General features: G+C 47.9%; 2 protein-coding genes across 2 annotated transcripts; one reads left to right on the top strand and one right to left on the bottom strand.

Moving 5' to 3' along the window:
* Positions 1 to 8,464: 8,464 nt before the first annotated feature.
* Positions 8,465 to 17,006, top strand: LOC309563260 (uncharacterized protein; the record flags this gene model as incomplete). The annotated part of the gene is made up of 2 exons (XM_082267666.1): positions 8,465 to 9,032; positions 16,801 to 17,006. The coding sequence occupies 2 exons, from the start codon at positions 8,465 to 8,467 to the stop codon at positions 17,004 to 17,006; spliced, it is 774 nt and encodes a 257-aa protein (XP_082123792.1).
* A 2,837-nt stretch (positions 17,007 to 19,843) lies between these two features.
* ING4 (inhibitor of growth family member 4) lies at positions 19,844 to 45,966 on the bottom strand. The gene is made up of 8 exons (XM_082267385.1): positions 45,839 to 45,966; positions 42,919 to 42,990; positions 39,960 to 40,126; positions 30,311 to 30,425; positions 26,572 to 26,680; positions 26,350 to 26,494; positions 21,032 to 21,093; positions 19,844 to 20,313 (listed from the first exon to the last, which is right to left on the bottom strand). The coding sequence occupies exons 1-8, from the start codon at positions 45,873 to 45,875 to the stop codon at positions 20,274 to 20,276; spliced, it is 747 nt and encodes a 248-aa protein (XP_082123511.1). The 5' UTR covers positions 45,876 to 45,966; the 3' UTR covers positions 19,844 to 20,273.
* Positions 45,967 to 60,948: the final 14,982 nt, after the last annotated feature.

Here is a 60,948-nt window from a genome sequence, read left to right as displayed (position 1 = left end):
ACCTTCTGTTTGAGGATCCCCACAGATGCTCAATAGGGTTTAGGTCTGGAGACGCTTGGCCAATCCATCACCTTTACCCTCAGCTTCTTTAGCAAGGCAGTGGTCATCTTGGAGGTGTTTGGGGTCGTTATGTTGGAATACTGCCCTGCCCCCCAGTCTCTGAAGGGAGGGGATCATGCTCTGCTTCAGTATGTCACAGTACATGTTAGCATTCATGGTTCCCTCAATGAACTGTAGCTCCCCAGTGTACTCACTTTTGTGAGATACTGTCTTTCTTTCGTTAGTCTTTCCATTTCTATTGAGCTTTCCTTTTTTTTTTCTTGCTGCTATTGAGATCAACGCTCCTCTAATGTAAGCCTTATGTGCTTCCCGTATTGTTGCTTTTGATATCTTAGGGGACTCATTCTGCTGGAAGTTTTGTTCTATTTCATTTTTTATTTTGTTTTCTGTTACTATATCCTGAATCAGTTTGTCCTTCAGCCTCCAAGTACAGTAAAACCTTGGTTTGAGAGTAACTTGGTTTAAGAGCGCTTTGCAAGACAAGCAAAATTTTCAAATAAATTTTGACTTGATATACAAGCGATGTCTTGATATACAAGTAGCCTCAAGTCACAGCTGATGATTGGAACAGGCACATCTAAGGATGCAGGCATCAGGGGTAAAGCTGTCCACATAGGACTATCCTCCGCACCATCATCTACGTCATCCTTTCCATGCTGCCCCTCGCTTTCAGATCGCTTTACTGCAGGGTGGTCTTCCCGGGCAGGATTACAGACTGGCAGCCGGCAGTGCAGAAGACAGTCTATGTGAACAGCTTTACCCCGGATGCCTGCATACTTAGATGTGCCTGTTTTATTCATCAACCATGTGAGTTGCTAAATGTTGTACCTTCATTAAATGGAACCATATTGCTACCCTGTAGCTCCTGCTGGATTTTGCTTCCAATCCCCTTGTGGAAGCGGCTATTTGTGGATGGACATTGTATGGTTACACAACCTATCGCTGTGTCCATAATCTTTTTATATGGACTATAAATTGAAGGATTTGTGAATAAATGGTTGTGGAACGAATCATCTGAGTTTCCATTATTTCTTATGGGGAAATTTGCTTTGATATAAGAGTGCTTTGGATTACAAGCATGCTTCCGGAACGAATTATGCTCGCAATCCAAGGTTTTACTGTACTTCTACTTTGTGTTCCGTAAGTCTCAGTCTTACATTTCCCAGGGCATGGTCTGACATTGAAGTTATTTCAATTGATAATTTCACTATTGCTTCCAGTAGTCTATGCTCCACTAGGATATACGAGTCTTGAGTACGAGTCATGGACTGGGGAGTGGAACGTATAGTCCCTTGTCGGGGGATGTTGGACTCTCCAGGCATCAACCAATTGGCATTGATGTAATTAATTTTTTTACCATTCTCAATCGTCGATCACCAGTCCATACGACATACTATCTATTCATGGGTCCATGCAAAAGTTAAAATCCCCTGCTAAGATCAGTATGCCTTTCTTGAAGTCCATCAATTTACCCAGGAGGACCTCTCTCAAATATCCTTTTGTATTTTTGTTGGGGCAATATACATTAGCCAGTGTGCAATACATACCCTATAGGGCAGTGGTCCTCAACCCTGGCCTACAGGGCCCACTAACAGGCCAGATTTTAGGTATTACCTTGGGGAGATGCAGACTAGAGTACTGCAATCACTGAGCAGCAAATGATATCACCTGGGATGTATTTCAGTTATCTTGGAAATCTGGCCTGTTAGTGGACCCTGTAGGCCAGGGTTGAGGACCACTGCTATAGGGTACCCTTCAGGAATATAGAATGGCCTTCCAAATCTACCTTTCTATCTTCTAATTCAAATCCAACTCCTTTTGCCACCCCTTTCGCTCCTTTAGATGGGGAATCCCCGTAGTACCATGTTGGATAACATTTTGAGAGCAATTTTACATTTGAGTCCTGTCCTATAAGTGTTTCTTGTAAAAGTATTATATTAGCAGAATATCTTTTAATTTCTTCTAGCACCTTGTCTTTTTTCTAGGGTATTTAACCCTCTGACATTATAGGTTAGAAACTTTAAGGTTGTCATATGGAGTCTCCGTTTCCCCTCTCCCCGCCCCCCCTCCAAGTGCGAGGCCGGCAAGAGGGGGAGCTTCCCAAAGTGGGAAAGGGGTTCAACTCCATAGGAAAAAAAAGGAGGCTCAAAAGAACAAAGTTTGGCTTCAGCACGCCAAACCCCTTCCCCCCTTTCTTCTCTCCTTCTATACTACCCACCCCCCCATTCCAAAGATCTTGCATACTGGAGATCCGACCTTCTGGTCGTAGAGCAGATCCATGTTTCTGTAAGGGACCTCCTTGCCCGTCTGCTCTTTTGTTCTAGGGTGATGCTCTATCTGGCGTTCTTACTGAACCCACTTCCCCTAACTTCGGGGCAAAGGTTCGGAGCCCAAAATCCCTTATTTTCTATTCTATCCTTCTCCCCCCACCGTTCCAACAAACTCCTTTCCTATATCTCCTTCTCATTCTTCTCTTTCTGTTATCTATTCGGATTCTTATTTCCTTTTCTAGTGGTCGGTTGCCATTGCTCTTCTTATTGAAATGCTTTTTCTTTCCTGGTTGCTGACCATCCAGGAAAATATTTGGTATTGGAAATTCCAGTATGTTACAGAAATTTTGTAGTTCTTCTGGGAATCTCAGTTCTACCACTCGTCCCTCTTTACTACCTACCAGGCATGCAGGAAAACCCCAATTGTACCGCATGTCCTGATTTTGCTTCATCTCAATAAGGGGCTTTAATAATCTCCTTCTCCTTAGCGTCTCCGGCGATAGGTCCGCGAGGACCTGGAGGTTGGCATTTTCATATTTAATTGGTGGCTTCCCCCAGATTTGGACTTTTTCTTTATAGTTCTGGACCTTTATAATTACATCTCTTGGGGTCTCTCCTTCAAAGCCTTTTGGTCTTCTGATCCTATTGTACAGGTTGTCGAAGGGTGGGTCCTGGAAGCACACTACATTTCTGTTTGGGCTGGGCTGTTTGGGTTTTTAGGGGAACAAAAGGGGTTAACTCATTGATCAGAGGAAGTGGGTTTAGGAAAGATAGGAAGTTGTAGATTGGTGTGGTGGAGTATAAAGGAGACTGTGGATGGTGGACTTTTGTACAGCCAAGAGGGTGCATGTCAGTGGGCTGACTAGGAACCTGTTACCAGGGGAAGTCACCCTCTCCAAAAATGGGGACTGTTTGACTGCAAAGGAAGATCTAAACTCTTCAAGTCGGTGAGAATGTTTTTCCTTGTTGTGTTTTTTTGCTGCTGTGAAGCCCGTTTAAGTTAATAAATATTTCTTTGATTAAAATAGTTATTAAAATAATCTCATATAGGTGACAGTAAAGTGTTCAGTGCTCAATAAATACACAGGTGAGTGAACTTATTACACAATCTCAGCATTAAGTCCTTATAAAGTGCTTAGAGTGTCCAAAATAAAAACAACATAAATAGCGTCCTCCTTATTCCAGGTGTTAAACCTCCACCTAACACGGTGTGGAAATATGGGGTGCTTCTTCTCACTTATTGCCCCTAAGGGCGTGCTAGCTGCTCACCTCCAATTATATAATAATGCGCCTCTTTGTTATACAGAAGTATCAATCCTCTCCTCTCCTTCCTTATTATACGCTCTGGGATGGTGGTCAACCTCTGCTGTATGGATCGGGGTATACGTCCTCCAGGGGTCCCACGAATCTCAAAGTAAGATGCTCACATATTGCCATGATAAACCATTTTATTTAAATAAAATTAAGTACACTTACAAAAGTGGTTTGCTACGCTTTTAGCTGGATACAGGTAATCGCGGACCTAGCTTCCGCATTCAAGACGTCACTTCCGGTGCTCTGCCCTACGCGTTACGTCACGTCCGCTCACGTGACTTACTGTCCCCTATATGAGATTATTTTAATAACTATTTTAATCACTTGAAAGTAATAGAGATATTATTTATTTATGCACTGGTGCACTTTATATGTATATGTCTTAGGAGAGATTTATAAAGATTTATTGATTATTTAATATCCAACACTTTAGAAACACAACCACAATTTGTAGAAGATACTTGAACATTTTTGAGCACCATCACAATAATTTATTATTTGCAGTGTTTTTATTAATGTTTATTCTATTGATTTATAACACTTCCCTGAAGCGCAGCACCCCTCCCCCACCAATATATATCTCGTACTGTATGGTTTACAGCAGTGGTCCTCAACCCTGGCCTACAGGGCCCACTAACAGGCCAGATGTTAGGTATTCTCTGAGTTAAGATTGCGATTTAATATGGCAAACAAGTAATAAAAACTTACATCAAGGTAAGTATAAGCAGACAAGATGGGTCCTTCCGGTGTCCATGTGGAGGCTGGGGCTTGGAGTCATCACTGTGGGTCTGTAATCCTCTCCTCTCTTCCTCTTCCTGTCCAGCAGGAAGTGGAGGGTGTCACAGCAGTGAGATGGAGGCTTGGACAGCAGGGTGAAACCGCAGTGAGATGGAGGCTTGGGCCGCATGTTGGCCGTGATGCTTGTCCACAGGATCTTCCGGCGTAATGACTGACGCGTTTCCGAGCATGCGCACTGTGGGGGGAAAACAGCGCGCGCTCCTTTTTCAAAGTCGGATGTAAAAGGGAAAGAGAAGGACCAATTTATGTGTTCCGGGACAATGCCCTCTGGTGGTAAAGTTATAAAATTACTATCAAAGTAAACATGACTCTACGTTATAGCTGTATGAGGAACAATGCCCTCTGGTGGTGAAGTTATTAAATTACTATCAAAGTTCATGACTCGACGTTATGGCTGTATGAGGAACAAGGGTCCCTCTAAAGGTCAAACCAGTAAGAAATAAAAATAAACAATAATAGATATGTGATACAATGCATGAAGAGAATAGTGCCATAGACAATGAGAGGAAAATTAGAGAGAAAAAAAAAAAAAAAAAAACCATGAGATGAAATGAGAAAGAAATGATAAATGTGGAAATAAAATAAATATGAATAAAAATAAAATATAAAAAGTAAATTAAAATAAAAATAAAAAATAAATGTAAACAAAATAAAGAATTGTATATGATGTATGCATATCATTAACTGAGACTGAATATACTATTAAAAAAAAAAATAAAAAATTATACACATATATACATACATACATATACATATATACATACATATCTGCATGTGATAATGTAAAATTCTTATAGTATATATTGGTACATGTATGTATAAAATCAGGAAATGGATACTAATGCAATGAGATGGATGGAATGGGAACAATGATGAATATCAACCTGAAAGAGGTATGAATATGTTGGGGAAAAAAAAAAAAAATTGGCACTGTATGGATTACCTAAATTGAACCCTAGAGGGGACTAATTAAAGAATGGTGGATACATCCAATTCTTCGTTCATCCCATTGGGCGAAAGTGTATTGAGGGAATAGATCCAAAACGTTTCACGTTCGCACAGTTTGTGAAATCTTTCGGCTTCGGGAAGGTCTTTTGATATTTGCTCAATGATTCATACCTCAAGATTTGAGGTAGATTTGTCATGGTGTCTGAGAAAGTGGCGGGGGACGCTATGTTTGTCTTTTTCTTCCTCTATTTTTCTCCTGTGTTCCCCAAATCTTTGTCGAAGGGGACGGATCGTGCGTCCTACATAGAGGAGGTTGCAAGGACAACTGAGGCAATAATTACTGTGGATTTAACCCCTGGTTCTTTTTATCATCTATTGTATTGTACCTTTTTTAGTATTATAATTTTATAATAATTTACTTCCTATCTGATTGTATATCCATTGTACGTTACCCCATCAGTACAATTCTTGTGTCATAGTCATAACCTACGTTTTTGGCTGCTTTTGGCGTTTTTTTTTTTTTTTATTTATTTATTTATTTTCATCCCATCTTCCCATTTCCCCATCCCCTTCCCCCCCCCCCCCCACTGCTTTTTTCCCCTTCCTTCCCCCGCATACTTTTTCCCTTCCCCTTTCTCTCTACACATCATCGTCCTTCATCTTATCATGGATATTATCTCTGATATAGAATCTCATAAGTACAGCATATTGGATGATTTATACACCACATTACCCACCACATTATTCACCAGTAATCCATCCCTTACCAAAACATTCCGCTACATGTTATGTGGTAAGTTCAAAAAATTAGAGCGGCTTATACATTCCACCAATGTCCAATGGTGGGACAAATTTTTCTTAAATAAATACATCACCACTAAAATGACACCCAGAGGCCTACGCACTATGAAAACCTGCTCCTTTCTGGATAAAGAAAATTTAACAGAATGGAACAACATTTCCGAATTCTGTACCTCCAAATGGATCAGTGTCTTAATTAAACATAGATCCTCCAGGTTTTCTCAGCTCACCCATCAAGTGCAAATCCTCTCACAAGAAATTGTGAACGCCAAACAGTGTTTACCTCTCTCTTGGCTGGACACTTTAAAGAAAAACACCAAAAGACAAGAAGACACCCTTATCCGCACAAAAATAGGTAAATTTAGACGTGATCTCCATGATTACACCAACAATAGGGTCTTCACTTGGAACCAACCACAGCAGTCATCAAATTCTGTTGACCTCATCCCTCCCCCTCCCTCCACCACTACCCCATCTTTGCTGACCCTCAACCTAGAACCGCCACTTAGGCCCCATAATCGCCACACACATGGCAGATCTCCCTTACCTCCTACTTCACATCCCATCAGAGTCCACACACCAGTCAGATCAAACAACAGACTTCTTCCCCGCAACACAAAAGGTTGTACCCCATCTCATACCAAAACATTACAACACCTCACTACCTTTTACAATCGGCCACACCATTCCTACCATACTCACCCATCCACAGCTTTGCATAAGGCCAAACATCACCCTACCACTACAAAACATCCAGATCGTGGACCACAGATACCAGCACGTCCAAGTACACCATCTACTTCACGTGAATCTGTAGCTCACAATTTATCAGTGATCACTACAGTCAACACTCTGAATAAACCCCTATCCCCCATATCCATGGCTACCACCTCCAGAGAGGTCATTGGGATCCCATCTAGCCAACCACCCTGCCAGTCTCCCCATAACCCCGCTGCTCCCATCTCATCATCCCACGGAGACACCCCAATTATGGAGGCATCCCCAGCTACTCATAGGGCCTCTCCTGATTGTCCTCCCCAAAACCCCTCCATCCATCTCAACACCATCACTAGGGAGTCTTTTTTAGTGACGGGCCCCCCTCAGACAGGCTCATCCAAAAGAAAGCACACAGAAGAGGATGCAGAGGGGGGAAAAATAGAAACAAGCACAAAAAAAACCAAAACACTGAAACCATCAAAATATTCAATTTATCCAAACAAACACTCTCTCAGGCAGAAACATCCCTCTTAAGCAGGGGCCTCAACTTTGCCCCCTGCAATAAACCAGATCCGTTTCTCCTTTTCAAGGATCTAAACAAATACGTGAGAAACTTGACATTGAAAAGATTTTTCCAAATAAACCAAACCAAACAGGGTTCCAGACCCAACACCACATTGATTGCACCCCTCAGTCTTACTCCTGAACCCCAAGAATTTGACTTTGAGACAGACATTATCGAGACATTGGAACAGTTATATAACAATGACACTCTCACTGACTTAGATTTGTTTACACAGCATTTAGCAACCTCCCCCCCGGTCCAACATTCAACATTGAAACCCAAATCAGTCTTTAACCCTTACCAGCATAAAGGCCCACATCTTACCACTTTTTACAATATGGTCTATTCCGACTTCCTAAAATTATGCAAACCATCTTCCCACACCCCTACCCAGTTAGGCACCCTTACACCTCAAGAATCAAAAGCCCTTTCATCCTTGATTAATAACAATGACATTATCATTAAAAATGCTGATAAAGGAGGAGGCATGGTCCTCCTGGATCGAGATTCTTACATCCAAGAGGCCGAAAGACTTTTGGCTGATTCCAACACTTACACTCCACTCCATAAGGATCCCCTTCCTGAATACAAATTGGACCTGAAGGCTATCATTGACCATGCCATTGAAATCAAAACTATAGACTCCAATGAAGCCTCCTTCCTCAATAGGATGTTTTATCGGACCCCATATTTTTACCATATTCCCAAGATCCACAAAAGTCTCACCGATCCCCCAGGCCGTCCCATCATTGCATCCATGGAGAGTATCACCTCTGGTCTCTCCTTATACATAGACCATTTTCTCCAACCACTAGCTCAAAGTTTACCTGCCTACATCAGAGATGGTACTCATTTGTTGGAACTACTATCCCCCTACACATGGGAACCTAGTTATACCTGGATGTCTCTGGATGTTAATTCACTGTATACATCTATTCCACACCATTTCGGCCTCACAGCCCTAGATCATTTTCTCCATCTGGATCCTTACATGAGCCCCAAACAAGCCCACTTCATTCTGGAATGTACAAAATTTTGTCTCACTCACAACTATTTTAAATTTAATGATCAATTTTATTTACAAATCAACGGAACAGCCATGGGAGCAAATTTTGCACCTTCATACGCAAATTTAGCCATGGGGCTATGGGAATCTCAGAAAATATGGCACAACAACCCATATTCCAGACACCTTATCTTCTATGGTAGGTACATAGATGATATTCTTATAATTTGGGACGGACCCCCCGACATCATCCATAATTTCACACAACATTGCAACCAAAACCCCCACGGATTAACATTCACCCATGTCACCAATTCTGAACGACTTGCTTTTCTGGACCTTGAATTGTACTACATAGGAAATCAAATTCATGCCAAGAATTACTCCAAACCTACTGCAGGTAATTCCCTATTGCACTACAAGAGCTGCCATTACAACAAATGGACCAACAATATTCCCAAGGGACAATTTTGTCGGCTGAAGCGTAATTGCACCAGGCACGATGACTATGTAGCTGAAAGTCAGCTTCTAAAAGCCAAATTATTGGACAAAGGTTATCCACTCCCCCTGGTAGATCAAGCATATCATCTTTACCTCACAGATCCCCCTCCTGCCAAAACCCAAGGCACTTTCGATCAATCCATTCGTTTCACCACCAAATTCCATTACAAACACAAGACCATGGAACAGATTCTTCTAAAACACTGGCCTATACTCTTGGAGGACCCCCATCTCAAATTAGTCCTCCCAAGTACTCCCAGAGTCACATACAGGAAAGCCCCCAACCTTAAAAACAAAATTGCACCCAGCAAACTTAAAAACATTAAAGACGCCACCCCTAGGGTGTGCCTGATTCCTTTTTTTTTTTTCAAATATTTTATTTTAGAAAAGGAACAACAGGCGAAAAACAATCAGTGACACGCACTGTACATACATACGTATCAAATATAACATAAAATGAAAATGTAAACCATAACATCTCAGTGAAAAACAATGAGGGTCCCGGTAAGGTCAAACGTGCCGACCCCGGAGTCGGGGAAGGTGCAGAAACCACTACACGAAATCATGGATAACCGGGCCCCTATACGGGCATGTGGAGGGGCTAGATTATAGAGAAGGGGAAAACCTTTCCCGACCGTCGTTCCTCAATTTTATCCCAGAAATGGAAAAGAGAAATGAAAGCAGAGCCCCAGATTGGGCGACATACAAAAACCACAAGGAGGGAGGATGAAAGGAATGGGAGAGGAGGGGGGGGAGAAACAGATGGGGGAATCCCCCACATGGACAGACCCACGGGCACCCCCGGGGTAGTAATAATCAACCGCACATCAGAGACTTGCCTTTGTCGGAAAGCACGAAGACATTCCAGAAACCCCAAATCTTATCGTATCGTTCCCTGCGATGCTGTCTCGTGAGGGTGAGGTCCTCCATTCTGTTAATGTCCTCCGTCCTGCGCATGCAGTCCCCAATAGTCGGCACTCTAGTCGTCTTCCAGAGCAGCGGGATGCAAGCCCTCGCGGCACTCAAGACATGAGGGATGATTGATTTTTTGCATTTCGAGATTGGCATAGAGGAAACCTGGAGCAGGAAGAACTCCGGGGTGTCCGGGATCTCCCGGTCTGATAGTTCCCCCAAAAGGGCCCGGACGTCTCGCCAGAAGGGACGTAATCGGGGACAAGACCAAAATACATGGAGTATCGTGCCAACTCCACTCTGGCACCGCCAGCAAAGGTCCGACGTGCCGGGGAAGAACTTCCCCAATAGAGAAGGAACCCTATACCACCGGGTGAGGATTTTATAATTCAACTCCTGCAGTTTCGCACAGGTCGGAGTCTTCAAAGCTAGGGTGTAAACCTTTAAGCGTTGCGCCGGAGTGAGATGTAATTGAAGATCCCGCTCCCACTTGCCCAATCCAGGCAGGACATAATCCTCCCCCGGAGAGACCAGTAGGCTGTAGGATTTGGACAATGTGCCCGGCAGGTTCCCGCTCCCCACGCAGTACTCCTCAAACGGAGTGAGGTCTCTGGAGAAAGACGATGGGTCCGGCAAAGAGCGAAGGTAGTGGTGTACCTGGGCAGCGTGCCAGAATCCCAACTTGTAGGGGCCACTATCCGACATCAATTCCTCTAACGTCGGCCACCGAGACCCCCTGAGGAAGTGGGCAGCCCGGGAGACGCCTCGGGACATCAGTCCCCGGAATGCCGCCTCCCTCAGTCCCGGTGAGAACTCCGGGTTACCCAGAACCGGGCAAAGCGGGGACGTCTGCGCGGAAATGGAGGGGTGGGACAGAGCGCGACGAGTGGTCGCAATCGTAACGCCTATCGTGGGGTGGTCTCGGAGGCCTCGCGGCAGGTCCCCCCTGACCCACGGCAGCCCCTCCAGAGAGGCGACAGATTGTCCCCGTTCTAGTTGTACCCATAACTTGCCTTCACCGTGTCTCCACCAGTCAATCAGCCGGCCAAGATGGACCGCTGTATGATATTTAGCCACGTCAGGAAGCGCCAGGCCTCCCGAATGCTTCGGTAGCGTCAACTGGGCACGAGACAGCCTAGGCCTCCCGTGAGCCCATATGAATTTCACAAAAAGGCTGTGGGTTTGAGTGAAAAAGGAAGCTGGGATCCGCACAGGCAGTGCCTGCAACAGGTACAAGATCTTAGGGAGGATCGACATCTTAATTAAGTTGCAACGTCCAAACCAGGAATGCAGACCAGCATTCCAAGTCTGCAGCAAGCCACGAATTTGGGTCAGGAGGGGAGGGAAGTTCAGGTCATAAATTTTGGACAACTCCGAGGAGATCTGAGTCCCGAGGTATGTCAGGGCACCCCGAGTCCACTTGAAGGGCAACGCAGAGGACAAGTGCTCCAAGAGGGGGGCCGAGACACCCACCCCCAGAGCCTCGGACTTATGAAGGTTCACCTTCATGTTGGAACACATACCGTATCGGTCCAATTCCTGCAATAGGTTGGGTGCCGAAACCGCCGGGTTCGTAATAGAAAAAAGCATGTCGTCGGCGTAGGCCGACACCTTACATTCCAAGTCCCCTATCTTAATTCCCGAAATGTCGGGATTGGCCCGTACCCTGCCCAGAAGCGGTTCCAGAGAGAGCGCGAACAGCAGCGGGGAGAGGGGGCACCCCTGCCGGGTCCCATTAGAAATGAGAAAAGGGCTAGAGAGCACTCCGTTACACTTCACCTGGGCCGATGGGCAGGAGTAAATATGTCCTATCCAGGCCATCAACGTGTCCCCGAAGCCCATCGCCCTCAACGTGGAAAGCATGAACCGCCAGCTGACGCGGTCAAATGCTTTCTCTGCATCTGTGTTGAGGTGCCTGATTCCTTTAACAGGCATGTATAGGTGCAACAAGTCTTTGTGCAAAACCTGTGCATATGTAAAACATGGTAAAAAATCATTTCATACACATAACAAAACATACAACCTCGCTGATTTTTTCAATTGTTCATCTGATTTTGTAATTTATTGCCTCAGTTGTCCTTGCAACCTCCTCTATGTAGGACGCACGATCCGTCCCCTTCGACAAAGATTTGGGGAACACAGGAGAAAAATAGAGGAAGGAAAAGACAAACATAGCGTCCCCCGCCACTTTCTCAGACACCATGACAAATCTACCTCAAATCTTGAGGTATGGATCATTGAGCAAATATCAAAAGACCTTCCCGAAGCCGAAAGATTTCACAAACTGTGCGAACGTGAAACGTTTTGGATCTATTCCCTCAATACACTTTCGCCCAATGGGATGAACAAAGAATTGGATGTATCCACCGTTCTTTAATTAGTCCCCTCTAGGGTTCACTTTAGGTAATCCATACAGTGCCAATTTTTTTTTTTTTTCCCCAACATATTCATACCTCTTTCAGGTTGATATTCATCATTGTTCCCATTCCATCCATCTCATTGCATTAGTATCCATTTCCTGATTTTATACATACATGTACCAATATATACTATAAGAATTTTACATTATCACATGCAGATATGTATGTATGTGTGTGTATGTATATATGTATATATGTATATATGTATGTATGTATGTATATATATGTATGTATATGTATATATGTGTATAATTTTTTTTTTTTTTTAATAGTATATTCAGTCTCAGTTAATGATATGCATACATCATATACAATTCTTTATTTTGTTTACATTTATTTTTATTTTTCATTTTCAATTTCCCATTTTTTATTTTTATTTTAATTTACTTTTTATATTTTATTTTTATTCATATTTATTTTATTTCCACATTTATCATTTCTTTCTCATTTCATCTCATGTTTTTTTTTTTTTTTTTTCTCTCTAATTTTCCTCTCATTGTCTATGGCACTATTCTCTTCATGCATTGTATCACATATCTATTATTGTTTTTTTTTATTTCTTACTGGTTTGACCTTTAGAGGGACCCTTGTTCCTCATACAGCCATAACGTCGAGTCATGAACTTTGATAGTAATTTAATAACTTCACCACCAGAGGGCATTGTTCCTCATACAGCTATAACGTAGAGTCATGTTTACTTTGATAGTAATTTTATAACTTTACCACCAGAGGGCATTGTCCCGGAACACATAAATTGGTCCTTCTCTTTCCCTTTTACATCCGACTTTGAAAAAGGAGCGCGCGCTGTTTTCCCCCCACAGTGCGCATGCTCGGAAACGCGTCAGTCATTACGCCGGAAGATCCTGTGGACAAGCATCACAGCCACTGTGCGGCCCAAGCCTCCATCTCACTGCGGTTTCACCCTGCTGTCCAAGCCTCCATCTCACTGCTGTGACACCCTCCACTTCCTGCTGGACAGGAAGAGGAAGAGAGGAGAGGATTACAGACCCACAGTGATGACTCCAAGCCCCAGCCTCCACATGGACACCGGAAGGACCCATCTTGTCTGCTTATACTTACCTTGATGTAAGTTTTTATTACTTGTTTGCCATATTAAATCGCAGTCTTAACTCAGAGGCGCCTGTTTTCTCTTTTGTTTGTTGCATGTTTGGAGATCGCATCTGCTCCCCAACAGGCTGGCCCTGAGCATCCAGACTACTTCCTAATCTCACCTTAAGACTTTATCATAGCCTTGATGTGCTACTATATGGACTATCGTTTTTATGTAGTGCCAACAGCGTGCGCCACTTGTTCCATTTCTTCTCAGATGTTAGGTATTACCTTGGGGAGATGCAGACTAGAATACTGCAATCACTGAGCAGCAAATGATATCACCTGGGATGTATTTCAGTTATCTTGAAAATCTGGCCTGTTACTGGGCCCTGTAGGCCAGGGTTGAGGACCATTGGTTTACAGAACCAGTACACGCAGCATTAAGGGAGCTGACACATATATATTCTCCAGACAGCGCAAGAATCACACCAATACATACATTTCTTTGATTGCAACGCCTGTGTCCTGCGATCCAGCTGATTCCCCAAACATTGCACTATGTACTCTATTTTTATCAAATCTGTCTCTTCTCTGCCTAATTCGTGGGTTGAATATTTTTTTTCTATAAAGTCCTCTCCTTGTGTCGATTCTGGTAGGCCACCGATTCTTAAATTCTTCCTTCTATTCCAATTTTCCTGGTCTTCAAGTTTGTATGCCAGGTTCCTTTGTTCTGTTCTTAGGATCTTCAAATTCTCCTTTCAGTTAATTTATTTGTGTCTGACTATCCAGTCTCTTTTCTGTCTCTTCGACTCGTGACAGAATACGTCCCAGGTCACTGTGTATTGTTGCATTTCAGTTTTTAAAGACTTTTCTAAACTTGCGAACATGGCCGCCATTTCTGTCTGTAGGTAGTTGGCCGCCATTTCTGTGTCTGTAGGTAGGTGAGTGTTTGGATTTTGTCCTTCCACGTCCCCCATCTCCGAATCACTTTCCAGGTCCTGGTCTATTCTGGACTGGCTTGGCATATTTGTTATCATCAATAGCCTATTACAGTGATGGCAAACCTTGGCACCCCCAGATGTTTTGGAACTACATTGCCCATGGTGCTCATGCACTCTGCATTGTAGTTGAGCATCATGGGAAATGTAGTTCCAAAACATCTGGGGTGCCAAGGTTTGCCATCACTGGCCTATTATGTCCATTTTTTTCTCTTTGCATTAGCCTGTTTTACACGGGTTCCTTTGTTGTTTTCCACGTTCTGCTTGTCCGGACCTCCCTCCTGGGACATGTATTCTTTTATTGTTCCTGGATTTGAACTTATTTTAGGTGACTTTGCAACCACCCCTTCCTCTTGCTGCTTTCCCTTTCATGTTGTAGTTCTCCTTATTGATATCTTATTAGAGATGGCTTTAATTGTCTGCTCCTCCCCCTTTAGATGGCTTTGTCTGCTCCTCCCCCTTTATTGCAGACCTCTCTAGATCTCCCTTTATATCTCGGGCACATTTCGTTTTTACCTAACGAGAGAGGAGTCAGGCTAGTCCGCAGCACTATAGTCTTTGATAGTATTCAGTTTATCTGTGCCTTATACAAGTCCGCAAAGAGATTTCAGCATGTTCAGCATACACAAAGCTATAAGGATTCACCACTCCTGGTCTGGGGCTGTTAGTCTGTATATGGTTGCTGCAAATTCAGCGGCTTCCACATCAGAAGGAGATTTATCCCCGTAGTGCTTCAAATGTGATTTTCGGGAGATCTTATTAGACGCTTGTGGCTTATCCGCTGTTCCTCCTTCATGTGCCAGGACTGGTTTCCCTGAGCCCCCACCGGGTATTAGCCTGTCCAACCAAGCTCCTCTTCACCTGGTACTGCTGCACTTCTCTGCTCTCCCGAGGCCCGCCTAGTGGGTTCGGGTATCTCCGGCCTCTCCTCGGGAATCTCCGCCTCTTCCTACGTCCCCTGCTGACAGCACGCGGGTTTCACCTCAGCCGTCGCAACCACCGCTCTCCCGCAGACACACGCCCAGCTGACTCGGCTCCCCGGCGGGGAGAACCAACCGAAAAGGGAGACAAGGCAAGTGTGGACAAAAGGGGGGCCGGGGGGGTTTGGAGTTAAGTACAGTCGAAACAGGATAGCTTCACCTAGACCTCCTAGCGCCATGTTTAGACTCCTCCCACCCAGTTAACCACCTAAGATCCAACATTTCTGGGTAGGGGGTGCACATGTGATTACAAACAGCAGGAGCCTATCGGCTTAATGTCCACCGGCACCCACCGATCACCCTGCAGAGAGACAGAACGGCGGTCTATGTACACAAGGATTGTCATTCTGATGGGGGGGGGGGCATGGATTCTGTATCTCTGCAAAGCAGGGAACACATTCTATCTCTTCTCTTAGTACAAGCACCTCCCACAGTACAGTAAAACACCAGCTAGGCACACATTTAACCCTTTGATCACCCCTGATGTTAAACCCCTTCCCAGCCAGTGTCATTAGTACAGTGACAGCGCATATTTTTAAGCACTGATCACTTTATTAGTGTCGCTAGTCCCCAAAAAAAAAAAAAAAGTGTCAGTTAGTGTCAGAACATCTGCCGCAATATCGCAATCGCACTAGAAGTCGCTGATCGCCACCAAGTAAAAATAAAAACACCCCATACTTTGTAGACGCTATAACTTCTGCGCAAACCAATCAATATACGCTTATTGGGGTTTTTTTTTTTTTAACCAAAAACATGTAGCAGAATACAAATTGGCCTCAATTTCTGTAAAAATTTGATTTAACATTTTTTTACTTGTATATTTTATAGCAGAAAGTAAAAAAATTACTTTTTCAAAATTGTCAAACTTTTTTTTGTTTATAGCGCAAAAAAAACCCGCAGAGGTGATCAAATACCACCAAAAGAAAACTCTATTTATGGGGGGAAAAAAGGACGTCAATTTTATTTGGATACAGTGTTGCATGTCTGCGCAATTGTCAGTTAAAGTAACGCAGTGCTGTATCGCAAAAAAAAAGGCCAGGTAAATCTTCCACAGGTCAAGTGGTTGCAAAAAAAAAAAAAAGCACCAAAAACACACTTCTGCATTGAAAAGGCGTAAAAAACACACCCAATGTTGCATTTTTGATGCGGTTTTTGAGACACATGACCCATGAAAAAAACCACACCAAAAATGCAGAAAAATCATGCTTTTTCAGCACCTTTTTTTTCTCCTATCAAAAAACACAGATGACCCTATTTTTGGCCGATATTTTTCCATGCATCCCCAAAATGCCTCCTCACCGCCTGTCAAATGCTCTTCAAAGTGCGATCTGAATATGGATTGCTTTTCAGAGAGCAAAGCTGGTATGACTGAGCCCTCAGAACTTCTTCTTGCTGCATTAATAAAACACGAAAGCACACGGATTTACTTTTTAATTTTTTTTTTTTTTTTATAACAGGAATTTATGGGAAACAACAGCTGATTGTGAAAAGGTGCGCTCAGAGATTGTTAGAGAAGGATAAGATAGAGGAGAGAATTCGTGTCACTGGAGAGAGAGAATCCCAAAAAAAGAAGAAGATGTACAAATTAGTGTTTTACAGGATCGGTTCCGGAAATCGATGGATTTGGCAGTCCAGTTTGGCTCAGGATTATGAGAATTATTGAGCACCAGCTGATGGGCAGAAATGTTCTACCCCAAAATAAATAACGGATCCTCTCTGAGACACACACACACGCTCACACACACGCACCGGCAGGCTCATATAGCAACCTGGTGCATGAGGCAACGAGGATCTGCACAGGGCCGCATGTTCTACAATATCACCCAATCAGATTATTTCTGTAACCTAGGATTCAGTAAAAGAGAAATCTTAATGGCTGCTGCAGGTAATGGCGCCAAGCACACCAACGCTGCTCCGGGCAACAGCACCAAGCACACCATCGCTGCTCCGGGGCAACAGCGCCAAGCACACCATCGCTGCTCCGGGGCAACAGCGCCAAGCACACCATCGCTGCTCCGGGGCAACAGCGCCAAGCACACCATCGCTGCTCCGGGGCAACAGCGCCAAGCACACCATCGCTGCTCCGGGGCAACAGCGCCAAGCACACCATCGCTGCTCCGGGGCAACAGCGCCAAGCACACCATCGCTGCTCCGGGGCAACAGGAGCAAACACATCCTTGCTGCTCCGGGTAACAGCGCCAAGCACGCCATTGCTGCTCCGGGTAACATGGGCAAACACATCCTTGCTGCTCTGAGTAACAGCGCCAAGCACACCATCGCTGCTCTGAGTAACAGCGCCAAGCACACCATCGCTGCTCCGGGTAACAGCGCCAAGCACACCATCGCTGCTCCGGGCAACAGCCCCAAGCACGCCATCGCTGCTCCGGGCAACAGCCCCAAGCACGCCATCGCTGCTCCGGGCAACAGCCCCAAGCACACCCTCGCTGCTCCGGGTAACAGCGCCAAGCACACCCTCGCTGCTCCGGGTAACAGCGCCAAGCACACCCTCGCTGCTCCGCACCATCTGCTATAATGAGCCGCAATGGGAGCGATTTATGAAACCTGGAGCAACGGGAACACTTGTAATACAAGATACCGCTGTGCTGTTGTTCCATTCTTCATAAATCTGTCTCCGCTGAAATCTACAAACACACTCCAACCGTTATCTGAAAGTTCTGAGCGTAAAGTATGCAATTTATATTTTTAGTAAAAAGAGGAAGACGGTTTTATCAGCACCACATTTAAGATGGAGGACAGAGGAAAAAAAAAAAAGTCAGTAGATTAGGGATAAGTAGAGATGTTAGACGCATGGGTGCTCAGCCTGTGGCCCTCCCACTGTTGTGGAACTACAAGTCCCGCGAGGCAGTGCAAGCTGTTGACTGTTACAAACATGACTCCTAAAGGCAGAGGCACGATGGGACTTGCAGCTGAAAGGCCAAAAGGTTGAGCACCCATGTGAGGATTCTGGGCAAAATAGCAACTAGTTTAGCCTAGCAGCAGTTGCATGCTGATGTCATCAGGTATAATGCATTGTACTTGAGGATGGCACAGGCCCGCCCACAACCCAGAAAAATATGTCACTAGATTAGGAGTGATCAGTGGAAAACAGAGGCTTCTGGGCAAACTGGCAACTGATAAGCCGGCCATAGATGGGTCATATCTCGGCTGGCTCAGCAGAAGAAAGAAGAGGGAGAAGGAAGTCAAAGAGAGGCGAAGAGAGAAGAAGTCAAAGAGAGGCGAAGAGAGAAGAAGACAAAGAGAGGCGAAGAGAGAAGAAGACAAAGAGAGGCGAAGAGAGAAGAAGACAAAGAGAGGCAAAGAGAGAAGAAGACAAAGAGAGGCAAAGAGAGAAGAAGACAAAGAGAGGCGAAGAGAGAAGAAGACAAAGAGAGGCGAAGAGAGAAGAAGACAAAGAGAGGCAAAGAGAGAAGAAGACAAAGAGAGGCAAAGAGAGAAGAAGACAAAGAGAGGCAAAGAGAGAAGAAGACAAAGAGAGGCAAAGAGAGAAGAAGACAAAGAGAGGCAAAGAGAGAAGAAGACAAAGAGAGGCAAAGAGAGAAGAAGACAAAGAGAGGCAAAGAGAGAAGAAGACAAAGAGAGGCAAAGAGAGAAGAAGACAAAGAGAGGCAAAGAGAGAAGACGACAAAGAGGCGAAGAGAGAAGACGACAAAGAGGCGAAGAGAGAAGACGACAAAGAGGCGAAGAGAGAAGACGACAAAGAGGCGAAGAGAGAAGACGACAAAGAGGCGAAGAGAGAAGAAGACAAAGAGGCGAAGAGAGAAGACAAAGAGGCGAAGAGAGAAGACAAAGAGGCGAAGAGAGAAGACAAAGAGGCGAAGAAAACACAAAGAGAGATAAAGAGAGAAGACAAGGAGAGAAGACGAAGAGAGAAGACGAAGAAGAAAAAAAAAAAAAAAAAAAAAGAAGAGTTACTATAGAGGAAGAAGAGTCACTCTACTATCATGTGAAATTTTAACAACTAAGTTTAAAAAAAAAAGTTCTACCCACTTTTACATTGCTTAGTACAGGACTCGTAGCTTTTCTATTATTTTGCCCAGATTTAATGGGATGGCAAAGGGAAGGTTGAAGTTAAAGTGGAGAGAGATATGGGGGACAACAAACAAGGAGATGTAAACATTGAGTTCAATGCGAGGAGAAGGAGACCGAGGAGTGTGATGGCACTTGTAGTGTTTTCTATCGGGTGCACCAGAAACGGCTTTTTGTAACCATGTTTTCCATTTTCAGGGCCATAAAAAAGGAAAAAAAAAAAAAATTATAGCGACACATCTTAGGAGCGTGTCACAATGAAAGGAAAGCCCCTGGAGGACTATCTGTAACAGGAATAGAAAATTTTGGAGGTAGTTCACGTGGCGAGAGAGAGAAGTCTACAAGAGGCGAGAACCAAGAACTCTACAAGATGGCAGAAAGTAAAGACAGAGAGTATTATACAATGGGAGAAGGGGAGCCGGCAACAGAAAACAGGGGCATCTAATAAGGCAGAGACCGATATCCACTGTCAACCAATCAGTAATTTGACCACTGTAATTTATAAACTCTGATTGGCTGCTAGGGGGGGGGGGGGGGGGCTACTGCATTTCATATCCTCACTGCTATTGGTTCTGCCTTAATAAATTAGCCTGAAATCGGTGGATGGGAGAGATCAGCACAGAAGGCATGGGGAATTAGAAAGACAGAAGACCAGGTAAGAACTGGGGACAGACCCTGCATGGTGTGTGGTCCCAATAACCAACACCAGCTAATGGAGTGCGCCCCCTGCAGGGTCTGAGAGGAAAAGTCTAATACTGTCATAAACATGGCCTATATCTCCCATCAGGCTAATCAGCATTCACTCCTCCTGAGACAGACAGAGAAATGCATGTACCACACAACCCAAATACTCGCTGCTCTCCCCTCTAGGGGGAGCCTGTGCTTATTTCTTCTTCCTTTCCTGGGAGCATCGTGGACAGTACCTGGAGAGAAGAGAAGAGGGAGGGTGAGCGGTAAATACAGGGATTAAGTGAAGCAATAAGACCAATAATACGTTGCAGGGGCAAGAACAGAAAGCAGAGATTAAGAATGATGCTGCTAATATACAAAGAAGGAAAACAGAGAGATGGAAATGAGGAGGGAAGACAGACAGGTGACATGGGGCAAGAACCAAGTGGATGATACAGAGACGCAGGAAGGAATGGCAATGAGGAGATGGGCACGCCAGCAGGAGATGGGCAGAAGGACGTGCCAGCAGGAGACGGACAGAGGGGGGCACCAGCAGGGGACATGCACGCCAGCAGGAGATGGGCAGAGGGGGGCGCCAGCAGTAGACAGGCAAAGGGGGGGCACCAGCAGCAGACGGTCAAAGGGGGGGCACCAGCAGCAGACGGGCAAAGGGGGGGCACCAGCAGCAGACGGGGGGGCCCAGCAGGAATCTGGCAGGGGGGCGCCAGCAGCAGACGGCAGGGGGGGGGCACCAGCAGCAGACAGACAGAAAGGGGGGGCGCCAGCATGAGAATGGCACAAGGGAGGCGCCCGCTGGAGCAGGGCAGAGGGGGGGGCGCCAGCAGGAGAAGGGCAGAAAGGGGTGGGATAACAAATGATAATGTGGAGAGGCAGCCATGAGGAGGAAGGAATACATGGGCACACTGAACATGAGAGGATGGTTACATAACCAGTATATCAGATCAGACTCACCATTTTCCACGAGGTTTTGTAGCGAGCCCGACACAGGCAAAGTGAAACCATTCAATAGAGCACTGCAGAAGAACAACCATGAGAGTGAGAAGATTGTACACAAACACGGGATAGGTTACATTTCAGACTGAGTTAAAATCAGTATTTTTTGCTAGAAAATTATTTAGAACCCCCAAACATTATAGATTTTTTTTTCTTTTGCAGCGACCCTAGAGAATTAAATGGAGATTGTTGCAATACTTTATGTCACATCGCATTGCGCAACGCTCTTCCAAAGGCAATTTTTTTTGTAAAAAATACACTTTCTGAAAATAATATACAAGGAAACAGCACATTTAGCCCAATTTGTTTCTATAATGTGATAGATAATGTTACGCCGAGTAAATTGATAGCCAACATGTCATGCTTCAAAATTGAATGACGACAAACATTGGTACTTAAAAATAACCATAGGCGATGCTTAAAAAAATTCTACAGGTTACCAGTTTAGAGTTTTAGAGGAGGTCTGGGGGTAGAATTATTTCTCTCGCTCTAACGATCGCGGCGATCGCTCACATGTGTGGTTTGAACACCGTTTGCATATGTGGGCGCGACTTGCGTAGGCGTTCGATTTTACGCGTGAGCTCGGAGGCTTTACATTTTATACATTTTTTTTTTTTTACTTTTTATTTTTTTTTTACACTGTCCCATTAAATTTTTTTTATTACTTTTATTTCTATTAAAAGGAATGTAAACATCCCTTGTAATAGAAATAAGCAGGACAAGTCCTCTTTAACGTGAGATCTGGGGTCAAAAAGATCTCAAATCTTACATTTACACTTAAAAGCAAAAGAAAAAAAAAAAAAATTGTCTCTTTAAGGTCGTTGGAGGGAAGTGACATATGACATTGCTCCGGTCCTCCAAGGCCATAGAGTGGAGTCAGGGGCCAGCTTGCCCTCATTTGACTTCCTGCCCAGCAACACATTGGGATCAGATCATCTTCTCCGATACCGGCGGCTCCGGTGTTCTATCAGATTTCGCTACCTACGTCATTTCCGGTTGAGATCAGCTGTGGATTCGTCATGCAGCAGCTTGTACCTGCGTCACACGTCCTATTGGGCATGCGCAGAATAGGTAGGGAATTTTGATAACATCGTAAGGGGTCAGGCAAAAGTCCTAGTGTGCATGCGCACCAACGGGTCGGGCAGCGGGATCTCTTATAACAAACATCCATCCGATCTCCATGGCCCACACTGCGCTGAGCCGACACTGCACCGAGCCGACACTGCACCGGCCCGACACTGCACCGGCCCGACAATTCGATCTCCATGCCCCACACTGCACCGACCCGACAATTCGATCTCCATGCCCCACACTGCACCGACCCGACAATTCGATCTCCATGCCCCACACTGCACCGACCCGACAATTCGATCTCCATGCCCCACACTGCGCCGACCCGACAATTAGACAGTGGGCGTGAGCGTGTGGGTAGGGAATAGATTGCCCCATTGTCGGCTCGGCGCAGTGTGTGCCACGGAGATCGGATGTATGTTTGTTATAAGAGATGCCACTGCCCGATCCGTTGGTGCGCATGCGCCCGCTCATGCGCAGTAGGACTTTTGCCTCATCCCTTACAATGTTATCAAAATTCCCTACCTATTCCGCGCATGCGCAGAAGAACGTGCGACGCAGCTACAGCTGGTGCATGACAAACCCGCACCGGAAATGACGTAGGTAGGGAAATCTGATAGGGTAGGGTTTTCTGATAGAACGCCGGTAAGCAGGGAAACGACTGGAAAGTGTCGGGAAGGGGAGGTGCCACCAGATAGAGGGAGGAGGGATCATCCGTTCATGAATCTCCCCCTTCCCGCTAATGATCCAGAAGCAAAGTGTAAAGCTGGTTTCACACTGGATTGCGGAGCGGCTCACAGCAGGAGGTCCGGTGCGTCCCATTCACCGTTTGAGGTCAGAATTTTTGTCTGAATTCGGACCTTAAATGGACCAGAAGATGCACACAAATTTCCTGCAAACCGCACTGCAGCCATCCTGGAGCGGTATGAAGCGGCTCCATTGAGAGCCGGTCACAATCTCCTTACATGCGAATTAAATACGGGGAAACCCTCATCCAATTCGAATCAGTGTGAACCCGGCCTAAAACATCACTTTAGGGTCCCGGTACCCTTCCCTCCGCCTGAGGAAGACGCTAATGGAGTCCAATCTGCAGTCCTATCATTTCATTGGAGGACAAGGGTCTGGTCTATCATTTCATTGGAGGACAAGGGTCTGGTCTATCATTTCATTGGAGGACAAGGGTCTGGTGTCTCAAACTACTTCTCAACCAGGCTTTGTCTGGCACTTTTTTTAGTTTAGATTAGTAATTTTTTTCTAGAAATTTACTTATAACCTCTAAAAACATTGTACTTTTTTTTTTTTTTTTTTTTAGAAGAGACCCCAGGGCAGGGATGTCAAATTAAATTTAATCTCGGGCCGCATCAGCATTATGGTTGCGCTCAAAGGGCCAGTTATATCTATAAGACTAGATCTCAAGAAGACACCCCCCTACATCAGAAGTCAAGAGTCCCCCACTCTCTCTTACATACAGTGCACCCCCCCTTGGTATCCCAGCCTTAGTCCGTAGGGTTCAATATTGAGTTGCCCCACCCTTTGCAGCTATAACAGCTTCATCTCTTCTGGGAAGGCCGTCCACAAGGATGGATGAGCGAGTTTGGGGTGGAGGAACTTGACTGCCCTGACCTCAACCCAATAGAACACCTTTGGGATGAATTAGAGCAGAGACTGTGAGCCAGGCCTTCTCATCCAACACTATTCCTCCCACTGACACCAATGATGGGGCACTATTCCTCCCACTGACACCAATGATGGGACACTATTCCTCCCACTGACACCAATGATGGGGCACTATTCCTCCCACTGACACCAATGATGGGGCACTATTCCTCCCACTGACACCAATGATGGGACACTATTCCTCCCACTGACACCAATGATGGGGCACTATTCCTCCCACTGACACCAATGATGGGACACTATTCCTCCCACTGACACCAATGATGGGACACTATTCCTCCCACTGACACCAATGATGGGACACTATTCCTCCCACTGACACCAATGATGGGACACTATTCCTCCCACTGACACCAATGATGGGACACTATTCCTCCCACTGACACAAATGATGGGGCACAATTCTTCCCACTGACACCAATGATGGGGCACTTTTCCTCCCACTGACACCAATGATGGGACACTATTCCTCCCACTGACACCAATGATGGGACACTATTCCTCCCACTGACACCAATGATGGGACACTATTCCTCCCACTGACACCAATGATGGGACACTATTCCTCCCACTGACACCAATGATGGGACACTATTCCTCCCACTGACACCAATGATGGGACACTATTCCTCCCACTGACACCAATGATGGGACACTATTCCTCCCACTGACACAAATGATGGGGCACAATTCTTCCCACTGACACCAATGATGGGGCACTTTTCCTCCCACTGACACCAATGATGGGACACTATTCCTCCCACTGACACCAATGATGGGACACTATTCCTCCCACTGACACCAATGATGGGACACTATTCCTCCCACTGACACCAATGATGGGACACTATTCCTCCCACTGACACCAATGATGGGACACTATTCCTCCCACTGACACCAATGATGGGACACTATTCCTCCCACTGACACCAATGATGGGACACTATTCCTCCCACTGACACAAATGATGGGGCACAATTCTTCCCACTGACACCAATGATGGGGCACTTTTCCTCCCACTGACACCAATGATGGGACACTATTCCTCCCACTGACACCAATGATGGGACACTATTCCTCCCACTGACACCAATGATGGGGCACTATTCCTCCCACTGACACCAATGATGGAGCACTATTCCTCCCACTGACACCAATGATGGGGCACTATTCCTCCCACTGACACCAATGATGGGGCACAATTCTTCCCACTGATACCAATGATGGGGCACTATTCCTCCCACTGATACCAATGATGGGGCACTATTCCTCCCACTGACACCAATGATGGGACACTATTCCTCCCACTGACACCAATGATGGGACACTATTCCTCCCACTGACACCAATGATGGGACACTATTCCTCCCACTGACACAAATGATGGGACACTATTCCTCCCACTGACACAAATGATGGGACACTATTCCTCCCACTGACACAAATGATGGGACACTATTCCTCCCACTGACACCAATGATGGGACACTATTCCTCCCACTGACACCAATGATGGGACACTATTCCTCCCACTGACACCAATGATGGGGCACTATTCCTCCCACTGACACCAATGATGGGACACTATTCCTCCCACTGACACCAATGATGGGACACTATTCCTCCCACTGACACAAATGATGGGACACTATTCCTCCCACTGACACAAATGATGGGACACTATTCCTCCCACTGACACAAATGATGGGGCACTATTCCTCCCACTGACACCAATGATGGGACACTATTCCTCCCACTGACACCAATGATGGGACACTATTCCTCCCACTGACACCAATGATGGGGCACTATTCCTCCCACTGACACCAATGATGGAGCACTATTCCTCCCACTGACACCAATGATGGGGCACTATTCCTCCCACTGACACCAATGATGGGGCACAATTCTTCCCACTGATACCAATGATGGGGCACTATTCCTCCCACTGATACCAATGATGGGGCACTATTCCTCCCACTGATACCAATGATGGGGCACTATTCCTCCCACTGACACCAATGATGGGACACTATTCCTCCCACTGACACCAATGATGGGGCACTATTCCTCCCACTGACACCAATGATGGGGACCTATTCCTCCCAATGACACCAATGATGGGAAACTATTCCTCCCGCTGACACCAATGATGGGGCACTATTCCTCCCGCTGACACCAATGATGGGGCACTATTCCTCCCGCTGACACCAATGATGGGGCACTATACCTCCTCCTATTGACCACAGGCACTATATAATTCTTTTTTTTTTTTTTTTTTACTTTCACTGACCACCATGCTCCAGACATTTTCTACCCCCATTGGCCACAGTCTGGCCCTCCTATAGTCTGAAGGACAATAAACTGGCCCTTCCTTTAGAAGGTTTGGAGACCTCTGCTCTAGGGTATCTGAAATTAGAAAATATATAAATATTTTGGGGGTTTTATGGGATCTTCAGGCCAGGAATGATCTGGCAGAGAAGCAGTTAGAGAGCTCCATGATGGCGGACAGTGGGACACCACACTTACATCTGGGTTATCGCAGCCGATCATCTCTCCGTAGGACACCTGATGGCACAGACAGTAAGTGGGTTCATTGGGATCCACCGGCATATCCAGGACATCGGATGGGTGGACTTTGCTGAAGTTAGTAGCCGGTGCCCCGTACTCTGCCCTGGGGAGAAAAGGAAAGCGTTCAGCACCGGTGCAGGATACACGCCGCCAATGAACAAACCCAACAGATCAACTCACGTCTGAACCAGCTTGATTTTCTTCTGCCCGCTTTTTGCCGTCTCATCGTCAGAATTCTTGACCTTTGACTTGACCTTTGGGGCTTTCTTCTCTTTTTGGCCTCTGCCTTCTGCAGAGAGATCAGGCAGAGTGTTAGTTCTTGGGTCAAAGCAAAACTACAACCAAAAAAAAAGCCTAAAAATTAATAGTGCAATAAAAAATAAAATATCAAAATCAGACTTTTCTTTTCTGCAATATTCAGCTTCAATCTAGAGATTTCCCTTGCAGAAATTGTATGTCTGCTGCTAGATGTCCTCCCACTGACACCAATGATGGGGCACTATTCCTCCCACTGACACCAATAATGGGGCACTATTCCTCCCACTGACACCAATGATGGGGCACCATTCCTCCCACTGACACCAATGATGGAGCACTATTCCTCCACTGACACCAATGATGGGGCACTATTCCTCCCACTGACACCAATGATGGGGCACTATTCCTCCCACTAACACCAATGATGGGGCACTATTCCTCCACTGACACCAATGATGGGGCACTATTCCTCCACTGAAACCAATGATGGGGCACTATTCCTCCCACTGACACCAATGATGGGGCACTATTCCTCCCACTGACACCAATGATGGGGCACTATTCCTCCCACTGACACCAATGATGGGGCACTATTCCTCCCACTGACACCAATGATGGGGCACTATTCCTCCACTGACACCAATGATGGGGCACTATTCCTCCACTGACACCAATGATGGAGCACTATTCCTCCCACTGACACCAATGATGGGACACTATTCCTCCCACTGACACCAATGATGGGACACTATTCCTCCCACTGACACCAATGATGGGACACTATTCCTCCCACTGACACCAATGATGGGACACTATTCCTCCCACTGACACCAATGATGGGGCACTATTCCTCCACTGACACCAATGATGGGGCACTATTCCTCCACTGACACCAATGATGGGGCACTATTCCTCCACTGACACCAATGATGGGGCACTATTCCTCCCACTGACACCAATGATGGGACACAATTCCTCCCACTGACACCAATGATGGGACACTATTCCTCCTACTGACACCAATGATGGGACACTATTCCTCCCACTGACACCAATGATGGGGCACTATTCCTCCACTGACACCAATGATGGGGCACTATTCCTCCACTGACACCAATGATGGGGCACTATTCCTCCACTGACACCAATGATGGGGCACTATTCCTCCACTGACACCAATGATGGGGCACTATTCCTCCACTGACACCAATGATGGGGCACTATTCCTCCACTGACACCAATGATGGGGCACTATTCCTCCACTGACACCAATGATGGGACACTATTCCTCCCACTGACACCTATGATGGGCACTATTTCTCCCACTGACACCAATGATGGGACACTATTCCTCCCACTGATACCAATGATGGGGCACTATTTCTCCCACTGACACCAATGATGGGGCACTATTCCTCCCACTGATACCAATGATAGGACACTATTCCTCCCACTGACACCAATGATGGGGCATTATTCCTCCCACTGACACCAATGATAGGGCATTATTCCTCCCACTGACACCAATGATGGGACACTATTCCTCCCACTGACACCAATGATGGGGCACTATTCCCCCCACTGATACCAATGATGGGGCACTATTCCTCCCACTGACACCAATGATGGGGCACTATTCCTCCCACTGACACCAATGATGGACCAATTCATCCCAAAGGTGTTCTATCGGGTTGAGGTCAGGACTCTGTGCAGTCCAGTCAAGTTCCTCCACACCAAACTCACTCATCCATGTCTTTATGGACCTTGCTTTGTGCACTGGTCCAAATCATTTGGTGGAGGGGGGGATTATGGTGTGGGGGTTGTTTTTCAGGGGTTGGGCTTGGCCCCTTAGTTCCAGTGAAGGGAAATCTTAAGCCATCAGCATACCAAGACATTTTGGACAATTTCATGCTCCCAAATTTGTGGGAGGAGTTTGAGGATGGCCCCTCCCTGTTCCAACATGACTGCCCACCAGTTCACAAAGCAAGGTCAATTAACCACTTAAGCCCCGGAGGATTTGGCCGCTAAAAGACCAGGGTTTTTTTTTGCGATTTTTTACTGCGTGACTTTAACGGACAATTGCGCGGTCGTGCGACGCTGTACCTAAACAAATTTGACGTCCTTTTTTTCCCACAAACAGAGCTTTCTTTTGGTGGTATTTGATCTCCTGTGCGATTTTTTGATCATGCGCTATAAACAAAAAAAGAGCGTCAATTTTACAAAAATAACAATATTTTTCACATTTTTTTTATATGAAATTTCCCCCCAAAAAAATGTAAAAAAATCAAAATTTTTTAACATTTTCGGCCAATTTGTTTTATGCTACATATGTTTGATAAAAAAAAAAAAAACGCAAAAAGCGTATTTTGATTGGTTTGCGCAAAAGTTATCGCGTTTACTAACAAAGGGAAAGATTTTTGTCATTTTTGGTGTTTTTTTTTTTAACGAGTAATAGCGGCGATCTGCGTTTTTTTGCGGGACTGCGACATTGCGGCGGACAGATCGGACCCTTGACTGACATTTTTGACACTTTTGAGGTTACCAGTGACATTACTGCAGTAATCAGTGCTATACATATGCACGGTTACTGTAAAAATGACACTGGCAGGGAAGGGGTTAACTGTATTGGACAGGGAGGGGTTAAGTGTGTCCTAGGGGTGTGATTCTAACTGTATAGGGACATGGCTATTGGTGTAAAAACAAAGATCAACGGTCCTACATAGTAGAACCGTCTGTTCTTCATTTTTACACAGGGAGAATGACGGGCGGTTTGTTTACTTAAGCCGCGCCGCCTTTCTCCCTTCACCGGAGCGATCGTGAGTGACCGGCGGACGATCGGATCCGCCGGTCACACGCACTGACTTGTCAGTGAACGAGCCGGGGCGGGCGCACGCAATTGGCTCACAAGTCAGTGACAGGCGAGTGACGTACCCATACGTCACTCTGCCTGGCCGGGGCTGACCGCCGCAGTATATAGTCGTGCGGCGGTTGGCAACCGGTTAAGACATGGATGAGCGAGTTTGGTGTGGAGGAACCTAACTGGCCTGCACAGAGTCCTGACCTCAACCTGATAGAACACCTTTAAGAATGGCGACTGCAAGCCAGGCCTTCCCACCCAACATCAGTGCCTGACCTCACAAAAGCGCTTCTGGAAGAATGGTCAAACATTCCCATAGACACTCCTAAACCTTGTGGACGGCCTTCCCAGAAGAGTTGAAGCTGTTATAGCTGCAAAGGGTGGAGCCAACTCAATATTGAACCCTACGGACTAAGACTGGGACGCCATTAAAGTTCATGTGTGTGTAAAGGCAGGTGTCCCAATACTTTTGACAATATAGTGTATGAACACATACCCATATCTAGTCATTGTGTGCTGTGGGGAGGGGAATGAGCTGGCCCTCGGCTCACTGGATTACAAAAGCACGCTAAGCCCAGGTTTACCCAATCTCTTCTCCATCCTGGAATAAGCCTGTCCCCTGCCAGCTTGCTGCAGAGACTGACTCTGTGTGTGGGGAAGGTTGTGTGTGGGGAAGCAGGGGCTTCTCTGCTGAGCTCCACCACGCAGCCGGTTGAGTCAGATCTAGAGATCTCCAATGAGGGTGGGTTATGAGTTTTGCTGAAGTCAAGACAACAATCTGAATGGTAACCATCGGCCACTCACTCTTTTTCCCTTTGCTGGAGCAGCTGTCGTAATCACTGGACTCAATATGCTTCTCCTTCAGGTCAGCTTCAAACCGAGCCAGGTCCGTGTCCAGCCTCCGAATGTGTTTATCTACCTGAGGGGGGGGGAGAAAAAAAAAAAAAAGACATAAGTTCATACGCAAACAGAAGGAGCAGTGCTACTACGTATACAGCTCACCACTAAACAAGTTCCCGGATGCCCGATCCACAGCTGTTTAACTGGGTACATATGTAGAAAGATGAACCGCACACTGGTAGTTAAAGTAAAAAAAATCTTCATCTTAATTCAGGAACTACAGAACACAACTGCTGAGATCAGTTGACGCGTTTAAACCTATAAGGCCTTAGTCATAACTCATGTTAGTTATGACTAAGGCCTTATAGGCTGAAACCCGTCAACTGATCTTATAAGCAGTTGTGTTCTGTGGTTCCTGAATAAAGATGAAGATTTTTTAAGAGTAACTACTGGTGTGCGGATCATCTTTCTACACACAAGTTCATCTAGTTCAACCAATAAAATAACACAAAATGAATGGGCTCTGCAAAGAATCGCATGTGATTTGAAACCAGAATGCAGTGCGATTCCTGTCCAAATTACATGCAGTTTCCCCAGTGCTCCTGTGTGAACCCAGTATAGAAAGACAGGGAAGCGCCATATACACTGGGTATAGAAATGAATCCCCCCCCTTAAAAAAAAAGAAATCTAATTTTGTTGCTTTGCAGCCTGAAATGAAGACAGACACCGTTCGTTTTTGTTTTATCAATCTGTATTTACTAAAGCAACTTGTAACATCTAAGTGAAAGATATAACGCCAACATGTCAGAAAAAAAAAAATCAAAAACAAAATCACTGAGTTGGAAAAAGGATCCCCCCCCCCCATGTATTAGTATTTTGTTGGACCCTCTTTTGCTGTAATTCCAGCCTTTAGTCTGTTGGGATTTGTCTCTTCTAACTTTACACATCTAGACTTTGCAATATTTGCCCGCTTTTCTCTACAGAACTGCTCAGGTTCAGTTACATTTGATGGTGAGTTTGGACTGCAGTCTTCAACTATTTCACATATTTTCAATGGGATTTAAGTCTGGGCTCTGACTAGGCCATGTAAGGACATTCCCCGCCTTCTCCTCCAAACACTATGTGCTCATTGGTGGACATTCCCCCGCCTTCTTCTCCAACCACTGTGTGAGGCTCATTGGTGGACATTCCCCACCTTCTCCAACCACTGTGTGCTTATTGGTGGACATTCCCCACCTTCTCCTCCAACCACTATGTGCTAATTGGTGGACATTCCCCACCTTCTCCAACCACTGTGTGCTTATTGGTGGACATTCTCCACCTTCTCCTCCAACCACTGTGTGCTCATTGGTGGACATTCTCCACCTTCTCCTCCAACCACTGTGTGCTCATTGGTGGACATTCCCTGCCTTCTCCTCCAACCACTGTGTGCTCATTGGTGGACATTCCCTGCCCTCTCCTCCAACCACTGTGTACCCATTGGTGGACATTCCCCGCCTTCTCCTCCAACCACTGTGTGCTCATTGGTGGACATTCCATGCCTTCTCCTCCAACCACTGTGTGCTCATTAGTGGACATTCCCCGCCTTCTCCTCCAACCACTGTGTGCTCATTGGTGGACATTCCCCGCCTTCTCCTCCTCCAACCACTGTGTGCTCATTGGTGGACATTCCCCACCTTCTCCTCCAACCACTGTGTGCTCATTGGTGGACATTCACCGCCTTCTCCTCCTAACACTGTGTGCTCATTGGTGGACATTCACCGCCTTCTCCTCCAACCACTGTGTGCTCATTGGTGGACATTCACCGCCTTCTCCTCCTAACACTGTGTGCTCATTGGTGGACATTCACCGCCTTCTCCTCCAACCACTGTGTGCTCATTGGTGGACATTCCATGCCTTCTCCTCCAACCACTGTGTGCTCATTGGTGGACATTCCATGCCTTCTCCTCCAACCACTGTGTGCTCATTAGTGGACATTCCCCGCCTTCTCCTCCAACCACTGTGTGCTCATTGGTGGACATTCCCCGCCTTCTCCTCCTCCAACCACTGTGTGCTCATTGGTGGAAATTCCCCACCTTCTCCTCCAACCACTGTGTGCTCATTGGTGGACATTCCCCACCTTCTCCTCCAACCACTGTGTGCTCATTGGTGGACATTCACCGCCTTCTCCTCCTAACACTGTGTGCTCATTGGTGGACATTCACCGCCTTCTCCTCCAACCACTGTGTGCTCATTGGTGGACATTCCATGCCTTCTCCTCCAACCACTGTGTGCTCATTGGTGGACATTCCATGCCTTCTCCTCCAACCACTGTGTGCTCATTAGTGGACATTCCCTGCCTTCTCCTCCAACCACTGTGTGCTCATTAGTGGACATTCCCCGCCTTCTCCTCCAACCACTGTGTGCTCATTGGTGGACATTCCCCGCCTTCTCCTCCTCCAACCACTGTGTGCTCATTGGTGGAAATTCCCCACCTTCTCCTCCAACCACTGTGTGCTCATTGGTGGACATTCACCGCCTTCTCCTCCTAACACTGTGTGCTCATTGGTGGACATTCCCCACCTTCTCTTCCAACCACTGTGTGCTCATTGGTGGACATTCCCTGCCCTCTCCTCCAACCACTGTGTACCCATTGGTGGACATTCCCCGCCTTCTCCTCCAACCACTGTGTGCTCACTGGTGGACATTCCCCGCCTTCTCCTCCAACCACTGTGTGCTCATTGGTGGACATTCCCTGCCCTCTCCTCCAACCACTGTGTACCCATTGGTGGACATTCCCCGCCTTCTCCTCCAACCACTGTGTGCTCATTAGTGGACATTCCCCGCCTTCTCCTCCAACCACTGTGTGCTCATTGGTGGACATTCCCCGCCTTCTCCGCCAACCACTGTGTGCTCATTGGTGGACATTCCCCACCTTCTCCTCCAACCACTGTGTGCTCATTGGTGGACATTCACCGCCTTCTCCTCCTAACACTGTGTGCTCATTGGTGGACATTCACCGCCTTCTCCTCCTAACACTGTGTGCTCATTGCTGGACATTCCCCACCTTCTCTTCCAACCACTGTGTGCTCATTGGTGGACATTCCATGCCTTCTCCTCCAACCACTGTGTGCTCATTGGTGGACATTCCCTGCCCTCTCCTCCAACCACTGTGTACCCATTGGTGGACATTCCCCGCCTTCTCCTCCAACCACTGTGTGCTCACTGGTGGACATTCCCCGCCTTCTCCTCCAACCACTGTGTGCTCATTGGTGGACATTCCCTGCCCTCTCCTCCAACCACTGTGTACCCATTGGTGGACATTCCCCGCCTTCTCCTCCAACCACTGTGTGCTCACTGGTGGACATTCCCCGCCTTCTCCTCCAACCACTGTGTGCTCATTGGTGGACGTTCCCTGCCTTCTCCTCCAACCACTGTGTGCTCATTGGTGGACATTCCCCGCCCTCTCCTCCAACCACTGTATGCTCATTGGTGGACATTCCCCGCCCTCTCCTCCAACCACTGTGTGCTCATTGGTGGACATTCCCAGCCTTCTCCTCCAACCACTGTGTGCTCATTGGTGGACATTCCATGCCTTCTCCTCCAACCACTGTGTACCCATTGGTGGACATTCCCCGCCCTCTCCTCCAACCCCTGTGTACCCATTGGTGGACATTCCCAGCCTTCTCCTCCAACCACTGTGTGCTCATTGGTGAACATTCCATGCCTTCTCCTCCAACCACTGTGTGCTCATTAGTGGACATTCCCCGCCTTCTCCTCCAACCACTGTGTGCTCATTGGTGGACATTCCCCACCTTCTCCTCCAACCACTATGTGCTAATTGGTGGACATTCCCCACCTTCTCCTCCAACCACTGTGTGCTAATTGGTGGACATTCCCCGCCTTCTCCTCCAACCACTGTGTGCTCATTGGTGGACATTCCCCACCTTCTCCTCCAACCACTGTGTGCTCATTGGTGGACATTCCCCACCTTCTCCTCCAACCACTATGTGCTAATTGGTGGACATTCCCCACCTTCTCCTCCAACCACTGTGTGCTTATTGGTGGACATTCCCCACCTTCTCCTCCAACCACTGTGTGCTCATTGGTGGACATTCTCCACCTTCTCCTCCAACCACTGTGTGCTCATTGGTGGACATTCCCTGCCTTCTCCTCCAACCACTGTGTGCTCATTGGTGGACATTCCCTGCCCTCTCCTCCAACCACTGTGTACCCATTGGTGGACATTCCCCGCCTTCTCCTCCAACCACTGTGTGCTCATTGGTGGACATTCCATGCCTTCTCCTCCAACCACTGTGTGCTCATTAGTGGACATTCCCCGCCTTCTCCTCCAACCACTGTGTGCTCATTGGTGGACATTCCCCGCCTTCTCCTCCTCCAACCACTGTGTGCTCATTGGTGGACATTCCCCACCTTCTCCTCCAACCACTGTGTGCTCATTGGTGGACATTCACCGCCTTCTCCTCCTAACACTGTGTGCTCATTGGTGGACATTCACCGCCTTCTCCTCCAACCACTGTGTGCTCATTGGTGGACATTCCATGCCTTCTCCTCCAACCACTGTGTGCTCATTGGTGGACATTCCATGCCTTCTCCTCCAACCACTGTGTGCTCATTAGTGGACATTCCCCGCCTTCTCCTCCAACCACTGTGTGCTCATTGGTGGACATTCCCCGCCTTCTCCTCCTCCAACCACTGTGTGCTCATTGGTGGAAATTCCCCACCTTCTCTTCCAACCACTGTGTGCTCATTGGTGGACATTCCCCACCTTCTCCTCCAACCACTGTGTGCTCATTGGTGGACATTCACCGCCTTCTCCTCCTAACACTGTGTGCTCATTGGTGGACATTCACCGCCTTCTCCTCCAACCACTGTGTGCTCATTGGTGGACATTCCATGCCTTCTCCTCCAACCACTGTGTGCTCATTGGTGGACATTCCATGCCTTCTCCTCCAACCACTGTGTGCTCATTAGTGGACATTCCCCGCCTTCTCCTCCAACCACTGTGTGCTCATTGGTGGACATTCCCCGCCTTCTCCTCCTCCAACCACTGTGTGCTCATTGGTGGAAATTCCCCACCTTCTCCTCCAACCACTGTGTGCTCATTGGTGGACATTCACCGCCTTCTCCTCCTAACACTGTGTGCTCATTGGTGGACATTCCCCACCTTCTCTTCCAACCACTGTGTGCTCATTGGTGGACATTCCATGCCTTCTCCTCCAACCACTGTGTGCTCATTGGTGGACATTCCCCGCCCTCTCCTCCAACCACTGTGTACCCATTGGTGGACATTCCCCGCCTTCTCCTCCAACCACTGTGTGCTCACTGGTGGACATTCCCCGCCTTCTCCTCCAACCACTGTGTGCTCATTGGTGGACATTCCCTGCCCTCTCCTCCAACCACTGTGTACCCATTGGTGGACATTCCCCGCCTTCTCCTCCAACCACTGTGTGCTCATTAGTGGACATTCCCCGCCTTCTCCTCCAACCACTGTGTGCTCATTGGTGGACATTCCCCGCCTTCTCCGCCAACCACTGTGTGCTCATTGGTGGACATTCCCCACCTTTTCCTCCAACCACTGTGTGCTCATTGGTGGACATTCACCGCCTTCTCCTCCTAACACTGTGTGCTCATTGGTGGACATTCACCGCCTTCTCCTCCTAACACTGTGTGCTCATTGGTGGACATTCACCGCCTTCTCCTCCTAACACTGTGTGCTCATTGCTGGACATTCCCCACCTTCTCTTCCAACCACTGTGTGCTCATTGGTGGACATTCCATGCCTTCTCCTCCAACCACTGTGTACCCATTGGTGGACATTCCCCGCCTTCTCCTCCAACCACTGTGTGCTCATTGGTGGACATTCCCCGCCTTCTCCTCCAACCACTGTGTGCTCATTGGTGGACATTCCCTGCCCTCTCCTCCAACCACTGTGTACCCATTGGTGGACATTCCCCGCCTTCTCCTCCAACCACTGTGTGCTCACTGGTGGACATTCCCCGCCTTCTCCTCCAACCACTGTGTGCTCATTGGTGGACATTCCCCGCCTTCTCCTCCAACCACTGTGTGCTCATTGGTGGACATTCCCCGCCCTCTCCTCCAACCACTGTGTGCTCATTGGTGGACATTCCCCGCCCTCTCCTCCAACCACTGTGTGCTCATTGGTGGACATTCCCAGCCTTCTCCTCCAACCACTGTGTGCTCATTGGTGGACATTCCATGCCTTCTCCTCCAACCACTGTGTACCCATTGGTGGACATTCCCCGCCCTCTCCTCCAACCCCTGTGTACCCATTGGTGGACATTCCCAGCCTTCTCCTCCAACCACTGTGTGCTCATTGGTGAACATTCCATGCCTTCTCCTCCAACCACTGTGTGCTCATTAGTGGACATTCCCCGCCTTCTCCTCCAACCACTGTGTGCTCATTGGTGGACATTCCCCGCCTTCTCCTCCAACCACTGTGTGCTCATTGGTGGACATTCCCTGCCCTCTCCTCCAACCACTGTGTACCCATTGGTGGACATTCCCCGCCTTCTCCTCCAACCACTGTGTGCTCATTGGTGGACATTCCCTGCCCTCTCCTCCAACCACTGTGTACCCATTGGTGGACATTCCCCGCCTTCTCCTCCAACCACTGTGTGCTCACTGGTGGACATTCCCCGCCTTCTCCTCCAACCACTGTGTACCCATTGGTGGACATTCCCCGCCTTCTCCTCCAACCACTGTGTGCTCATTGGTGGACATTCCATGCCTTCTCCTCCAACCACTGTGTGCTCATTAGTGGACATTCCCCGCCTTCTCCTCCAACCACTGTGTGCTCATTGGTGGACATTCCCCGCCTTCTCCTCCAACCACTGTGTGCTCATTGGTGGACATTCCCCACCTTCTCCTCCAACCACTGTGTGCTTATTGGTGGACATTCCCCACCTTCTCCTCCAACCACTGTGTGCTCATTGGTGGACATTCACCGCCTTCTCTTCCAACCACTGTGTGCTCATTGGTGGACATTGGTGCAGTGGCAGCCCTGGGTCCAGCAACGTAGACCTACGTCGCTGCACTGCTAGTCGGGCCGAAGGAGGAGAGGCGGTGATCACCGCCACTCTTCCCCGATCGTCAGGGAAAGTGTGAGAAGATCCGCCTGCTTGTGTAAACAAAGCAGGCGGATCTTCTCTGTGACAGGCAAGGACAGATCACAGGATTCAGCATAGCTAAACCTGCGATCTGTGTCACACAATCCCCTCCCCCCACACACGTCAGTAAGCATGAGGCACACATTTAACCCCTTGATCACCCACAGGGTTAACCCCTTCCCTGCCAGTGTTATTACAGTAACAGTGCATATTTTTTAGCACTGATTACTGTAGTAATGTCACTGGTACCCCCAAAAGCATTAAAAATATCAGTTAGGGGTCCGATCTGTCCGCCACAATGTCGCAGTCCCGCAAAAAAAAAAAAAAAAAAAAAAAAATCGCAGATCGCCGCCATTACTAGTAAAAGAAAAGAAAAAACACAATAAAAATGACAAATCATTCCCGTAGTTTGTAGATGTGAACTTTTGCGCAAACCAATCAAAATACACTTATTGCGATTTTTTTTTTTTTTTTTTTTTTTACGAAAAATATGTAGCAGAAAACAAATTGGCCTAAAATGTTAAAAAAATTTTGATTTTTAAATTTTTTTGGGGGGGAAAGCTGTTTATTTTTTTCAAAATTGTTAAAAAAATTGCACAGGTGATCAAATACCACCAAAAGAAAGCTCTATTTGTGGGAAAAAAAGGACATAAATTTCATTTGGGTACAGCTTCGTACAACTGCGCAATTGTCCGTTAAAGTAACGCAGTGCCGAATCGCAAAATAGGCCCTGGTCAGGAAGGGGGTAAAACCTTCCGGTCTTAAAGTGGTTAAAAATACGCTCATTGAGAATTTTTTTGTCAAAGACATGTAGCTAAATACATTTTAGCCTAAATATATGACAAAAATTGAAGATATTGGATATTATTTAACTGTCAAAGTAGAAAATGTGAATTGTTTGCGAAATTTTTGCTATTTTTAATAATATCGCAAAAAATAAAAAGCGCAGAGGTGATCAAATACCACCAAAAGGAAGCTCTGTTTGTGGGGGAAAAAAAAAGGACGTCAATTTTATTTGGGTACAGCGTTGCATGACCGCGCAATTGTCAGTTAAAGTAGCGCAGTGCAAAGTTGAAAAAAGTGGCCTGGTCATTGAGCAGCAACATCTTCCGGGGTTAAAGTGGTTAATGACCAGGCCATTTTTTTGTGATTCGGAACTGCGTTACTTTAACTGACAATTGCGCGGTCGTGCGACGCTGAACCCAAATAAAATTGATGTCCTTTTTTTCCCAGAAATAGAGATTTCTTTTGGTGGTATTTGATCACCTGTGCGATTTTTATTTTTTGCACTATAAACAAAAAAAAAAAAAGGAGCGACAATTTGTTTCTCACACGGGGGACCAAAAAAAAAAAAAAAAAAAGTTACAATTCGGAAAAATAAAATAAAAAAAAAAAAAAAAAATAATATTTTTTACTTTCTGCTATAGAACATTCACCCACAAAATATTTAAAAATCAAAATTTTTTAACATTTTAGGCCAATTTGTATTCTGCTACATATTTTTAGTAAAAAAAACCCCCAATAAGCGTATTTTGCACAAAAGTTATCGCGTCTACAAACTACGGGAAAGATTTATGTCATTTTTATTTATTTTACTAGTAATGGCGGTGATCTGCGATTTTTAGTGGGACTGCGACATTGCGGTGGACAGATCGGACCCCTGACTGACATTTCTGACACTTTTGGGGGGGGGGGACCAGTGACATTACTACAGTAATCAGTGCTAAAAATATGCACTGTCACTGTACTAATGACACTGGCAGGGAAAGGGTTTACCCAGGGGGTGATCAAAGGGTTAAGTGTGAGCCTAGGGTGTGCTTTCTAACTGTATGGGGGTGTGGCTTGTGAAATGACCATAGAGACATGTGTTCCTATATAGAAGGAGCTCTGTGATCATTCCAGGGAGAAGAACGGTCAGCTGTGATTACAACATCCGACCGTCCTTCTCTCTTAGCGGGGAGCGATCGCAGGCACCTGGTGCCAATTGTGGCCACCGGTCCCGTAGATCGTCATCCCGCTGCCTAGTGAGGGTGGGATATATATATCTATCTCTCTATATCTCTACCTCAATCGATCAATAGATAGATCGATCGATATTTTTTCACTTTTTATCATAATTGTTTTCACCGATTAGAACATTTTTCTGGAAATTGATTACAATTATTGCACTTTTTTGGATTGAGATAATGGGATATTATAATATTAAAGAGTAGATTTGCACTGATTTTATAATTTGTTGTTCCTGTCCCCAAGAGCTTACAATCTAAAATGTCCCTAACTCGCATACATACACAAACTAGGACCAATTCCCCCTTCCTGCATGCCTTTGTAGTGTGGGAGGAAACCCATGCAGGTGGTGCGGTGGTTGGGATCTGATCCCCGGTGCTGTCAGGAGAAGTCGCTGTGCTGCCTCTCTGAGGGGTAACACAGAGAAGTAATTGGGGCTGACACATACAAAGTATCCGCTGTCCTCAATCACTCACCATTTCATACGTCTGCATGGCCAGCTGCACCTTGTCGTCTCCATACTCCTTACACTTCCCGTACGCCTCCTGTACCTGACGAAGGAGCTGCAGCTTTTCCTCGGAGCTCAGTGTACGGGCGTTGCTCATATATTGGGAGGATAGCCGGTCTATTTGACACTTCAAATCTGTAGGGGGAAAGAATGATCAGCCAATCAGAGAGCTCTCAGTTACACCGTTCATTTATATCTTCTAAACTGCAACACATCAATAGGGACCGCCCCATGAATCAATCCGCCTCCAATCCCTGACTAGTGCTGCGTTCTACAAACATCTCAAAATCAATACTCTCATTAAGGTAGAAGTCCAGTCAAATCCGATCTAAACTTAAACCCGTTACCACCCCCGCTCTAAGTCCTATACTAACTACCCAGTAGAAGTAAGATGCTCAATATTTACTGTCAGGACCCGGAGCTGAACCTGCGACCTCTGCCGAGTCTTGCAGTAGTTCTTGCTGAACCCCCTGAAATGCTAGACAGCTCCCTGCCTGATTCCTGAGACTTGCCTTGTCACTTTCAAAACTCTTTGCTCCTCCTATGAACTTCCTATTTAAGCCACGTCTTTGTACTTCCTGTTTGCCAGATTATTGTGCTCTCGCCTGCTGCCATCCATATCTTCACTACCACTTGTTACCAACCTTTGGCTTATTTCTGGACTATGCTTGTTTAATCCCAAACTGCAACCACCTGTTGCTGACCTTTAGCTTATTTACCGACTAAGCTTCTGCTTGATCCCCCACCTGCTATATCGGACCCCAGCTTGCTCACTCCCTGGTTGGATAATCCTGAGGACCACAACCTGCTATTTATTATTATTATTATACAGGATTTATATAGCACCAACAGTTTGCGCAGCGCTTAACAAAATGAAGGCAGACATTACAGTTACAATACAATTTGGAACAAAAGGAATCAGAGGGTCCTGCTCGTTAGAGCTTACAATCTAAAAGGGAGGGTCAATTGATACAAAAAGGCAATAGCTGTGGGGGATGAGCTGATGGAACAAGTGAAACAGTGTTATTAGTTAGTAGCCAAACCCATCTCCACCCTCGGGAGCTCTGCTGAACACCGGTTAGTGGTTAGACCCCGCACCTCAGATGAGCCCTCATCATCTACCAGGGTGACCTGCTTGTCTCTGGTGTAAATCTCCCAGGACCCGGAGCTGAACCTGCGACCTCTGCCGAGTCTGGCAGTAGCTCTTCTTGCTGAACCACCTGAGATGCTGGACAGCTCTCTGCCTGATTCCTGAGACTTGCCTTGTTACTTTCAAACTCTTTGCTCCTCCTATGAACTTCCTATTTAAGCCACGTCTTTGTATTTCCTGTTTGCCAGATTATTGTGCTCTTTCCTGCCAATATCTCGCTGTTGTCACTCCTCCTGCCATCCATATCTCCACTACCACTTGTTACCGACCTTTGGCTTATTTCTCAACTATGCTTGTTTAATCCCAAACTGCAATCACCTGTTGCTGACCTTTAGCTTGTTTACCGAGTACGCTTCTGCTTGATCCCCCACCTGCTATATCGGACCCCAGCTTGCCTGTTGGATAACCCAGGGGACCACAACCTCCTACTAACACGCAGCCAAACCCATCTCCACCCTCAGGAGCAGCGGTTAGTGCTTAGACCCCACACCTCGGGTGCCCCCTCATCATCTGCCAGGGTGACCTGCTTGTCTCTGGTGTAAATCTCCCAGGACCCGGAGCTGAACCTGCGACCTCTGCCGAGTCTGGCAGTAGCTCTTCTTGGTGAACCCCCTGAGATGGTGGACAGCTCTCTGCCTGCTTCCTGAGACTTGCCTTGTTACTTTCAAACTCTTTGCTCCTCCTATGAATTTCCAATTTAAGCCACGTCTTTGTACTTCCTGTTTGCCAGATTATTGTGCTCTCTCCTGCCAATATCTCGCTGTTGTCGGTCCTGCTGCCGTCCATATTTCCACTACCACTTGTTACCGACCTTTGGGATTAAACAAGCGTAGTTGAGAAATAAGCCAAAGGTCGGTAACAAGTGGTAGTGGAAATATGGATGGCAGGAGGAGTGACAACAGCGAGATATTGGCAGGAGAGAGCACAATAATCTGGCAAACAGGAAGTACAAAGACGTGGCTTAAATTGGAAATTCATAGGAGGAGCAAAGAGTTTGAAAGTAACAAGGCAAGTCTCAGGAATCAGGCAGGGAGCTGTCCACCATCTCAGGGGGTTCACCAAGAAGAGCCACTGCCAGACTCTGCAGAGGTCGCAGGTTCAGCTCCGGGTCCTGGGAGATTTACACCAGAGACAAGCAGGTCACCCTGGCATATGATGGTTTGTGTTTTTTTGCGATTTTATTTTATTTTTTTTATCAAAAATATGTAGCAGAAAACAAATTGGCCTAAAATGGTGAAAAATTAGATTTTTACATTTTTGTGTTATGTTATATAATAGAAAGTGAAAAATATTTTTTTTTTTTCTCCGCAGAATTGTCGCTCTTTTTTTTTGTTTATAGCGCAAAAAAAAAAAAAAAAAAAAAAAAAAAAAAAAAATCGCACAGGAGATCAAATACCACCAAAAAAAAGCTCTATTTGTGAGGAAAAAAGGACGTCTATATTATTTGGGGACAGCGCAATTGTTAAAATAACGCAGCGCCAAATCACAAAAAAAACGGCCTGGTCATTAAGGGGGTAAATCTTCCGGTCCAGAAGTGGTTAATGTTTTGCAGGAGCCTATCACGGACCTTGGTGACATGGAAATCACGGAGAGCCGCGTACAGCCGGCCATACTCGTGCCTCTTTGCAGTGATGTGTACCCAACGCATGCACGGCCAACGCGTTTCCTGATCAGTGAGGTTTCACATTTGGGAAATATGGCGAAAAAACACGTAAAAAAAGTCGATATCTCTGTCTGCTTGAACCCTCCGAGCAGCAGGAGAACCCCACACACTCACCTTCTGTCCTCTGATCCAAATCCCTCATCAGCTGGAAGTTCCTCTGTAGTTCAAAAGGCAAATTCTCTATACCTGCAAACAAGGAAAACTTTATTACTTCAACCAGACATGATACAAGAGACGGTCAGAGACTGCAGACATGGTACAGGAGATGGTCAGAGACTGCAGACATGGTACAGGAGATTGTCAGAGACTGCAGACATGGTACAGGAGATTGTCAGAGACTGCAGACATGATACAAGAGATGGTCAGAGACTGCAGACATGATACAAGAGACGGTCAGAGACTGCAGACATGATACAGGAGATGGTCAGAGACTGCAGACATGATACAGGAGACGGTCAGAGACTGTTAGAGATAATTGCTACAGCTGTATCCGGAAAGTACTCGCAGAGCTTCACTTTTTACACATTTTATGTTACAGCTTTGTTTCAAAATGGATTCCATTCATTATTTTCCTCAAAATTCTACAAACCCCTCCCCCATAATGACAACGTGAGAGAAGTTTGTTGGAAATCTTTGCAAATTTATAAAAAAATAAATAAATCCCATGTACATAAGTATTCACACCCTTTGCCATGTACATAAGTATTCACACCCTTTGCCATGTACATAAGTATTCACACCCTTTGCCATGTACATAAGTATTCACCCCCTTTGCCATGTACATAAGTATTCACCCCCTTTGCCATGTACATAAGTATTCACACCCTTTGCCATGTACATAAGTATTCACACCCTTCACCATGCACATAAGTATTCACACCCTTTGCCATGACACTCGGGATTGGGCTCAGGTGCCTCAGGCAGAATTACGCGTTTCACTTCAGAACATTCAGAGATCATTAACTCACCTGGGGGGAGGAGTCTATCATACACACCCCACCCCCACTGAATGACCTCACACCCCCATCTACACTCAGTGATTGGATTATTTGTCATCCATGCTTATCTGTATATGGCCAGCTGATGGCACAGGAGGGGGGAATGCTCTGCAGGACACAGGAGGGGGGAATGCTCTGCAGGACACAGGAGGGAGGAATGCTCTGCAGGACACAGGAGGGAGGAATGCTCTGCAGGACACAGGAGGGAGGAATGCTCTGCAGGACACAGGAGGGAGGAATGCTCTGCAGGACACAGAAAGGAGGAATGCTCTGCAGGACACAGGAGGGGGGAATGCTCTGCAGGACACAGGAGGGAAGAATGCTCTGCAAGATACAGAAAGGAGGAATGTTCTGCAGGACACAGAAAGGAGGAATGCTCTGCAGGACACAGGAGGGGGGATGCTCTGCAGGACACAGGAGGGGGGATGCTCTGCAAGATACAGAAAGGATGAATGCTCTGCAAGATACAGAAAGGAGGAATGCTCTGCAGGACACAGGAGGGAGGAATGCTCTGCAGGACACAGGAGGGAGGAATGCTCTGCAGGACACAGGAGGGAGGAATGCTCTGCAGGACACAGGAGGGAGGAATGCTCTGCAGGACACAGGAGGGAGGAATGCTCTGCAGGACACAGGAGGGGGGAATGTTCTGCAGGACACAGAAAGGAGGAATGCTCTGCAGGACACAGGAGGGGGGAATGCTCTGCAGGACACAGGAGGGGGGAATGCTCTGCAAGATACAGAAAGGAGGAATGTTCTGCAGGACACAGAAAGGAGGAATGCTCTGCAGGACACAGGAGGGGGGATGCTCTGCAGGACACAGGAGGGGGGAATGCTCTGCAAGATACAGAAAGGATGAATGCTCTGCAAGATACAGAAAGGAGGAATGCTCTGCAGGACACAGGAGGGGGGAATGCTCTGCAGGACACAGGAGGGGGGAATGTTCTGCAGGACACAGAAAGGAGGAATGCTCTGCAGGACACAGGAGGGGGGGATGCTCTGCAGGACACAGGAGGGGGGGATGCTCTGCAGGACACAGGAGGGGGGGATGCTCTGCAGGACACAGGAGGGGGGGATGCTCTGCAGGACACAGGAGGGGGGGATGCTCTGCAGGACACAGAAAGGATGAATGTTCTGCAGGACACAGGAGGGGGGAATGTTCTGCAGGACACAGAAAGGAGGAATGCTCTGCAGGACACAGGAGGGGGGAATGCTCTGCAGGACACAGGAGGGAAGAATGCTCTGCAAGATACAGAAAGGAGGAATGTTCTGCAGGACACAGAAAGGAGGAATGCTCTGCAGGACACAGGAGGGGGGATGCTCTGCAGGACACAGGAGGGGGGAATGCTCTGCAAGATACAGAAAGGATGAATGCTCTGCAAGATACAGAAAGGAGGAATGCTCTGCAGGACACAGGAGGGGGGAATGCTCTGCAGGACACAGGAGGGGGGAATGCTCTGCAGGACACAGGAGGGAAGAATGCTCTGCAAGATACAGAAAGGAGGAATGTTCTGCAGGACACAGAAAGGAGGAATGCTCTGCAGGACACAGGAGGGGGGATGCTCTGCAGGACACGGGAGGGGGGGATGCTCTGCAGGACACAGGAGGGGGGGATGCTCTGCAGGACACAGGAGGGGGGGATGCTCTGCAAGATACAGAAAGGATGAATGCTCTGCAGGACACAGGAGGGGGGAATGCTCTGCAAGATACAGAAAGGATGAATGCTCTGCAGGACACAGGAGGGGGGGAATGCTCTGCAAGATACAGAAAGGAGGAATGCTCTGCAGGACACAGGAGGGGGGAATGTTCTGCAGGACACAGGAGGGGGGAATGCTCTGCAGGACACAGGAGGGGGGGAATGCTCTGCAGGACACAGGAGGGGAGAATGCTCTGCAAGATACAGAAAGGAGGAATGTTCTGCAGGACACAGGAGGGGGGGAATGTTCTGCAGTGACAGGAAGGAGGAATGCTCTGCAGTGACGGAAAGGAGGAATGTTCTGCAGAATGTACACAGGGTGCCCCCTCTCCCCATCACTCACTGTCCAGATAATGCTCCAGGTACATTCCAGCCGCCATCTTCAGCGACAGAAGAGCGGCTTCCGCCCGGAGGACAAAGCGTCTCTATAGCGCCTTCCCCGCCGCCATCTTTCCTGAGACACGCGCCGCCTAACCACACAGAGCGCTGCCTGTGTGAGGAGACATCTGCTAGAGGCCCAACCCCCAGAGAGGAGCCCAACCCCCCCCGCAGGAGGGGAGCCGCCATGATGTTGGAGACCAGCAGCCTTTGTTTTGGGCGGAATGGGGAAAAATAAGAGAGAAACTGAGAATCCAAAATCTTCATTTCCACCAATAATAATAATCCCAGCCGCAGGGAATCATGGGATCAATCAGCAACAGCTCATTCCCCCCTCCTAAGCCTGACTGTGCTGCAATATTCACCTCCAATCCAGATATTCCCCCCTCAGTCTGATGTCCAGCATCCTTCAATCACTTCCTCTGAGCCCAGGTCACCCTGAATCCTCCTCTGCTAGGCCTGACTGTGCTGCAATATTCCCCTCACTTCCTCTGAGCCCAGGTCCTCCTGGTTCCTCCCCCTACTAAGCCCCTTGCAGCACAATTATGCTGCCCTTCCCCCTTCACTGTGTGATATGCTGTATATTACATACAGCTCACTACTGCCCCCTATACATATTGTTGTGTATTAGATAGACCCAACCCCCACACTGTATACACAGTATATACAGCGCCTTGAAAAAGTATTCACACCCCCTGAAATTTCCCACATTCTCTCATGTTACACCCAATAACATAAATGTATTTTATTGGGATTTTATGTGATAGACCGACACAAATTGGCCATAATTGTGAAGTGGAAGGAAAATGATAAATGATACAAATAAATCTGTGAAAAGTGTGGCTGCATTTGTATTCACCCCCCGGAGTCAATACTTTGTAGCTCCGCCTTTCCCTGCAATTACAGCTGGGAGAATTTTGGGGATGTCTCTACCAGCTTTGCACATCTAGAGAGGACATTTCTGCTCATTCTTCTCTGCAGAATATCTCATCTCTGTCAGATTGGATGGAGAGCGTCTGTGAACAGCAATTTTCAAGTCTTGCCACAGATTCTCAATGTGATTTAGGTCTGGACTGTGACTGGGCCATTCTAACACATGAAACCATTCCATTGTAGCTCTGGCTGGATGTTTCGGGTCGTTGTCCTGCTGGAAGGTGAACCTCCGCCCCAGTCTCAAGTCTTTTCTTCTAAGATTGTCCTGTATTTGGCTCCATCCATCTTCCTATCAACTCTGACCAGCTTCCCTGTCCCTGCTGAAGAAAACCATCCCCACACCATGATGCTGCCACCACCATGTTTCACAGTGGGGATGGTGTGTTCAGGGTGATGGGCAGTGTTAGTTTTCCCCCACACATAGAGTTTTGGTTGAGTTTTGGTCTCCTCTGAGCAGAGCTCCTCCCCCCACATGTTTGCTCCTCCCCCACATGGCTTCTCCCAAACTGCAAACAGGACTTCTTATGTCTTTCTTCCACCAATGGCTTTCTTCTTCTCACTCTTCCATAAAGGGCAGATTTGTGGAGCGCACGACTAATAGTTGTCCTGTGGACAGATTCTCCCACCTGAGCTGTGGATCTCTGCAGCTCCTCCAGAGTTCCCATGGGCCTCTTGGCTGCTTCTCTGATGAATGCTCTCCTTGCCCGGCCGGTCAGTTTAGGTGGACGGCCATGTCTTGGTAGAGGCCCGGCCGGTCAGTTTAGGTGGACAGCCATGTCTTGGTAGGGGCCCGGCTGGTCAGTTTAGGTGGACGGCCATGTCTTGGTAGGGGCCCCGCCGGTCAGTTTAGGTGGACAGCCATGTCTTGGTAGGGGCCCGGCCGGTCAGTTTAGGTGGACGGCCATGTCTTGGTAGGGGCCCGGCTGGTCAGTTTAGGTGGACGGCCATGTCTTGGTAGGGGCCCAGCTGGTCAGTTTAGGTGGACGGCCATGTCTTGGTAGGGGCCTGGCCGGTCAGTTTAGGTGGACGGCCATGTCTTGGTAGGGGCCCAGCTGGTCAGTTTAGGTGGACGGCCATGTCTTGGTAGGGGACCGGCCGGTCAGTTTAGGTGGACAGCCATGTCTTGGTAGGGGACCGGCCGGTCAGTTTAGGTGGACGGCCATGTCTTGGTAGGGGACCGGCCGGTCAGTTTAGGTGGACAGCCATGTCTTGGTAGGGGCCCGGCCGGTCAGTTTAGGTGGACGGCCATGTCTTGGTAGGGGCCTGGCCGGTCAGTTTAGGTGGACAGCCATGTCTTGGTAGGGGCCCGGCTGGTCAGTTTAGGTGGATGGCCATGTCTTGGTAGGGGCCCGGCCGGTCAGTTTAGGTGGACGGCCATGTCATGGTAGGGGCCCGGCAGGTCAGTTTAGGTGGATGGCCATGTCTTGGTAGGGGCCCGGCCGGTCAGTTTAGGTGGACGGCCATGTCTTGGTAGGGGCCCGGCCGGTCAGTTTAGGTGGACGGCCGTGTCTTGGTAGGGGCCCGGCCAGTCAGTTTAGGTGGATGGCCATGTCTTGGTAGGGGCCCGGCCGGTCAGTTTAGATGGACGGCCATGTCTTGGTAGGGGCCCGGCCAGTCAGTTTAGGTGGATGGCCATGTCTTGGTAGGGGCCTGGCCGGTCAGTTTAGGTGGACGGCCATGTCTTGGTAGGGGCCCGGCCGGTCAGTTTAGGTGGATGGCCATGTCTTGGTAGGGGCCTGGCCGGTCAGTTTAGGTGGACGGCCATGTCTTGGTAGGGGCCTGGCCGGTCAGTTTAGGTGGACGGCCATGTCTTGGTAGGGTTGCAGTTGTGTCATACTCTTTCCATTTTCCCATGATGGATTGATCAGCGCTCCGTGAGATGGTCAAAGCTCGGGAGATTTTTTTTATAACCTAACCCTGCTTTACACTTCTCCACAACTTTATCCCTGACCTGTCTGGGGGGTTCCTTGGTCTTCATGATGCTGTTTGTTCACTAAGGTTCTCTAACAAACCTCTGAGGGCTTCACAGAACAGCTGTATTTACACTGAGATTAAATTACACACAGGGGGACTCTATTTACTAATTAGGTGACTTCTGAAGGGAATTGGTTCCTCTAGATTTTAGTTAGGGGTATCAGAGTAAAGGGGGGTGAATACAAATGCAGCCACACTTTTCACAGATTTATTTGTATCATTTATCATTTTCCTTCCACTTCACAATTATGGCCACTTTGTGTCGGTCTATCACATAAAATCCCAATAAAATACATTTATGGTTTTGGTTGTAACATGAGAAAATGTGGGAAATTTCAAGGGGTGTGAATACTTTTGCAAGGCTCTGTGTGTAGCTCTGATTGGCACACTCTGTATGTATTGTTGTGTATTATATTCCTGTGACAATTTCACTCTATACACTATAATGTGTAAGATAAAGACCTGAACCCCGCCCTCTATAGGCTATGCTGTGTATTACACTTTCCTGACCCCTGCACTCTGAGTGCTGTGTTGTGTATTACAGTAGGGTGACCAGACGGCCTGGTTTTGTCCCTGGATTGAGGACCCTGTCCCTGGATTTATCCCCAGATTTGTCCCTGGATTGAGGACACTGTCCCTGGATTTATCCCTGGATTGAGGACACTGTCCCCGGATTTGTCACTGGATTGAGGACACTGTCCCCGGATTTGTCCCTGGATTGAGGACACTGTCCCTGGATTTGTCCCCAGATTGAGGACACTGTCCCTGGATTTGTCCCTGGATTGAGGACACTGTCCCTGGATTTGTCCCCAGATTGAGGACACTGTCCCTGGATTTGTCCCCAGATTGAGGACACTGTCCCCGGATTTGTCCCTGGATTGAGGACACTGTCCCTGGATTTGTCCCCAGATTGAGGACACTGTCCCTGGATTTGTCCCCAGATTGAGGACACTGTCCCCGGATTTGTCCCCGGATTGAGGACACTGTCCCCGAATTTATTCCTTGATTGAGGACACTGTCCCCGGATTTATCGTTGCATTGAGAACACTGTCCCTGGATTTATCCCTGGATTGAGGACACTGTCCCTGGATTTATCCCTGGATTGAGGACACTGTCCCTGGATTTATCCCTGGATTGAGGACACTGTCCCCGGATTTGTCCCCGGATTGAGGACACTGTCCCCGGATTTGTCCCCGGATTGAGGACACTGTCCCCGGATTTATCCCTGGATTGAGGACACTGTCCCCGGATTTATCCCTGGATTGAGGACACTGTCCCCGGATTTATCCCTGGATTGAGGACACTGTGCCCGGATTTATCCCTGGATTGAGGACACTGTCCCTGGATTTATCCCTGGGTTGAGGACACTGTCCCCGGATTTATCCCTGGATTGAGGACACTGTTCCCGGATTTATCCCTGGATTGAGGACACTGTCCCTGGATTTATCCCTGGGTTGAGGACACTGTCCCCGGATTTATCCCTGGATTGAGGACACTGTCCCTGGATTTATCCCTGGGTTGAGGACACTGTCCCCGGATTTATCCCTGGATTGAGGACACTGTCCCTGGATTTATCCCTGGGTTGAGGACACTGTCCCCGGATTTATCCCTGGATTGAGGACAATGTCCCTGGATTTATCCCTGCGTTGAGGACACTGTCCCCGGATTTATCCCCAAATTGCAAGGGCGGTGCTAAGTGCAGGGCCGATCCTGGGTTGGTGCTGAGGTAAAGGGGGGTGCTGAAGCCAGTGGCATACCAACGGGGTTGGCCTGCCCCGGGGGGCCACACATTAGGGGGTGTCAGGCCAGTGTCACCCACTCTCTCAGCTTTAATTTGAATCACCGGCTGCTTTGATAGACCGCATAATTGTCCAATACCGGGACATGTGCTGTCTATCATAGGTAGAAGCCAATTCAGGAGGCGGGACTTATGTGATGGTGGGCGCTCAGCAATACAACTTAAAGCTGATTCCCTGCACTGGTGAGGCTGCATTAATGGGCGCAAATGAGCCCTGCATTCTTTATGTAGCGCACTCCTGAACCCTGCATTCTTTATGTAGCGCACTCCTGAACCCTGCATTCTTTATGTAGCGCACTCCTGAGCCCTGCATTCTTTATGTAGCGCACTCCTGAGCCCTGCATTCTTTATGTAGCGCACTGCTGAGCCCTGCATTCTTTATGTAGTGCACTGCTGAGCCCTGCATTCTTTATGTAGTGCACTCCTGAGCCCTGCATTCTTTATGTAGCTCACTTCTGAGCCCTGCATTCTTTATGTAGCGCGCTCCTGAGCACTGCATTCTTTATGTAGCACGCTCCTGAGCCCTGCATTCTTTATGTAGCGCGCTCCTGAGCACTGCATTCTTTATGTAGCGCGCTCCTGAGCCCTGCATTCTTTATGTAGCGCACTGCTGAACCCTGCATTCTTTATGTAGCATGCTCCTGAGCCCTGCATTCTTTATGTAGCGCGCTCCTGAGCCCTGCATTCTTTATGTAGCGCGCTCCTGAACCCTGCATTCTTTATGTAGCGCGCTCCTGAGCCCTGCATTCTTTATGTAGCGCGCTCCTGAGCCCTGCATTCTTTATGTAGCGCACTTTTGAGCCCTGTAATCTTTATGTAGCGCACTCCTGAGCCCTGCATTCTTTATGTAGCGCACTCCTAAATTCTGCATTCTTTATGTAGCGCACTCCTGAGCCCTGCATTCTTTATGTAGCCCACTCCTGAGCCCTGCATTCTTTATGTAGCTCACTTCTGAGCCCTGCATTCTTTATGTAGCGCGCTCCTGAGCACTGCATTCTTTATGTAGCACGCTCCTGAGCCCTGCATTCTTTATGTAGCGCGCTCCTGAGCACTGCATTCTTTATGTAGCGCGCTCCTGAGCCCTGCATTCTTTATGTAGCGCACTGCTGAACCCTGCATTCTTTATGTAGCATGCTCCTGAGCCCTGCATTCTTTATGTAGCGCGCTCCTGAGCCCTGCATTCTTTATGTAGCGCGCTCCTGAACCCTGCATTCTTTATGTAGCGCGCTCCTGAGCCCTGCATTCTTTATGTAGCGCGCTCCTGAGCCCTGCATTCTTTATGTAGCGCACTTTTGAGCCCTGTAATCTTTATGTAGCGCACTCCTGAGCCCTGCATTCTTTATGTAGCGCACTCCTAAATTCTGCATTCTTTATGTAGCGCACTCCTGAGCCCTGCATTCTTTATGTAGCCCACTCCTGAGCCCTGCATTCTTTATGTAGCGCACTCCTGAGCCCTGCAATCTTTATGTAACGCACTCCTGAGCCCTGCATTCTTTATGTAGCGCACTCCTGAGCCCTGCATTCTTTATGTAGCGCACTCCTGAGCCCTGCATTCTTTATATTCTTTATGCCGTACCAGATCGGTGTACCAAGACCAAAGAGGCCGGTCTGTAGCCACTAGAATGACCAACATCCCCTCTGCCTCGATTCTGCGCAGGAGTCTCGGCAGAAGTTTGAGAGGAGGAAAGGCGTAAATCAGAAGATACTGACTCCAGGGAGCCACTAATGCGTCTGTGGCGTCGGCCAGAGGATCCTGAGACGGTGCCACAAACCTCTGCACTTTCCTGTTGAAGCGAGAGGCCAACAAATCCACCTTGGGAGGACCCCACCGGAGACACAACTGATGAAACACCTCCGGATGAAGTGACCATTCCCCTTGGTCCAATGCCTGTCGAATGAGCTAATCCACCTGACAATTTCCCACCCCTGGAATGAGTACAGCAGAGAGGGCTGGAACGATTTGTTCTGCCCAATTTAGAATGCCGGCTACTTCCCGAGCCGCCAGGACACTTCCTGTGTCTCCTTGGTTATTCACATAGGCCACGACCATGGCATTGTCTGATTGAATCCATACTGGACACCCCTGGAGACGACATGTCCAATGATCCGGACACCGAACAAAGTCTGATTGCTTAGAGCTCCAGTACATTGATTGGTAGCCTGGACTCTTCCAAAGTCCAGACCCCCTGAGCGCACTCAGTGCCGAGGACGCCTCCCCGCCTGTCTGACCGTTCAGTAGAGGGGCAGAATCGAGTTTCCCTGACGAAGTGCCGGAGAACGAAGCCACCAAACCAGGGACCCCCTCGTACTCCGGCTCAACAGGATCAGATTGTCTAGAGACTGAGGATCCTTATTCCATTTCACCAGAATCTCCTTTTACAGAGATCTCGTGTGGAACTGGGCCTCGAAGGTAGACACCATCAGGCCCAGCACCCGCATGCAAGTCCGAGGAGATGACTGTCTGCTGGACAGTAGAAGCTGAATTGCCTCCTGCAATTTCTGAAGTTTTTTTCTGAGGAAGAAACACTCTGGCCAAGGTCGAATCCAGAGTCAGACCCAGAGCAATCTCCAAGTTGTCCAACAGAGCAGTCGAAGACTCTGCTCGCAAAAGCAGATCGTCCTGATACCCCAGTACCGCAATCCCCCGCTGACGCAGCAATGCTAGCACCGGGGCCAATACTTTTGTGAATACCCGAGGAGCAGAGGAGAGACCAAAGGGTAACGCCACAAACTGATAATGCTCATCGCCCAGGGCAAAGTGGAGGAAAAGCCGGTGGGTGGCACATATTGGGATGTAAAGGTAGGCGTCCTTGATGTTGATGGAGGCGAGGGAATCCCTACAATGTAGGGACGCCACTACCGTGCAAATGGATTCCATTCCAAAGGTCTGTACCCGCACAAAGCAGTTTAGTGCCTTGAGGTTATGTCAGAGAAACGGCCATGCTGCAGCTGGCAACTCCGCCAGTACTTCCAATGGCCGCAATGGACTCAAGCCATAGACTCATTGTCAGTGAAATGACTGTGCTGCAACTGGCAACTTTGCCAGTACTTCCCATGGTCGCAATGGACTCAGGCCATAGACTAATTCACTGGCCTATAAAAGGACTCTGCTCAGCCCATCAGATTGCTGGATTGTCTTCAGCTCTTCCTGTTTCCTGAGCATTGCTACTTCCTGGATTCCAGTTTGACCCGGCTTGTTCCTGACCTGTCTGCTCTCTCTCCTGGCTTTGACCCCCGGCTTCGTCTGACCATCCGATCCTGCTCCAGTGTTTGACCCTTGGCTTGTGTGACCACCCCTGCTCTTTTGCCCTCTGCCTGACTTCTAGTGTACTGATCCCGGCTCGCTCAATGGACTTGCTTCTGCTCAAATCCCCTTGTCTTGGCGCCTGTTTGGACTGATACCTGTGTATGACCCTCAGCCTGGCTTTTACCTGCACATTGCTTGATTCCCTGGAGGCCCTGAAAGTTGTTCCGGATACCCTTGTGAACCTTTACCTGCACTCCACAAGCATCCAGTGCTCTTTGGGATGCTTCACCTCCTGTCCCACTTCCAGGGGTGATTCGCACCGAGCTGCAAGGGAAGCCCTCTCAGCATTTTGGCCTCTACCAAGAAGTGATCTGACAGGTTAAGAATGAAAACCTTGCCCTCCTTCCTGGGATTTGTAAACAGGTTTGAGTAAAAACCTTGAAAACGTTCTGATGTCGGAACTGGAACAATCACCCCTTGAAGTAACAAGTCTTGCACTGCCCCATGGAGATCCCCTAAGTCAGTAGTCCTCAACCCTGGCCCTCAGGGCCCACTAACAGGCCAGGTTTGCAAGATAACTGATATACATCCCAGGTGATATCATTTGCTGCTCAGTGATTACAGTACTCTAGTCTGCATCTCTCCAAGGTAATACTTAAAATCTGGCCTGTTAGTGGGCCCTGAGGACCGGAGTTGAGGACCACTGCCCTAAGTGATCCGGGGGCAAGTGCAGGTTGGAAGGGAAGAACCTTTCCTGAGGGTACGATCAAAGCTTGATCTTGTAGCCGGAGCGAATGACTTTGTGGACCCACTTGTCCTGTATCAGGGAGGTCCACGGATCCTGGAACCAGTGAAGACGTCCCCCCACCCCAGACATGGATGAGGGCGCCCCTTTATTCAGAGGAAGCCTTGTCTGCAGGTCTGGCAGAGTCTGCTCGTGGCTTGCCAGAAGAGGTCCTCTTAGAACCACAAGTGGAGGCCCTGAAGGGCTTAGATCTCTTGTCTCGAGACCCTTAAGGACGAAAAGGCCTCTTATGGGCCGAAACGAAAGGCATCCGTCTGCAACGGGGTTCCTTACTGTCATGCACTTGCAATAGTTTGGCAAGCTTGCCTGTCCCATCATGTCTGTATTAGAGGTCAGACTGCACTTCTGGTTCCTTTTTTATCACCTCTCCTTCCTGTTCAGCCCCACCCAGGTCATCACAGGAAGTCTATATTAACCAGTGCACTGAAGGTCTGCTTTGCTGTTCAACAGTGTTTGTTCCTGTTTGCCGTGTGCTTGATCTACTTTTCTGTGTACCGACTTTGGCTTGTCTCTGACTATTCCTGTTTGCCTGTTACCCTGACCTTTGGCCTGTCCCTTGGTTACCCTTGTCTGCCTGTTACCCCGACCTCGGCTTACCCTTCACCATTCCGTGTGTCCTGAGTGGCTGCTTCCCTTATCTCCCTACGGAGCGTGACCTGGGGGACCCCAGGGGCCGCGACCTGGGCCCAGCTGCAGCCAAGTCCATCCTCACCACTAGAGGCTCTGGTGAACACCTGCTGGGTCTTAGACTCTGCGCCCTGGGGAATCTTGGGTTCACGTTCCGGTCCATCCGCAGCAGTCTGCTATCGGGTTTACTACCTTGCGCTGTGCCCCTGCCTCCAACAGGGTGCAGTTGTCACCTGGCCACAGGTGACCTGAAACTTACCCTTTGAAGTTTGTGGAAGAAGAGTACTCTTCTTTCCTGTGAGGCCTTTGATGTCATGCAAGGAAGCTCCAAACAGGCGATCCCCCACAAATGGAAGATCGGATAAGGCATTCTTAGAAGCCTGGTCCGCAGACCAGCATTTTAGCCAGATAATATGCTGCAGGACCATCGCTGAGACACACAGTCTAGAAATCAAGGGAGCCGCTACCAAAGAGGCATCACAGACAAACTGTAGCCCTTGGACAAACTTGACCTGCCAGCTCTGCAAAGGCAGGGGGGAGCTGTTCCCCCTCCAGGTCCTAGCGTAGAAGTTTTGCCCACTCTGTCATAGCTTGCGACACCAGGGCTATAGTAAATACTGGTCTAAGTGTCAAACCGGCTACAGTGAACATATGGCGGGTCAAGGCCTCTGACTTCCTATCACCTGGATCTGTAAAAACTGGGGATTCTTCAACTGGGATTACAGTGGCTTTATTCAACCTGGAAACCAGGGAGTCCACTACAAGAGGAACCCTCCATTTTTAAAGGAGGGAATCCTCCTAGGGGGTAACTCATTGCAAAACGCTTAGGGATTGCAAAGATGTGTTACGGGCACCCCCACTGTTTTGTGACAATATTATCAAAGATGGCGGGAAAGGGGAACACCTTTGCCCCTTTGGAGGAGCTGTGGGTGCCAAAGGTGACCCCGGCCTCTGATACTGTTAGTCGCATCCTCCATCTTTAAGGTTTCCCGTACTGATACAATCAGTGCATCCACTATCGCCTTTTCATGTGCGGCTAGAGGAGCAGAGGAATCATCCCCACTATCTGAGCACGCAGGGTGTGTGGATGCAGACCCCGAAAGGGAACTCACATTTGCGGCGGCCGAATCAGATTCCGGATCTGATGAGACAGAGGAAACAAGTGAAGGCGAAAGACGCTTTTTGCTAGCCCGTTTGCCCAGGACCAAAGCTACCTTGAACACCAAGGACCACTCCAGGACCACCGTCAGTGCAGTCAGTTGTGGGGACCCGGAGGATCAGACAGCCTCTGAGAGAGGATCAGGTGGTGAAATATGCTCCAAGGACTCTATGAGTGGAGAGGGGAACCCACACAAAAAAGGTGTAGAACACTGTAAGGGACACTCCATCATGCTGTGGCACCACAAGGCCCAGCTCAGAGCACTACCGCTGCAATAACAGTGAGAGGGAGAGGAAAACCCCACAAAAGGAATCACCACCACCGGAGTCAGGTACTCACAGCACCAGACTAACTGCCCACCATGCGGCGACCAGGAAGAGAAATGTCCAGGGATCAGCACTAGAGGCAGAGGAGAGGCTTCCACTGCCCATCCGGCTTCAAAAACATGGCGGCCGATCTGTAGCACAAAAGGCTCCAAGAAAATAGGGGACCCCCGGAGCTCAAAAACTATCCCAACAGAAAGCGGGGCCCTGGCAGACGCCCTCACCAGGCCCAACTCCCTCCCAAATATCGATTGTCCGGTCGCTGGCGGCGCGCTTCCCCCCACCCACCCCCATCGCCAACTAGACACCCCAGAATAACCTAAAAAGGTATGTCCACCCCATGATGGTGGGGGAGTATGGGCAGATGGGGGGGGTAACAAGGCCGCAGAGGACCACAGAGAAAAGGAGGGTCTGCAAGGAAGAGGATTTGGGGGTCCAACCATCCCAGGGAGGGGCCCACATCCACCCCAAAACCCTCCAGCGGTAGAAGGGGGACAGCTACTTACCACACCAGTAACCGGGTGGGCACCGCTCCAGACAGACCACGCTCCATCGGGATGTGGGTGCTGTCGGGCAGGAGGAACGCTGCGACTCAGGCCGAGGACAGGTCATACGCGTCCTCGCGAGACATTTAACTCGCAGGCCAGCCCCCGTCCAGTGGGGCTATGTCACGGCCGACCTAGCGCAGAGCGGAGGTCTGCATGCACTCGCTGGACAAACTGGGGGAACCCTCTGGATCTAGATTGTCCAGTCCGGCAGTTGATTGTAGATTCTCACAGGAACAAGATAAGAAAAAAAAGAAGAAAAATTTCCATATAAAAAGAAAAAAAGCGCCAGGACCAGAGATCCCAGCAAGGAGGCGGTCCTTACTCCTGACTAGGCAGAAAAATACCTATAGCAGAGAGTGGGAGTATACCCCCTGGGAGTGACCATAGGTGTAGTCAAGTTCTTTCCTGCCTAGTGTCCTATTCCCGTAGGCGGCAGCATAAGCACGTAGTTAAGAAGATGAAGAGCTGTGTCCATCAATGAACGAAAGAAACAAAGACTGAAAATTTGCAGTAATGCACGTAAGAAGCACCCCATGTATTGATGAGCCATTGTATACCATGGTATGCGCACTACTCCCGAGGAAGCAATCAGAAAAACATATTGAGTAAGGCCTCATTCACATTCTTATACAGAGAATCCGGAAAGTCTTCACAGCCTTCACTTCTTCCACATTTTGTTATATTACAGCCTTATTCCAAAATGGATTAAATTCATTATTTTCCTCAAAATTCTACAAACCCCTCCCCCATAATGACAACGTGAGAGAAGTTCGTTTGAAATCTTTGCAAATTTATTAAAAATCCCATGTACATAAGTATTCACACCCTTTGCTCAATACTTTGGTGAAGCTCCTTTGGCACCAATTCCAGCCTCCAGTATTTCTGAGTATGATGCTACAAGCTTGGCACTCCTATTTTTGGGAAGTTTCTCCCATTCTTCTTTGCAGGACCTCTCAAGCTCCATCAGGTTGGATGGGGGAGGGTCGGTGCACAGCCATTTTCAGATCTCTCCAGAGATGTCCAATCGGGTTCAAGTCTGGGCTCTGGCTGGGCCACTCAAGGACATTCATAGTTGTCCCGTAGTCACTCCTTTGTTATCTTGGCTGTGTTCTTAGGGTCGTTGTCCTGTTAGAAGATGAACCTTCACCCCAGTCTGAGGTCCAGAGCGCTCTGGAGAAGGTTTTCATTAATGATGTCTCTGTACATTTCTGCATTCATCTTTCCCTCCGTCCTGACTAGTCTCCCAGTTCCTGACGTTGAAAAACATCCCCATGGCATGATGCTGCCACCACCATGCTTCACAGTAGGGATGGTATTGGTCAGGTGATGGGCGGTGCCTGGTTTTCTCCAGACATGACGCTTCCCATTCAGGCCAAAGAGTTGAATCTTTGTTTCATCAGAGCAGAGAATTTTGTTTCTCATGGTCTGAGAGTCCTTCAGGTGCCTTTTGGTTAACTCCAGGCGGGCTGTCATGTGACTTTTACTGAGGAGTGGCTTCCGTCTGGCCACACCCATACAGGCCTGATTGGTGGAGTGCTGCAGAGATGGTTGTTCTTCTGGAAGGTTCTCCTCTCTCCACAGAGAAATGCTGGAGCTCTGTCAGAGTGACCATCGGGTTCTTGGTCACCTCCCTGACTAAGGCCCCCCTCCCCCGATCGCTCAGTTTGGCCGGGCGGCCGCTCTAGGTAGGGGCCTGGTGCTTCCTAACTTCTTCCATTTACAGATGATGGAGGCCACTGTGCTCATTGGGACCTTCAATGCTACAGAAATGTTTCTGTACCCTTCCCCCGATCTGTGCCTCTATACAATCCTGTCTCCGAGGTCTACAGACAATTCCTTGGACTTCATGGCTTGGTTTGTGCTCTGACATGCACCGTTACCTGTGGGACCTTATATAGACAGGTGTGTGCCTTTCCAAATCATGTCCAATCAACTTAATTTACCACAGGTGGACTCCAATCAAGTTGTAGAAACATCTCAAGGATGATCAATGGAAACAGGAGGCACCTGAGCTCAATTCTGAGTGTCATGGCAAAGGGGGTGAATACTTATGTACATGGGATTTTTTCTTTTTTATTTTCAAAAAATGTTTTATAAGATTCCAAACTTTTTTCATGATGTCATTATGGGGGAGGGGTTTGTAGAATTTTGAGGAAAATAATGAATTGAATCCATTTAGGAATAAGGCTGTAACATAACAAAATGTGGAAGAAGTGAAGCGCTGTGAATACTTCCTGGATAAACTGTATACACATCAAAGCTGTACATACACTGCTCAAAAATTTTTTAAAGGAACACTTTTTAATCAGAGTATAGCATCAAGTCAATTAAACTCCTGGGATATTGATCTGATCAGTTAAGTAGCAGAGGGGGTTGTTAATCAGTTTCAGCTGCTTTGATGTTGATAAAATTAACAGGTGCACTAGATGGGCAACAGTGAGACAACCTCCAAAACTGGAATTGTTTTACAGGTGGAGGCCACTGCCATTTTTTTTCCCTACTCATCTTTTCTGACTGTTTTTAACTCGTTTTGCATTTGGCTAGGGTCAGTGTCACTACTTGTAGTATGAGGCCATACCTGGACCCTATAGAGGGGGTCAGTGTCACTACTGGTAGTATGAGGTCATACCTGGACCCTATAGAGGGGGTCAGTGTCACCACTGGTAGCATGAGGAGATACCTGGACCCTATAGAGGGGGTCAGTGTCACTACTGGTGGCATGAGGCCATACCTGGACCCTATAGAGGGGGGTCAGTGTCACTACTGGTAGTATGAGGCCATACTTGGACCCTATAGAGGGGGGTCAGTGTCACTACTGGTAGCATGAGGCCATACCTGGACCCTATAGAGGGGGGTCAGTGTCACTACTGGTAGCATGAGGAGATACCTGGACCCTATAGAGGGGGTCAGTGTCACTACTGGTAGTATGAGGAGATACCTGGACCCTATAGAGGGGGTCAGTGTCACTACTGGTAGCATGAGGAGATACCTGGACCCTATAGAGGGGGTCAGTGTCACTACTGGTAGTATGAGGCCATACCTGGACCCTATAGAGGAGGTCAGTGTCACTACTGGTAGCATGAGGCCATACCTGGACACTATAGAGGGGGTCAGTGTCACTAGTGGTAGTATGAGGACATACCTGGACCCTATAGAGGGGGTCAGTGTCACTACTGGTAGTATGAGGCCATACCTGGACCCTATAGAGGGGGGTCAGTGTCACTACTGGTAGCATGAGGAGATACCTGGACCCTATAGAGGGGGTCAGTGTCACTACTGGTAGCATGAGGTCATACCTGGACACTATAGAGGGGGTCAGTGTCACTACTGGTAGCATGAGGCCATACCTGGTCCCTATAGAGTGGGGTCAGTGTCACTACTGGTAGCATGAGGAGATACCTGGACCCTATAGAGGGGGTCAGTGTCACTACTGGTAGCATTAAACCATTCCTGAACCCTATAGAGGGAGGTCAGTGTCACTACTGGTAGTATGAGGCCATACCTGGACCCTATAGAGGGGGTCAGTGTCACTACTGGTAGCATGAGGCCATACCTGAACCCTATAGAGGGAGGTCAGTGTCACTACTGGTATGAGGCCATACCTGGACCCTATAGAGGGGGTCAGTGTCACTACTGGTAGCATGAGGCCATACCTGGACCC

This window comes from Pelophylax lessonae (assembly GCF_965119305.1).
Source record: "Pelophylax lessonae genome assembly, chromosome: 9".
NCBI classification, from domain to species: domain Eukaryota; kingdom Metazoa; phylum Chordata; class Amphibia; order Anura; family Ranidae; genus Pelophylax; species Pelophylax lessonae.
This window is presented reverse-complemented; position numbering and strand designations above follow the sequence as displayed.

Excerpts from the sequence above, each read along its gene's own strand:
- ING4 (XM_082267385.1), bottom strand. The coding sequence starts at position 45,875 with ATGGCGGCTGGAATGTACCTGGAGCATTATCTGGACA. Across the intron at positions 30,426-39,959 it reads CCATGCAGACGTATGAAATG|GTAGATAAACACATTCGGAG; the intron begins GTGAGTGATTGA and ends CCCCCCCCTCAG. Across the intron at positions 26,495-26,571 it reads AAAATCAAGCTGGTTCAGAC|GGCAGAGTACGGGGCACCGG; the intron begins GTGAGTTGATCT and ends TTTTCTCCCCAG.